The sequence below is a fragment of the Equus przewalskii genome, chromosome 1 (genome assembly GCF_037783145.1).
Source record: "Equus przewalskii isolate Varuska chromosome 1, EquPr2, whole genome shotgun sequence".
In the NCBI taxonomy this organism is placed as follows: Eukaryota; Metazoa; Chordata; class Mammalia; order Perissodactyla; family Equidae; genus Equus; species Equus przewalskii.
Window position 1 is genome coordinate 37928743 of NC_091831.1, and position 72089 is coordinate 38000831.

At 39.4% G+C, this 72089-nt stretch overlaps 1 long non-coding RNA gene across 2 annotated transcripts; it reads left to right on the forward strand.

Moving 5' to 3' along the window:
* The first annotated feature begins 20386 nt into the window (after positions 1-20386).
* Positions 20387-29280, forward strand: LOC139084165 (uncharacterized). Of its 2 annotated transcripts, none has more exons than XR_011541582.1 (4): positions 20387-20456; positions 26032-26196; positions 26736-26882; positions 28739-29280. It is a non-coding gene; the product is annotated as an uncharacterized lncRNA (long non-coding RNA). The 2 variants fall into 2 exon arrangements; XR_011541645.1 differs by lacking the exon at positions 20387-20456 and adding an exon at positions 25813-25923.
* The last annotated feature ends 42809 nt before the right edge of the window (positions 29281-72089 follow it).

The window sequence follows — 72089 nt, forward strand, 5'->3', positions numbered from 1 at the left end:
AATGCTTTGACATACATACTAAAAAGTATGCTCGATGGTTAAAACATCTTAGTTTTGTTCCTCTGATAAAAATAGATCTTCCATGGTTGACCACAGGCATCTGTCTGCTTTGTGACTTATTGACAGCACGCCATTAAACTCTCAAGAGAGATATGGGACAGGAGTCAAGGCCGAGCAGTACTTGACTTCTAATTTCAGGCTCAGTAGGGTGATTTTCTCTGAGTATCTCAAAGAGGAACCAAGGAGGGGAAACTAGGAGGGGAGTGAGATGAGGTTTCCTCTCTACCCCAAGTTGGAGAAGAGGGTGGGCAAAGGGAGCCGCCCTTCTCTTCTCCTTGAGTTGTACGCTAACAATGCAGGAAGCAGTGCAATACGGCAAAAGAACATTCAACTAGAATTGGACACACCTGAGTCTGAATTCTGACTCCAGCACATGCTGACTGTTAGCTCTCTTAAGAAAGTTAATTCCATAAATTTCAGTCTATCCCCACATATACGATGGTGATGATGAGAATCTCGTATATTTCATTTGAATTGATATGAGACAATATATGTAAAATGCCTGGTTTAGTGACTGGCTCGAGTACTCATTTAATAAATATTATCATCCCTTCCTTTAAGGATTTCTCGGAGACAAGTCAAGCACCAGTTTGGCAATCAAGGCTATTTTTGGAAAATCTGATGTTGCCCCATCTACTGGCATGAATACAGTTCCAGGCACTGTATTGGACAGGGAGAAGTAAAATTTACTTTCCTATTCCCAATAAATTTATAATCCAGTCTGCAAGACAAACTTTTATAAAAGATGTGCCAAAAACGTTAGAGCAGTACGGAAGAAGGAAATATTATAGTAATTCGCTTGAGGAATTGTTCTTGAAGGGTTCTGTCTAAGCTGATGTTGGATGAGCAATAGGACTTTGATTAGCAGAAATCATAAGAAAGTCACCATTCCAGATGGAAGAAGCAGCAAGAGTGAAAATGGAGTAGTGGCAGTGGGAGAACAGGGAGCTAAAGGGTATGAAGCCCTCTGTGCCATCAGACATGTATCCAGGCATTTGTACGTGTTGTGTTACTGAATCCTCATAACGACTGTTGTTTACTGAGCACTTACGTGCCAGACGCATGGGAATACACTGAAGCATTGACGCGTCGTCTCATCTAATCCTCAGGCAGCCCTGGGAAGTAGGTACTGTTATTATTCCCATTTCGTAGAGGGAAAAAATCAAGATCTAAGAGGTCAAGCAATTTGCAAAGGATAAAGTGCTAATAGGAGAAGCTGAGGCTTGAATCCAGACAGCCTGACCTCTGACCCTGTGTGTTTCAAGAGGTTAAGGGACAAGGCTAAGTTTTTATAGCTCATAAGAGACAGAAGCAATTTGAATCTAGAGCAACCTGACTCGAAGGTCTGTGTTTATCCTACTGGAAAGGCTAGCCCATGGCCTGGAACGTAAATGCCTCCATGAGCACGTGTGGGCTGCCGGGAAAACTGGACAGACTGCGCTGGACAAGTGAGTGGACAGTGTCATGTTTCACCAATCGTATTTGTTTTCCAAAATGGAATTGTGCTCAAAACAATTAATACTTCTTCATAGGTGAAAATTGTGTACTCATTATTAAATTATTTCACAAGAATAATTCCTTTAATTTAAGCTAAACATAGACTTATTTGCTGGGAATGTGACGCAGAGTATTTCTTATTTAAATGATGCCTATAATAATAATAATTGCAAACACTTATATAGTGCTGCCTATTTGCCAAGCACTGAATAGTTTGCGTGGATTAACTCATTTAATGCTCATAGCATTTTACCCCTATTTTATTACTTTTCATTTTGGTACTTTTTCCAAATCATGTTTAGTGAACGTAATACAATTATATAAATGGAAATCAGCACTAAAAAAATCTCACAGGATTTTTTTAGGTAGGATTTAACCCTAGAGATGGTTTCCTAGTCTGCAGCCCTTTGTTTTGAGACAAAAACACTGAAAGAGACAGCAGGGGACTGCGAGCTGTGAGGAGAGAGGAAGCAGTGAGAAATGAGGTCAAGGTTTGAGACAGACAAGTGGATTTGGAGGTTGATCTGACTTGAGGTTTCCTATGATGTACAGGACATGAAAAACCAAAATTTTAGTAAAAACAACTTCATTGCAAATCTGCTTGATTTTGACAGGCAGCTTCTCTCAAATTCCCAAAGGGTATTTGTGTAACAAAGACTCTAAATGATTTTAGGGGTCAACTCCTAGTTGCTATGCATTGTGGGTGGTACTCTTAAGCTGGTTTGGGAAACAGCCTCCAAATCTTAACCTCTCTACTACATACTTTTTACTTAAGCCAACTGGCACACTGAGGTCATGTATTACTTCCATTATAAAACAAGGAAGCTGAGGAACAGAGAGGTGAAGTCACTTGCTGAAGGTCCCACAGCTGGTAGGTGGTAGAGCCAAGTTCTTAACCGTGATGACACCTGCTTCTCTATGGGAAGTATTGTTGCCTGTTGATAGAAGTTTACTTCTTCATTTTGACAAGGAAAAGACCACTAGCTCTTTGCTTTGGACTCTGTTTCTGCCAGAAAATGGAAACAGTGCCAATGTTCTGAGCACCTTTGCTTTTTCTCAATTTTTTTCCTGTTTTTGATTAAAACAGTCTTGATGAATTGAAGTCAAGGGTTCTGTACTCACTATGAATGTATGAAATCTCTTTCCTCTTCTCTTCCCCTGCCAAACTCAGAGAATATTCACAATTGTGAAATTTGACAGCATGGTCCCAGGAGTAGGAAAGGAAGGAAGAAAGGAGTGGCAGAAACTTACCCCACACCATGGGGGCCATCTTTCAACCCGTGCAACTCACGTGGATCCACTTCCCAGGAAGTTGAAGGCGCTCAGTGAACAATACTCCCTGGACTCTTTAAAGACAGAACTCTGAACCAGGTTATCTCTTAAGATTTCACCAAGCTGTAAATTCTCATTTTATTAAATTCTGGCCTCAGTTTGTAAAAAACAACTATTTTGAGAAATAGTGGAAAGGGGGAGTTCTTTTCTTAGATGGAAAATATATATATATATATATTTTTTTTTTCTTCTTCTTCTCCCCAAAGCCCCCTAGTACATAGTTGTAGATTCTAGTCGTAGGTCCTTCTAGTTGTGGCATGTGGGACACTGCCTCAGCATGGCCTGATGAGTGGTGCCATGTCCGCGCCCAGGATCTGAACCGGCGAAAGCCTGGGCTGCCAAAGGGGAGCGCACGAACTTAACCACTCAACCCTGGTGCCAGCCCCACATGGAAAATACATTTTGAAGGTATTATTAGCAAAATACGCATTTGGAAATGCTATTGCTTTGGGTCATTTCTATCACTTTATCTATTGCACATTTAGCTTTTCACCTGAACAAGGATATGATCTTATATGAGATGATGATGCCTCAGAATAGAATGTCAAAGTTAGCCTTTGGGACTGGTGACTGAAGTGACAGATATTTTCTGTTGGAGACAGTTGACTGCACTCACCTACCCAGAGTGCCCAGAAAGAGTTGACAGAAAAATCAGGAAAGAACGGAAATTGTGCTACCTGTTGCCCATGGTTGATGAACACCTTATTGTCATCGGGAACAAATTAGAGTGTTGCAAAGCAACAGGTCCGTCTGCAAATGCAGATCACAGTTTCATCAGGCTGGAACGCATGGACAGTAGCTGAGGAGGATATTTCTATGATGTTTCTCTGGAGACTTTAAGTAATAATTCTGATGGGCAGGTTGGTCTGATGAACAGGCCACTTTCTAACTTTGGGGAATTGGGGCTTATGGCTAGAAACTTTCTTGTGGATATTCTACACCGTGGCATGGGTCTGGCCAACCATGGTCCTCCATTCTCGTGGCCATGGCCATGTAGTCAGAGAGCCATGCAACTAGTCTAGACAAGTCACTGTGGTTAGCGGAATGGAGTTCTGTATTGGTAGCTCCAATCAAGAATGCGTGAGTCGCATGAGAGAGAAACATTAACAAGGAAAATGGTGGTGCTAGACAGATGCAAATGGCCGGTACCTCCTATAGGGAGAAATGCGATAACAAAGTGTGAGCCAGAACAGGGGAGGAGAAACAAGATTTCCGTTAGAGCAAGACATAGAAGGGGGCCAGTGTGTGAATTATGAATTGATTCACCTACCTGTTAATAGTGCTTATCATGTGGCGGTGAGGGGTAATTTTGAGGAACCTATCACTTTTTAAGCCATATAATTCTGTAGAATTTACGTTCCCAATGATATTTAGACATTTTTTGCAATCAGAAAAACAGACTCACTTAAGAAATATTTATTTAGTGCCTGCCTATGTATCTAACCGTGGGGATACAATGGCGAACAAGACAGGCATACCCCCAGGGAACCGACTGCAGAAGACTTAAAGGGAATTTCTATTGTGGGCCGCCGGAGGGCTGCATGCTCGTCTGTGGAACAGCTCAGGTGCACACGGTTTGGACTTAGGGGTTAAATTGTATAACATAAGTAGTGCAGTGTGCGTGTGTCCAAAAGCAGTGACATAGTCAATGCTGGCTTCCTTTCCTGTTTCTGGTATTTTCTAAAGTCTTTGGACATTAGTCATTCCTGAATTAAGCAAGTACTGAATTACCAGGAAAATTATCTTTTGGAGGATAATGACATTGCCCCTGTCCCTTAAGACCTAATCGAATTCATTAAATACACTTAAGTAATTGATGTGGAAGTGGAAAGTGTTTTCTTCCTCAGAGGCTCAAGGACTCGGAGGACGACAAAGGTAGAACGGAGGCTGAGGTTGCCCTAGGTCCGGGCAAGGGAAAGTGCCTGAGCTGAACGGGGGATTTTGTTCATTATTGACTGGGTAGCTTCTCTAAAGGTCATAGCAGATTTCTCCACTAATAGTGGCTTTTGTACCCAAAATCATATTGAAGGCAATGTCCTAAAAGTTCATGCCTGAACAAAATCATAGGCAAATTCTGCAGGATAGTGTCTCTCTTGTACTTCAGGGTGAGCTGCATGGCAGGTTAGGGCCACTAGCCATGTGGCAGCTCTAGGACTAAACTAAACCAGGAGGGGGTGTTAACCAACATGAGGCAGGTGCAGAGCTGTGGTGGAAAAACAAAAGGCATGAGGCAAATCCAAGGTTAAAGAGAGGATGGAGATGAGAGTTGGGAGCATCCCGAGGTCAGTCCAGTAAAATGGCCACAGCAGCTAATTAAGTTCTCAGGGCTGTGTGGGCATCAGAGAATGCCTGGGGGTGGGAGGGCTGCTTTGAGAAGAGCATTCGCTGGTGGTTCAAAGCTGTTCTGTCCAATTCAATGCCTGGCAGTGAAGAAGGCATTGGGGGCTGGCAGAGAGAATTTTATTTTTGTAGAGAAATTTAGCAAGATAATTTAAAAGGAATTATAAAAATGCCCTGGCTGCAGTGTAGAAACTAGACCAGACCAGAGCAAGACCAGAGGTATCTAAAGAAGAGGGCCTGCCTCCTACGTACTCTTTCTAGGGAAGAAAATGCAACCACTTTTTCTCTGTCTTCCAGACTTGAGGACCGCAACAACTTCCTTAAGGAAATTCCTAGTTATTTCATCATGACGTTTCTATCAGCTAGCAGATTTTAGGATTCTTGTTTGGAGAATACTGGAAGCTATGTGTTTGCCTTGTGAACCATGTATTCCTAAGCTCAGTTCAGGGATGTTCCTAAACATCCCCATATTTTACTTCTAAAATGATGATTCTGTAATATAAACATGCTTTGGCACCCAATTTATCACGCCACTATGACAAATGGACTGGAAAGAAAACATGACTTTTCATAACCTCTTTCTCTCCCAGACATTCTCTTGATATCCCCGACTCTGGCCCTGTGACAACTATATGTGCTTATGAAGATTTAATCATATTACACATAGATAAAGTATTTCATCTAGATCTTGGCACTTAGTAGATCAACAAATGGTAGCTATTATTGCCTATCATCATAAGCATCAGCATCATCATTATCATCACCATTTTGGATGCAAGTCTAGCAAGCAAACATCATGGCAGTGAGAGGAATATTTCTCGAACCTCTCCTCTCGATGTGGTAGGAATTATATGGAAGAGGGGGTGCTCCCAACCTGTGGGACTGCTCCGCGAAGGTACCCCTTGGCGTGTCGAGCTGGAGAATCCTGACAGCACTGCCTTTGACTACAGTCTTGGGACTGTTCTGCAAGGAGGTTATCTTCCACTCCGGGGGCTAAACCAGAGTGGTGCATGCACTTTGGATAGGGGTTGGGTTGTGGTTAGTACTTCCGCAGCTTCATCTCAGATCGCATTTTCACCTCTTTCAGCCACACTGGCCTCCTTTGAGCTCCTTTAGTCCACAAGTCATTTCCTCTCCAGGGACCTCCCCTGTGCTAGGCCCTCAGTCTGGACTGTCCTGCCCCTGGCTCTTCACAGGACAGGCTGGCCCTCTTCATCTATCAGGTGTCAGTTTATCTTTCCCTCCTCAGCCAGGCCTTCCCTGAAAGTCTCACCCAAGTGGTCTCCCCCTTTATGCTCTATCACAGGAGTCTCTCTACCACTTGCATAACACTTTTCCCAAGTTGCAGTTAAATTCTTGTATTGCTTAATAAAAATCTGTATGGCATATTGAATATTTTAAGCTGAAGGAGTTTGAGAAAACGGCAGAAGCAGCAAGGTCACTCCAACCTTCTCCCCCGCGCCCACACCCTTACTCTTCTTCTCTGAAGTAGGTCATAAAACCCTTATGTGAGAATTGCCTTGCCTATACCCAGAGGAAGGGCGCACCCTCGTCTCCAGAGACAAAGGGGCGTTGAGAGGAATTCTAACAAGCAGGCCTCGCTCAGTCTCCCCGAGTTGACCACGCTCACCTCATACTCTCTGACATATTTCTCTGCTACTGTCCACTCTTCACCAAACTTGGCATACAAATACCCAGTTTAACCATTTCTTCAGATCTTCACTCCCTGAGGAAGGCTCCTTTTCAGAAAACTTACTCTAAATAAATTTCTATGGTCTTCTCCTGTTAATCTGTCTTCATCAGTTTAGGTCTCAGACCCAGCCAGGGACCCTAAAAGGGTTGAGGAAAACTCTTTTCTCTCCTACAATACCCTAGACTGAGTGGCTTATAAACAACAAATTTATTTCTCACAGTTCTGGAGACTAGACTCTGAGATCAGGAGGCCAACATAGTGGCGTTCTGGTGAGAGCCCTCTTCGGGTTGCAGACTGCTGACTGCTCCTTGTGTCCTCACAAGATGGAGGGCAGACAGAGGAAGCAAGCTCTCTCAGGACTCTTATAAGGGCACTGATCCCATTCCCGAGGGCTCCACCCCCATGACCTCATCTAATCCTAATTACATTCCAAAGGCCCCCCCACCTAATACCATCACATTGGGTGTTGCCTGGGAAAACCAAGTGACCAGTTCCTGCGGACCTTGAGACCCATGGGAGGTTACAGATCCTCCGCTGGAGAAGGAAGCCCCCGGCTCCCTAAGGAGCTAAATTCAGTTGTAACTCCTTCTGCTGGGAAAGCAAAGTCCCTTGTCTCAGTTGGCTCACTGTCCAGACAACCTAGAGCGAGTGCCCAGGTCACTTTGGGATAAATCTGCTCATTGCATCAATGTAGCATGTTATAGTGACTGGGATATATTAGATACTCAAATGTTTTTCCAATGCATGAAACAAGTAATGAAGGAGCCCAGAAATTCTCAGAAATTAGAACTTTGGGTTACTTAGATCCCAACAGCATATTCTTCTAGGCTATCCACTAAAAAGTAAAGGTCCTACTTTATATCCGTATGGGAGGATTTGCTTATGACGTATAGCCTGAACATCCCTGAAATTTCACAGAGTGTCCTGGGAATTCACAGTGACCATCACTTTTCCTTGGAGAACTAGAAGCATCCTGGAAGCCATGTCATGATACAGAGGACTCCCAGATAGGTAGGGCCTTGGAATATTTGACCAGAAACATCTACACTTCCCAGAACTCATACAATGTATGGAAGGCATCATTTAGTATGTGAATGTTGCCTGTTTTCACTTTACGATCCACATGGCTTCCTGATCCTCTCAGGGCTAGCAGGTGTCGATGAAAATAATCCATAACCAATCTATAAATGAAAATTTGGGAGAGTTTATTCTGAGCTAAAATGTGAGGACCATGGCCCGGGGCCTTTTTTCCCAAAGGAAGAAAGGGCACCAAAGAAGTGGGGTGTACAGCGTGGTTATACACTCCCAAAGAGGTGGTTTCACATATGATTGAAATGTCCCTTTTACAATAGCTGAAAGGCTGCTCTGTTGGCACAGCGATTGATGGACACAGCAGGTAGGTCTGCTGTCTCGGTGAACACAGCAGGGCGGCAGGTCTGTTGTCTCGAACTGGTGGTCACAGGTGAGCTGGGCGGTCAAAGGTGAGCGCAGCAATCACTTCCTAGCCTAAGGAAAGATGTTTATCCTTAAGGAAACGCCAATGTGCGGTGAAGTTGCACCTTTATCTTAAGGGCATTTGTTCTTGCCATAGTAAATGTTTAAAGCAGATACACAATGCATGCTTGATGGCCATGTCATGGAAAAACAAAGTCAGGTCGAATTAGGCTTATGCCAAATGGCTTCCTCATATATTCCAATATATCCTATTGCTTGCCATTTCTATTTGTCACAAATTGGTGAAAAAGAAGTGCTTCGCCTAAGGGAACCTCAAAAATTGTTCTTATACTACGGCTCGTCTCACCAATAACTAAGGTACCTCAGGGCTCACTGAAAACTTGGAGATGAATAGATTTCTTCCACCCTCGGCTCAGCCTCTTAATGATGATAACACACCAGAGCTTTCCAGAGCAAATGATAAGATACTGCCAAGTTAGCACTTTGAGGGAATAGGAGATGGGGAACCAGGGTACTAGAAAGACAAGGGAGAGAAAAGGGTTCATTGTGAGGGAAGGGAGTAGAGAGGAGGGAAAAGGGGGGTGCATTTAGTTGAGGGGAGTGATTTACAAGTAGAGGACAATTGTAGCCAATGGGAGCAAAAGGGAGACTTAGAAAGAGATAGGGGTGCTTCATGGACGGCAATGCACTGAAAATTGAAATTAGTAATTGAATCAGGACTCTCTCCAGTTCTTTCTTTGTATATCCTTTCTTCATTCTCTCTCTGTTCTTCAGTCTTCTCTACTTCCTAGTCTACCTGGAGGAGCAGGACTGTCCCGTGGTAGCTTAGGTTTGACTTAACACTTCAAGTCACAGCAGGGCTTTGGCTTGAGTTTCCAAATTCCTTCGATAGGATATATGGCTGGTCCAGCTTGGGTCAGGGATGCAACTCCAGTCCTACCACAGAGAGCTGGAGAGCTGGCTCCTATAGCAAACATCTCCTGGAAGTCCATCCCTATTGGCAGGTGGTTAGGGGGCAAGGGGATTTGGTCTCATCCAGGCCTGAGCATCTGCCTGCAGAGGAGTCATTTCAGGCAGTGGATAGCAAGCCTTCTGCAGGGGAGGAAGCAGGGCGAGAGGGAACTTGATAGATGAGCCATGTGCTCCCCCTACTCTAGCTGCCTTCCTTTATCATCTGTTTTTATAAGAGTTAGCCTTTGAGCAAGACTTTCCCAAGACTTACAGGATGAAGCAACTGCGAATGACTGGCTAGGGCAAAAAATTTAGGGTAGAGACCAAGCAGCTGTGTCTTTTCTTTTAAAAACAAAGCAAAACAAAAACTTCATTGAGGTATGGTTGACATACAAAAAGCAGTACATATTTAATGAAGACAATTTGATTTGTTTAGAGAGAAGTAAACACTCATGAAACCATCACCACAATCTATTCCATTTACTTATCCATCACCTCTAAAAGTTTCCTTCCACCGTCTTATTTATTATTATTTTATGATAAGAACACCTAACATAAGATCTACCCTCCCAGCAAATTTTTTGGAATGTAATACAGTATTGTTAACCATCTGACAGCAGTTTCTGACGTGGATTCATTTGCTGGTTTAGGCAAGGACATAGTTTCAGACTGCCGGTGTACCCTCATTCATCCTTTCCTATCCTCTATGACCAAAGGAACACATTTGAAGTTGGTTTCCGTAGGATTAGAGGTGTCTTCCCAGAGACAGTAATTGTTCCTTAAAGGACTTGAATGTGCTCTTTCTCTGGCCTCATTGACAATAGGCTCAGGCAAATGTTTTAGGCCAATCCTGGAGTTACCTGGGACATTCTTTAATCTGCTGGCCCTAGAACTTTTCTACATAAAACTTCATTTTATCCTTTATTCTGTGACATCTGCTTTGGCTATTATCTCCAGAAGTTAAGCTATGTCAAAGGTTTTTTGAAAAATAAGTGTATTGCCCTCACTGACTCATTGTCATGCGAATAAAACGATCACTTCAAAGGCTGCAGCAGGTATTAAGAATAGCTTTTTTTGGTTGAATCCAGGCTAGTGAATCTTAATCAAAATGTTCTTCTTTCTCATGACCTCCACCCATGTTTCTGAAGTGCCTTTCAAACAATTTATTTTAGAATCTTTGTGTTTCATTTAGGTCTCTATGGACATCCTACATTCAATTCAGAGAGGCGTTGTTCGTGCCTTCCTGAGGGCAGTCACAATTCCTCTTCTCATACCCAAATTTCCCCAATGCAGTTTTCTCCATTCCTTTGTTTAGTGTTGGTTTCCACTGGGGTTTTTCCCTAGGACCTAAGGAAAGTGAGGAAGGTGTGCATGTTCCGGTTTGTTGGCTGTTTAAGGGGGTGGTGGGTTCCCTGGTAGGTTTCTTCTCTAGGAATAAAGATCCAAATGTGAGGTCCATTTAATTTCTTCCTCTTAAACAGTCTGGACTAGGCTTCCCTACTTCCTTTTATGAATGAAAAGGGGATTTATTATTAGGACTGGAAAAGATATAATAAAAAAGAAATAGGATGTATGTTAACTCTAATCAAGGTGATATTTTCACTCATCTGGTGCTCATCTTGGCCTTCCTTGGAGGCTCTTTCCTGTCTTTGTGGTTTGGTACCTATCCTTGGGTTGTAGTCACTTGTGGTCTAGCACCTGTCCTTGGATACAGTCAAAAGTAGAATCAGAAGTTGAGGGCCTCCTGGGCAAAGTGAATGTATCCATTCCCCAACCATGGAGCTTGCCTGAGGCCTTTGTAGGCACTGTTTTATAATTTCTCCGAGATGTGAAGATTTTTAGGCCCATCACTGGCTAGAAAACTTAGACCATGTTTGTCATAAAAGGAAAATAAATTTAGTTGCAACATATTTTGGTATGCAAGCAGGGAAGATGTAACAGAGGCATGTGGGTGTCAAAAGCAAACATCTCCAGTTGGCCAAGACATTTTGCAAGAGAGGAAGACATATGGGAGGGGACCAGGAGGCAAGATTACAGATCAGGTAGGCAGGCCTAAGGAAGGGTCTCAAGAATCACGGAGTATCCCTCTTCTCAGATTCCTGATTACTTTCTATCATTGATGTTGAGCTGGTTTTCCTGGTTTGATCTGAGACAAAGTGATGAGGATCAAGGCTGCGTCTGCCCTACATACTAATCTATATCAACCTCCGGGAAGCATAGGACGTCCTGACCTGATCCAACCTGATTCCTATCCAAAGTTATAGGACCACCCAATAACCAGACCCCACCTGCAGTGATACCATTTTAATTACTTTTTTTTTTTTTTGCATAATCTTTTCTTTTTCTTGTAAAGAAATAACTCATATACCTATGCCTTATAAGTTTAGCCCTAACCCTCAACCCATTGCAGCTCTTTACTGCCCATGGGTCCTGTCCCCGTGCCTGCAGCTCTTCACTGCCCATGGGTCCTGTCCCCATGCTATTCTCTGAATAAAGGAGCACTACTACCAGACCTTGAGAGTCCAAGAAATCTTTCTTTCGACTCCTTGGCTCGCTGAGCCTGCATCAAAAGGAAGCTGCAATATGATCATGCTAAGGTGAACATACAAAATACAAAAGCTCTCCTTCTAAAAACATTACTTCATGTTTCCTCAGACACTTTCCACATCCCTCCCCTCCTGCACCTCCTTCCTCAAGTTCGTGGAGGTCTGTGATTTCATCCATCCCTAGCAAATTCTATTCCCAAGAAAGGAAATTATAAACTTGATTATATTGAAGCCAAAAGTCTTACTCCCCTCTGCCCTCAACCCCAGGGCATTTGCCATTTGATAGACAGAAAAAATTTAAGTCAAGGAACCATAGAACATCAGAGTCTCCATAGTTCAAGTTTTCTTTGGCTACCTGCCTTTTTCTGTTTTCCACGTGCCAATAACATCTGCTCTCTAGAGTTTTAGTTTCTTTTTTCCCCAGCAATTAACTTACTTCTTTGGTTTACCTTTTTTATCTCATTAGATTGCAACCAAACAGTTTAATTAAAACAGACTGTATGAAGTTAGAGTTTTATAAGTCACAAAGAGGCCTACTTTTACACAGAAGCACTTCCTCTACACAGCTGTCACCCTAAAGGTAATGAGCTCCCCTTTACATGCCTAAACCCCTCTCGGTGCCACCATACCTACCTGCTCAGCCTTGAGCAGACTCAGAGCCTCCCAGGGTTGTGAGGTCAACGCCATCTCTCAACTCCTACCCTATCTCCCAGTGGCCTAGAGCACTCTGTGTTTCTAAGTAGGGGAATGTCAACAAGGCAGTGCTGATTATATCAAATATTGGATGGTTCTCTCTTCTAGGAGCAATGAGATGGTTTTACGTTGTGAAGGCACTGATACCAAAGAGAAGACAGGCACCCAAGATGGGAGGACTGACTGATTGCTAGGGAGAGAGAAGGTGGGTAGCTAGATATTAATGAAATTTTAAAGGACTGATAGAATTCTCTGGAAGCCTAGTAAGTAAAATAGAAACCAGTGATTCTCAGCTCTGGGTGCATTAAGGAATCACCTGGTACTTCTTGAAATACTGACATCTGGGCCCTGTGCTCGTGGGGTCTGATTTAATTAGTCCGAGTAGAGGCCTGAGGCTCAGTGTTGTGAAGTGTGCAGCTGAAGTTGAGAAACACTGACCTAGGACCAAAAGAATCTTCAGATTTTTCAGGACACAGGCAGAAACGGCTCTTCAAACTGAGGGAAATAATAAGATTCTATCTTGCACTTTACAAATCTGGACTCTATCTCAATGGCAGCGGCAGGGGGTAGGGGGGCGGTCCTAGAATCTGATTCTATATAAGTATCTCAGTTGATGCTAATTCAGATGGTTCATGAACTTTAAGAGAGCATCTCCTTTCTATGCGTCCATTGTTTATGATGAACATATTTTGTTTCAGCTCCATAACGATCCTATGAGGAAAGCAATATTATCCCATTTTACAGTTATGGCAAGTCCAGTAAAGGAGATTAAATCACTTGTCCTAGAACACAGAGCTAGTAAATAGTAAAACAAGACATCACACATGAGTGTTTAGTTGAAGTGCTAAAGACAAGGACAACTTTAACCACGAATTCCTTTGCCTAAGCTTTTCCATGCTTCCTGTTGGCACACTAACCAATCCCCAAGGGTCATTAGCTCTTGGCTCAAAGAGAGTAGAAGAGAGGACCTAGCTGAGAAGCAGAGAGAAACGCAGCTGTTGACATAGCCTGGCCTAGGCAGGGAGAGGTTCTGGGAAATGCTGTGGCCAGAAGTCTCTCCTAGTGCTGCAGATTCGGAGGAATTGTGACGTTAGCCAACCTGGCTGGTAAGAAAAAGTCAACAGTTTTAGAGCAAATTTGAAAGCCTCACTGCTTTAATTCTTGTATTTCCTGCTGTCTGTCAAATGTCAATCCTTGTCCCAGTAAGGAAATATGCTCTCTACTGGTAAAGAGGATCTGAAAGCTCTATAAAGACCCATTTGTGACTATAAATGCACCCGGGGAGGCAGGGCGGCATTGTCAGAGCAGTGAGGGTTCGTGAATGCAGCAGGAGAGTGAATTAATGGTAATGATCTTGTTGGCTGTGTGTCTGACTTCTGAGCAAGAGAAGCACATTTCCTGTTAGTCATTTCTTCTCCCTCCCTCATCAGAAGGGAACATTTTCCCTGAGTTCTACACATTTTAGCCTAAAACAAAACTAGCTCAGATGTGGTTCCAGGTTCTCTGTATTCTGAACTCTGTATTCTACTGCTTGCTTGATACTTCCCAGTGAATGCCTCAGAGGCAACTAAACTTGATCATCTTCTAGCACATTCTCAATGTCAGAGAACACCATTGTCTCCCTAGTTGCTCCTAGCAGGAGAAACAGAGAAGCCCACCTTAGCATCATGCTCTCTCAACCCACAGCTAACCTAGCTCCAAGTTCTCAGGCTGTGTCCCCATAAGTACTTCCTGGATCTGCCTACTTCTCTCTATCCTTGCTGTCCGTGCTCATTCAAACTGCCATCATGATGTGCCTGGATCAGACAGTAGTCTTCCCTCACTGCTTTTCCTGCAGCCACGCATGGCCCTTCCATCCATTCTTCCCATTTTGTCAGATGAGGGAGCTTTTCAAAATGTTGACATTTATTTTAAACCTGTGGATGTTTTTTATTGTTTTTAGAATGTAGGTCAAAGCCTCCGACTCAGCCTGTGAGGGCTGGCCCCTGCCCACTTCTCCTGGCTTATCTCCCAGCTCTCTTCCCCTGGCTTGCTCAACCCCATTCACACTAATCTCCTTTGTTCTCTTGGAAGTTTCGCACCCGTTCCTCCTTTGGGGCATTTTCTCCAGTCTTCCCGCTGCTGGGAATCCCTCCCCTTTGCCTCATTAATGCTTCCTCATCCTTCGGATCTCCACTCAAATATCATTTCCGTGAGCGTCCTTCCTGCCACTCCTAAATGAGCTGGGATGCACCCTGGCTCCCCACAGCCACCTTCCAACTGCTTATAGAAGCGTGAACTGCCAGGGCAGGGTCTCCACCCACTTTGTTCAGGCTCTATCCCCATGATAACTCACGTGATTAGCACACTCCAGGTACTCAATTAGTATTTGTAAATGAAAAAATAAAAGAATCATAAATGATGGACATTACAACACCCACCTGCCATTCTTACATAACCACATGAATGCATTTCATCCAGCTGAGCTAAAGATGACTCCAGCATTTCACTCCTTGAAATCTTAGTGGCTCAACTCATATTTTAATATGATACCTGGCTGGAATATGAAAAGACTCTCATCAAAGACTGTTTACAAAATGCTCTCTACTATTTTATCCCATTTGATCCTCTTGAGGACTTTATGAAGCGAGTCAGACTGCTATTATTGTCTACAGAAGAGGAACCTGGAACTCAGTGAAGTTGACTGATTTGTACAAGTTCAGACAGAGAGATGAGGCATGAAAGGGAAAAGAGTCCTTGTTATATGATTTCTATCTAGCACAAATGATAATATTCATAGCAATCATAGCCTACTTACTGAGTGTTTGAAATATTTTAGCTGCTGCGCTCAGGGCTTCTTATAGAATGTCTTACATGTGCTGTAAAACTCTCTGAGGTAGAGTGATTACTATCTTTTCTTTCCGGATGAGGAAGCTGAGCCCTCGAGAGGGTAAGGAGCCTGCTGTAAGTGATAAAGACAGGGTAAGAACCCAGGCTCTCTGGCTCCAGCTCTCTGCTCCTGACCACTGGCTATTTTGCCTCATCTATGTTTGTACAGGAGCTCCCGGCTTCCTGGTCACCATTTCCATCATATGAAAAACACATGCCTTTGATAAAAAAAGGAAAGTACATCTTTCTTTTTAGTTCTTCATTCACCTTCCTTTGTGGTTCCCTTTTTCCTTTGAGCACGCCCCTTCCTGTTTTTGCTGGGACTCCATTCTTCCTGGAATGCAGTAAATTTCGTTGCTGTAGCTGCAGCAGCAACAACAAAAAACAAACAAGAAAACTCAAACTTTGCAGAAGAACACCTCTGAAATCTATGTCCACAGATTTTTCTTGTTGAGAATATGATGGTCTTTTGCAAAAAATTGCTCAGTTTGTCTCTATTCCAAACTTTAGTGAGCAACTGCCAAAGATGATATTACTTGTTCTGGACTGAAGCCATCTTAGCTGTTCAGGTAAGCTCATTGGTGGAGTAAAAGATGCTCTGAATTGAAATTCAGAAGACTTGGCTTTTAGGCCTCACTTTGTCATTTAGCTGTGTGACATACAGCAAGTCATTTAACCTCTCTGAACCCAAGTCTCTTCATCTATGAAATGAGATAATAGCTTTCCCTTGTGAACAGTCATCTTGAATTGTAAAACATCTTCCTATCATAAAGGAATTACTGTGTCATACTTCTTTTAGGAAAAGGAAAGAACATGAAATAGAACATTTCCGTTAATACTTTCAAGGAGAATGCTAGAGAAACACTCCTCTATCTAATTAGCTGGCCAGTGCATTGAATACATTGAGTAAATTTCCAAATGGCCGATGTGTGATGGAGCTCAGGGAAGGTGGGGGTGGGGGGAAGAAGAAGGAAAAAAGTGAATAATTTCTCTTCTTTAGTCTTTGGATTGAATATGCTGGCATAGCAAGAGTGAGGGGCTTATGTGAAGCTTGCTATTCTCCCTTCTCAGCAATCCTTAGGGATAGGAAATTGATTTTTTTCTTATGTTTCAATTCAAATTTACTGACAGTGCCTGCCAGGAACACCTTATTGAGGCCGTGCCAGGCTCCCTGGGAAACAGGCCGGGATGAATCTGAAAGGTTGGGAGGGTAAGGCGGCCTTACTTGACACGCATTTGCCCTCCTTTCCCTAGACCTGAATTCTGATGATGGGAAAGATATCCAGAGTAAGGGAATTTAGAAATCTCGGCTTGGGGACTCTTGCTGTTTTCCTATGTTTTCACATAACAAAGCATGGGGGTTGAAAGCTGACTTTCTCATGATGAGAGGCAAAAGCTATAAGAGTTAATTCACAGAGTTCACCCACCAGCTCATGTTAGGTGTAGCAATTTGTAAAACAGGCCCTGTTCTTCACCATCCTTTCTACACGCGCCTTTCAGGTCTCTGTGACTTTGGAAGTGCCAAGGATCTTTGAAGATACCTTTTGAACTGTCAGAAGATGTTGAACAACCTTAGCGACACTCTTGCCTGGGAACAGGCTGGGCCCTAGAGAAGGTCTTTAGGACAGAGAAGTACCTGTTAGTAAATTCTCCAGTGTGTTAGCACAGATTTATTTTCAATTTACACCAGTCCATGGGTCATATTTCATATTTGTTCCTCCTTCGGGGCATTTTTGCCAGCTTTCCTGCTTCGCTAGTCACTGACATTTTTCTGGATACTTCTGTTTGTAATATAGTCCTGTGATTGTCTCTGTCACTCTCAGTCTAAGACGAAGGCTTGGTGGTTTGGACTTTGCTGCCTCAGAGGCCAGATTCATGTGAATCTAGCACTTGCTCAGCCTTTACGAATGTTCTGGGCACTTTCATGCACATAGCTCCTTAAAATTGTTTCATGTAGTTTTGCAAGGTACCTCTTACCGTTTTCCACTTTTTCCTGAGAAACTGAGTCTTAGAAGGGTTAGCTAGCTTGCCTAAGTCACATGACTAATGCCTGGCTGACCAAGGCTTATGCCCAAGCGTTCTCAGTTTAATCCCTGTGCTTTTTCCTTAAGCCACGTTGCCCAGCAGGTGACTATGATGAGCTTGTTGTCAGGATGTCCTGTGCAATCTAACTTTGTGGAGCAGAAGGTGAGGGACTCTCAGGCTTTCACGTGAGTTTCTTTCTCAGAGCTCGTTCACTCACGTTTTGACTACAAGGTGCCCTTGAGGTTGTCAGCTCCTGGAGCCTGCAAACTCCTGGCCCATTTAACACGCTGTTCTTGTGACAAATTACTTAACGGCAATCTATTGTATTTCCCTTCAAGCATTGTACTGAGCGCTGAGGATTGAGCAGTGAAGAAAAGACAAAGTCCACGCTCTCAGGAAGCTTTTTCAAGTATAGGAGACAGGAAATAAATAACATCATGTCAGATAGTGATAATCCCTCTAGGATAAACAAAGCAGTATATGAGGATTCCCAATGATGAGGATACTCTGTTAGATGGAGAAAAGAGGGAAAACCTCTCAGAACAGGTGGCATTTGAGGCTAAACTTGAATAATGTGAGCAGCGGGTCTCATGAATATCTAGATGGAAAGTGTTAGAGGAAACATGCAGTGCAAGGGCCCTGAGGGAGAAACGTATTTGATGTGCTCAAGGAATGGCCAGAAGGCTGACTGGCTGGGGTGGGCGAGGGAAGGGTAGAAGGAATCAAAATAGGAGTGGTATCTGGGGGAAGTGGGCATAACCATATAAGACATTTTAGACAATGGTGGGGGCTTAAGATTTTAAGTGTGATGGCAATCCATTGGAGGGTTTGAGCTGAGATGTGATGTACTGTTTTTATTTTATTTTTTATAAGATTTTATTTTTCCTTTTTCTCCCAAAGCCCCCAGTACATAGTTGTGAGTTTTTAGTTGTGGGTCCTTCCAGTTGTGGCATGTGGGATGCCGTCTCAGCATGGCTTGATGAGTGGTGCCATGTCTGTGCCCAGGATTTGAACCGGTGAAACCCCAGGCCACTGAAACAGAGCGCGCAAACTTAACCACTCAGCCACGGGGCTGGCCCCTGATGTCCTGTTTTTAAAAGGCTCTGTCAGCTGTACTGATAACAGACTGTGGGGTGGTGGGCTGTGAAGGAAGACAGGCCAATCAGGAGGCTGCCACAGAAGACCAAGTGGACACGTTGGTGGACTTGGGTGATAAGAAGAGCCAGAATTAAAAATGTATTTTGAAGGTAGGCTACATAAGATTTGCACATGAATTAGATCTTGGGGGTTTGCAAGGGTTAGTTCACCCGCTCTGGCTCAAGGCCAACACTCTCATCTGTGTCCTTGCAATTGGTGGCTAAGGCCCCTTGGCTATGACCTGGTGAACTGTCAGGAGGTAAACATCGTGGTGTGTACTCATTCTCAGACCCACAACTTCTTGATCTGGGACTATTAGATCCTCTCCTTGTTGAGGGTGTCCTCTCCAGGCAGGTGTAACTTTGCTGCATCTTCTGTTAGGCATTGCTGTCTGCTATATGTGGGAAGCTGAGATTACTAAGATACACATCACCTGCTTTCTGCCCTTATGCGCTCTTAATCCAACAAGAGAGGCTATGTTACAAGATGGAGTGAACGAAATGCTATAGTCGAGGTGAAGAGTGCTCTGAGGAAACAGAGATGTGAGTGAGTGATTTTAACTTTGCTCAGAAGACTAAACATCAGGCTTTGATAGGGGAAGTGGTAAGGGATCTGAGCTTCAAAAGAGACCCTCCGCTTTCACATCCATGGCTGCTCATGGCCAGTTTCCTAATTCCTTGCCCTGGCCCTGTCTCACTCTGTGGCTATTGGCTTCCTTTATTTATTGTTCCATAAATGAGTAATTCCTCTTCAGTCTAGAGGCGGGGGTGGAAGAAGCGTGCGTTTGTCTCAGTGACTAAGACTGCGTGCCAAATTAGAATGGAGGCCCGAGGCTATTCTCTTGCCCAGTGACTGTAATCATCGAGTGAGCCTTCACTGCCTAGTGACTCATCAAAGCCACGACAGTGAGGGAGCCTGTTAGGACTTTATACAGTAACATGAAACTTGTGAAATCCCTAACCCAGGAAGCTTGGGCCTTGGGGCCTCCAGAAGACCCTATTAACCTTGCTCTGGGGGCTGCCTTATAGATTTCTGACCTGCCAGGGAAGAGCACTTCCCGTCATTGCTCATCTCAGACTGAGGCAAGTTCTGTGTTTGCTTATTTCCTGCAGGGCTCTCTCCCCCTGGTTCACTGTTTTCTCAGGCTTGACCAAGCATTCCTTTGTCATAGAGAGACAAACATTGTCAAGACAAAAGGCCTAAGTTTCCAGATGCTGTCAAGGCCCAGATAGATTCTCATGCAGAATTGTAGATCTGTTTACAGTGTCCATGCTTCATGCAGAGTATGAATTTGTTGTTATATTATTATCAAGGGTCATTAGCTGATGCTGATGTTGATATGAGAGACTCGTATTTTTGGGAAAAAGCAGTTTGCATGGACTTTTCGGGAGTACTTGCCAGCTAATTTTGTTGTGAGTTGTATGTATGTGTCTCTCCCCTATTGGACTCTAAGATCCTAGAGGACAGAGAGTGTGTCTCACTCATTTTTTTCTTCCGGTCTTAGAATAATTGTGAACACATCATGCTTCAAATTGAATCTTGGTTATTTTGTTAAACTCCTCTTTGCCTTAGTCCTTTAGATATGAAATAGAAAACATACATAGGTTACAAAGTTGTTGGAAATCTTAAACAAGATAATACATTTATAAATGCACTTAGCACTGTGCCTGAATTCACAGTGAGCGCTCAATAAACAGGATGATTGTTATCGTATGGTAAGTGCTCAGTAACTTCATATTGAATGGGCGGAGGCTTTTGGAGACTAGAGTTCTGTTGCAGGAAGTGAGTTCTACAACTGCCACACAGGAACAAGGCAAGTGCTAGGTGCCCTCATCCCAGGCCTGCTCCTTTTCTAATAGGTAAGAGCTGGGCTGTGGTTGGTGAAAAGTGTCAGGTTTGTTTTGATTCTGCCCCAATACCAGGTCACTAGCCTACGAGAGGAATTTGCAAACATTGAGAAACTCCTTCTTCCTTGTAGCATTGATATTGGCTCAAAACAAGGTTGACATAAGGGAAGCCATATTGTAGAAAAAAACCAAATTGTAACTTTGAATGACTTCTGATTAACTCTGACTTACCAGCCCCTTTGAATCTTTGCTTTAGTTTGCCTAGATAAGTAAGGGTCTGTCTTTGAGATTTGCAGGCTCTGCAGATTTTATGGCCCCTCCTAGCTGCGATAAGATGATAACTTTGTTCTTTTGAGTTCTTTAGGAATGTGAGGACCCTGGGCAGAGAGTCTATGCTGATAGCCATCATCAATGACAACTGAAAGATCAGGGTATAGGATGTTGCTCCAGTCTCTGATGTATACCCAGTAAAATGTCCAGTAAAACAAAGAATATCAGGAACTAATACTAGATGTCTGTCCCCAACCGGAGACCAGCCCCTTATATAACCGGCCTATAGTCTTTGTTCTGTAAGATGGTTCTTTCAGACGTAAGTTGGCTCTCTTCCCTCTTGCTAGCAAGCTGTAACAAAAAACCCTTTCTCTCCTACCACCTTGCCTCCTGACTATTGGCATGTCTTGAGGCGGGCAGATGACCCACCTTGGGCGGTACCAGCACGAGGAATGTCAAAGGCTGGAACTGGACTAATGTTTGAGTTCCTTGTCTGGGAGGCTCGGTCCCATCAGCCCAAGTCATGGAATGGAGTAGAATAGGTTGACACTCCATCTCAATCCATTCCCATTTCGCTTACTTACACTTTTTTTCACGTGACTTTTGGTTGCTGAGTAGTGTCTGTCTAACGACATGGCATGAACTGCTATGAATAACGATAACAGGCAGAGCACATCTTCTCTGGTGTGAGGGTTTGGGTCTTCTTTAGGGTAGACCTCAAGTGACTGCGGGGTGGGAGAGGGGAATTCTGGATCAAAATAAAGCAACTCCTGTGGTTGCTTGTCTAGGGCACTCAAATACTACACTTAGATCAGGGTATGTGTGAATGTCTGTGTTTCACGACAGGGCCAGAACCCAAGAGTGTCCAGATGGGTCCTCATGTCAGCTTTACTCTTGGCACAATTTAATTGGAGGTAAAGATGACTCCCAGTTGTAAAGTTCCCGCTATATACCTTACCTGGTCTAACCCTCACTGAAAGCCTGGAGTAGGTATTATTATCTCCTCTGTCCACATGAAAGAACAGAGGTTCAAGTAACTTTCCCAAGGTCATAGGATAGAAAGGATTTAAACTCAATCCTATAAGCTCTAGCCATACCACTTACCTCCCAGGAGGCCTGTCATTGATTAGAAAGTGAGCTTGCAGTATTACATGAAAATAATTTTAGTTTATTACAAGACTATTGAGCCTATTCCAGTCCTTTGACCATTCTCTGGTCACTAGTTTAATAACTTTTGTTAATAAAGGAAATGAAGTATTAATAATTTCAGAACAGCAATTTTCTGGGATTCTTCCGGTAAAATGAGACTGTTTATCTCTTTTGTGCTATGCAATACTGAAACATTCTCTAGTTGATACAGGGACATGTAGAACTATTTAAAAAATTCAATGCCTTTCACCCTTTTGGAGCTGTGATATGATTTATATATAGGCCAATGTGTGTTGACCTTCAACGTATTCACTGTGGGAGGTCAAATATTTATTTCAACTTACATCCTAGTTTATCCCTCACTTTGGAAATTATTTTCAAACCTAGCTAGCAGCTATGAAAGAAAATCTGTCCTATTTAAAAAATAATTTCTTCTATTATTATTTCAAATACATGTGTAACATTCACTAAATTAAAGATCTGTTGCCCAGCTCATTTATATTCCAGATCATATGCTTTAGAGATGATGTGGGAAACTGAGATCTGTTGATTAAGATTCCTCCATTTACTACATATGGCATGCCTAATTAAAAATTGGGGATATTTTTATCCATTAAAACTCACCCACCTTCTTCCATTTTAGAAGACATTGTTAAGAGTGTTTCACCTTCAGATATGTCTAAATAAAGTTTAATTGGATCCAGTGTGGAAACCTACAACCTGTGTTACTGCTGATGAGCAGTGCTGCAAATCCTACTTTTGAATTTTTATTAGATCAATTTCATATTTGCTAAATGGCACACATGAGGTTTTTGTCACAATTTCAGTTCTTGAATTATGGAAAGAAATAAGACCTTTTTCTTATAAAGATGAGATAAAGACAACTGTCCAGGATATTATCCAGAAAGAGGCTCTGTAGTACTGAAAATTGTGGGCTGTGGAGTCAGACCACCTGATTTAAGTCCTGACTCTGCCACTACTGGTTGGTTACGAGTCCTTATGGAGCAACGTGACCTCTCTGTGCCTCCATTTCCTCATCTTTTTCCTGGTCTCTATTTTTGCTATTAAGAACTCTGTTATCAGTTTATTTATTTGCTGGGGAATCTGTCTTTTTCTCTTCTGGTGACTTTAAAATTCTTATGTTCAGTATCTTTGATAGTCTGCTATTTCTCTGTGATGAATATAGATGTAGATATTTTGTTTATTTTACTCAGAACTTTTGGTGTTTGTTCAATCTGAGATTTCATGTATTTTATTAATTTGGGAAATTTCACAGTCATTACCTCTTTGAATATTTCTCTGCTTCATTCTCATTCCTAATATTCCTCGTGCACATATGTTGGATGTTCTTCTATTCTCCATATCTTTCAACACTTCTTACGATTCCATCACTTTATCACTCAGTGATATATCTTGGGTTATTTACTCAGCTCTATCTTTGTTAATTGATTTTCCCATCGACTATATTGAATTAGTTTCTTTTTCAATCAATTGGATTTTTAAAAATCAATGAATATATTTTTCAATTCCAGAAGTTCTATTTTTTTAGATTTCCTGCATTTTTTATGGTTTCTTATTCTTTATGATTTCCATTCTTTCTTTTATCTCTTTAGGCATTTAAAATAGTCTAAGCTTGTTCAGATTATTATTTATCATTCATAGGGGCTCTATTAATCTTACTTCTTCTGCTGCTGCTTGTTTTCTATCATGTTTTATAAATTTTGACTGTGAATCTCTTGCATGTCATTTTTCTCCCTGTAGGAATTTCACATGGCATTGGTGCAGAGCAGTTTTAAATTTTCTTTTGCCATATGTCTCAGTGGTATCAGCTTGGATTTTCATCACTCATGGGCACTATAAATTGGAATCCATACCCTAGATTATGTAGGCTTGAGATTTTGCTGGAAACTTTTTTTACTCACCCAGAATCAAAGATAGCAAAAAGATTATTGCTGTCTCCCTAAGAGAGCAGACAGAGTTTATCTAGCTCCCCACTTTCAGAGGGTGTAACACTTTGAGAGTCCTAGCTTTATACCTTCCAATTCCTGATCTCACACTGGTCTGATCTCCCTACATGGACATTAGGACCTGGGACCCCAGCAATTAGAGATCTCCTGAGTCCTGTACCTCCTGTATACCACTCATGCTGACCCCTGGCCATTGCAGGGTCAACTTATGTGTTTCCCACTCTTTTAGTTCCTGAAACCTAGACCTTTGACTTTTTTCTAGCTACCTCAATAACGTATTTAAAAATGCTTTTGTTTTTATTTTATCCAGAATTTCTAAGCATTTGCAATGGGAGTAGTTATTATTGGTTCAGCCCATCATATTAATAAAACCATATGGCATTTTCTTGAAGGTTAAATTAGCTTTTGCATGTGTGAAATTTAGCATAGTACCTGACACTTACTCAGCTTGATGATATTTTCAATATTAGCCATTGCTACAGAATGATTTGCATAAAGTCAAAATGAAACTCAGGCTACTGCTGAAAGGAGGAAGAAGCAGCTTGAGAATATTTGTTTTTGGTTAATTCCACACAAAGTCCTTTGATAAGTCAGGATCGGGTATTGATAAGCATATATAAAGTTCATAGCACTGTTCCTGGAAGATCTCAATTTCCTCATCACATCCTCCCAATTAACATTGGATATCTCCGGTGGCTTCTTGTTTTCATCAGAACCTTCTCTTAACCACTTTACCATTTTTCATAAGAGTTTTTATTTTTTTTTAAGGATTGGCACCTGGGCTAACAACTGTTGCCAATCTTTTTTTATTTTTTTTTTTCTGCTCCATCTCCTCAAACACCGCTGCCCACTCCCCGTACACAGTTGTATATCCCAGTTGCAGGTCCTTCTAGTTGTGGGATGTGGGATGCCGCCTCAACGTGGCCTGACGAGTGGTGCCATGTCTGTGCCCAGGATCTGCACCCTGGGCTGCCGCAGCAGAGCGCGTGAACTTAACCACTCGGCCATGGAGCTGGCCCCTCATAAGAGTTTTATGAAGAACATGGTTGAATTCTTTGCTTACCATGGTACATGGTGTCAAGTATATCTTTCACTAAACTACCCGTAAAATTAACATGATTTGCAAAGGTGACAGAAGATTTTTTTTCCAATAAAATGAAATCCAAGATAATCTCAGGGCAATGAACAAGGAAAAGCATCAATGTTAGCGCCTGCTTGACTATGTCTGTCATTTATCACAATTAGTGTCACAGGGCATTGGTGTTAAGCAGATAATGATAGTTTTCTTTGGCAATTAGTAAAGACATATTACAGTGTTCTGAAAATAAACAATATTTAACTCCATAAAAAGCTAGGGAACATTAAGAAATGTATTCTAGATTCTTTAATGGAAAGTGTTCTTTTAGCTTTTATGAATTTTTCAAATTTTTGTCATATGTATATTGAGGAAAAAGTATTTTTAATAAGATAATATAGAGTTATTTATAATTACTCCCAAAATGGAACTAACCTACAAGCAAAAAATGAGAATAGTTAAGTATGTATAGTTTATTCAAACCGTAGAATATTTCATTCTCGTTAAAATAATGTTAATACAAACAAAAATGATACGGTAGTATCACCAGGCTATATTCAGAATAAAGTGATTCACTGAAAATGGTTTATTATTAACAACAAAGAATAAAAATAAACCAGGCATTCTATTCAAGAATACAGAAAAATTAAAAATTAAGCTAAGGAAAACAGATGGAATCAACAAAGACAAAAGCAGCAAAATAAAAATAGCCATGAATAGGCTTTTTGGAAAGACCAATAATTAACCAAAATCCTGGCAACAGACATAAAGGAGAAGGACCATACTTACATAGTGTTTGAAATGAGAAAGAGGATGTAGCCAGAAACATAAAAGCAACTAAAAAAAAAAAAAAAGAAAAAGAATGAAATTGAAACTATCAGTGAAATAGATTTGAAAATACCAACTAAAAAATTCTTAAGAAGAAGTAGGAATTGTAAGTAATGTAATAACCATGCTGGATTTTGTAATTTATCAAGGATTCACCATTGATTAGGCTCCAGCCTGGAACACCTCGCAGGTGAGTTCTTTCAGACTATTCTTAAACTGTTGAAATGACTCCAGATTTCTGATAGGAATCTTCAAGTTAAGGCATATTTATTTTCTTCTTTTTCTTAAAACCTACCAGAAAGAGAAAGGAAAAAGAGTCATCGACCATCTACAGTGATACAAGGAAACGGTGTCGACTACCCCCTCAGACTGCAAAGCACTGTCCAAATGTGATATGTCTACTGAGAAGAGAGCTTGCTGAGAGGTGTTCTCAACCTTCTGCAGGATACAGATTTCTCCTAAAGTTAGTGCTGTAGTCCTAAAAGGGGAATTCGTGAACCTCCGTCTACAGCTAGAGGAATGGAACAGTCCTGGGAGATGTGGAGACTTAGTTCAAAACCACAAAAACGCAAGGAAGGACAATTGAACAAAACACCTTGTTGTGTCATTTTTATTGTCTCTAACCAGCCCTCCGAATTGAGCTGGGTGCCTGGAGTAAGGTAGAGTGACCCAAGGAAAGGAGGGTAGCGGTTGCAGATTGCATCAGAAAGGTCAAAGGGCAATACTAGTTAGCAACAGTGTTAACCTTTATCCAACAATTAGTATGTAGCAGGAGCTGCTGTAGGTTAAATCTTATCTTGTCTAATTTTCGTAACCTATAAAGGGTTATTATTACCATCCCCATTTTACAGATGGGAAAACAAAGACACAGGGAATTAAAAATACCAGTTCCTTGATCTTGAGCTAGTAAGTGGCAGCATTGGGATTTGATTTCAGTGGGTGACTTCAGAGCCTATGTTTTTAACTATAATCCTCTGTGCCTTCCCCCCTCCTCCCTGCCAGCCCTACTGTTTTTCCCTAGGACACTACAGATTTAGTGAGAATGTAAAGGAGATAACAAAGGAGAAGCTAAAGATTGTCAGCTCACACCTCCTTCCTGTATAGAATGTCCTTCGTCTGGAATCTGGCAGAAGAATCATTCAAAGAAGGGTAAAAATCTTAAGAAAAAATGAACAATAAACATTGTAAAATGATTTGCTCCAAGAAACACAGGAAATGTTCAGTTCAATAGTTCTCTATATTCTCACAAAAATTACAGATAATGTAATATTTCCAAAAATGAGATAAGCTCAGGGAGAAGATTATACAATAATAGGATAATCTGAAAAGCAAGTTGGAAAAGCTCAGAAAGGAAAAGGAAGTGAAACCTAAGACATTACAGAATGAAAGCAACAAAAATAGAAAAAAGGAATGAAAACTCTAGCAAAGATAGGGTGGATGGCTTGGAAATCATATAAAACTAAAAAAGAATAAATGCATTAGAATAATATATAGCAAAGGTAACTAAAGGAGATCTAATATATGCACAACTGGTATTTTAAAAAATGAGAACAGAACAGATGGAACAGACTCAAATATTCAATACTAAGGAGGGTTCAATATTAGAAAAAATAATTAGATGTCATTTATATTATCAATAAACAAAAATAAAAAATATCTTTATAGATGCTAAAAAGGCATTTGATAAAATTTGAAACACATGCTGATTTAAAAAATAAGTTTAGTCAAATAGGATTAGACGAAAATTAATTTGTATTGTATCAATCTCATGCTATTGGATATGCTTAAGGGTTGGAAGACTAGATTTATTCTCATTAAAACCAGAACAAGAACAAAGGTTCTGTTATTATTTAACTTTACTCTGTAATGTTAGCCAACTCAATTATATAAGAAAAATACCTAGAAATGTATTAAAAACATACATGGTAAAGGAGTAATATTATAACTATTTAAAAATAATGCAAATTAAAAAAAATAAGCATATCAGTGAAAGGATAACTAATGTCTAAAAATAGAGGAAAATATAGTGAGTAAGTCTATGAAAAATTCTTTAGCCTTTATAGTAATCAATGGCATACAAATTAAGATAATGAGAAATGATTTATTTTTCCTACTGGAATAGAAACTAAATTTAGTAATGATATCTAAAATTGCTAAGGGTTTGTGAGACATTCTTCAGTACTTGTGGTAAAAGTACATATTTGTACAGCCTTCCAAAAGTCTTGAAAATGAAGTCTTAAAGAAGTTATTACAGTTTGACTCAGCAATTTCACCTCTAGACATTTCTCCTGAGGAAATAATTGGACAACATGTGTTCAATATAAGCCAGGATCTACCTTTAAACTTTTTATTTCAGTTCTTTAATAGCGAAAAGTTAGAGGTACCTAGGATGTTTACAATCTATTGTTAAATAAGAAAAACTATTCAGAAAGTTTTGTATAATTTTACCCTTTAAAAAAGTTTGGAAATATGTATAACAAGAATTTTTATATCTAGGTGGCAGGATGATTGATTTTATTGCTTTTATTTATATTTTCTAATTTCTTCTTCAATGATCATGTATTTGTATAATAAGTGTAAAAGTTATGTTCATAAGAAACTTTTCAATATATCATGTTATATAGAGAAAACAATATAAACATTTCTTACTCAGTTTGATTCCAAGTGTCAACCAAAATGCTTAGGAAAAAACCCCTGGAATTAAACTAAAATGTTAATGGTAGTTGTTTCTGGGAGATGAAATTATGAAGGATCTTTATTCCTTCTTGTATATATTTGTCTCCACTGTCCTAAAATAAATGTTTTCATTTTTGCAATTAAAAAACCCACAGAATTCCAAAAGCCAAGCAAGAAAGATGAAGGAAAGTAACCCTTATCCTATTCATTAAATTAAAATCTGTTCCTCCTTTGCCCTAGTTCATTAATCTCTAGCTTTAAGTGTGACCCCAGTAGGGTACTCCTTTGAATCACATTGTTTTCCCATCCATATTTTATATTCCCTCCAGGAGGCTTATTCTGAGGAAATGCACCAATTAAGACTATAAATTCAGAAATGGAAGTATAAAAAGAGCCCTACCTCGTGGTATCACGCTTCTGACCACTGCAATTTTCAGATGTTCTCGAGGATCAAAGACAGGACTACATCTGTCCATGGTTTTCACTTCATCACCTTGAGCTTGAAGTAATTAAATAGGAATAAAGAGATAATCTGCTTGTGTTGAAATAAGGTTTGAAGGAACTTCAGATTCCTCCTCCATTATTTTCTTCTTTACTTGTAATGCTATCTATTTAGCTTACTGTTTTTAAAAAATGCTAGGTGTTTATTTTAAAAATGCAAACAATAGAAAAAAACATGATACAGGTAAAAAATCACATTAAATTCCAACATAGAAGTATTTGTCATTAACAATTGGTGAACCTCACTCAAGGTATCTCTTTGTGGATGTGTTCAGAAAGAGAAAGAGACTGGATCAATAGCAAGAAGTAATTTAAGGAAAAATGGCATCAGTCTGTACACGCTATTTTTTTTTAAATAAAAATTATTGAACTTACTTTAACTTAAACCAAAGGAAAAAAGTGAAATGGAAATAATTTCTGAAGTTCAAATTAACATTTCATCAGCAGAAGACATCATACGTCCTGAAAGACAACACTAATGTTAAGGAAAAACAGATTAAGAAAAACTTTACAGGATAAAAGTCACACATATATAAATGTATACATATATATGCATGATTATATATATATATGCATACATATTGTTTAAATATTTTATATTTTAAAATGCATATTTAAAAACATATATTTTTAACTTTTCTCCCAAATTACACTTTTTTCTTATGGGAGACTTTTCTAACCTTTTGTGTGTCTGTCTATCCTACTAAACGTTTTAGAGTTTGGAGTTAAATTGAAGAAAGAAGTGGCTATCTTAACCACTGGAGGCCAAGGGTTTGATTTATTTCCACAGTGAACAGGATGCAAGACAGGAAAGACGTGCCCATCAGCACGCACCACCACTGCTGGATTCCAGTATTCCTGCGTCTGCTATACACAGGCAAACCAGTCAGCCCCTCAGTGCTCACACCACGGGTGACACTTGTCAGGGCTGACCTTACAGTGCGTCCGATGTGGCTTACATTTATTTGCACATAAAATCCTAAGGGAAAAAAAAAAAAAGTAAGAAATCTCATATTCCTCTAATCCTCTTTCATGGTCCCAAGATTCACTAGCTATACAAGCAGATGTAGGTTTTTTTCCTCGGTGTGGTCATCCACCACTTTCCAGGCAGACCTAGATTCTCCAGTAGTTCATAGTCAGAGACTACAGTTTGTAAATGAAAGCTGGTAGCCTGGTGGAGCAATAGTGGGAGAACTTGCCTGCATTTATTGAGTCTTTGCAAAAGGGAGAATTGAAGAACTGCCTAGATGGTAGTTTATAATGTTAATCCTTAAACTGCTCATGCTTCACCTGGAAGCTTGTAAAATATATTGAGATTCTTTGCCGGCTCTCTCACCAGGGCTGACACACTTAGCCCCCAGTGCTGGAAATACTGGCTTCCGGTAGAGCAGGCCACACCCTTCACTGAAATTGCCCTCAGCTTCAGGGAACTGCCCACCCAAGGTGACACACCCTCAAGGAGATGGCCTGCGGTCTATGACTGACCGAGGCAGGACACAAAGGCCCAGCCCCAAAGCTCAATTTGGGATAACTCTGAAGGGTCACTCCAGCTCCAGAGCTCCCTGTGGGATTGAACGAGGTTCAGTTGCAACAGCGTTGTACGTCAACCTCACCTTTTGCCAGGTTTTGCCTTCCTCACCTGACTACAGCTTTATCTCTTGAGGGCATTCCCCAAAATACCTCTGCACAAAATGTAAGACAACATCCTCACTACTGAGAGGTAAAAGATGGGAAATAAGTGTGATGTACATAATAAGTTTTTCATAAAGCTGAATTTTATTTAATTTCAAGGATTTCCTTTTACTTCTTCTTTTTGGTGTGTGTTAAGATGTCCTTTTTTAAAAAACAAATTCATGGTGATGATGGATCGTAATTATAATGTATGACCATGGCTCTGGAATTTCTTTCCAAGCAATAAGACCAACAGGCAGATAGGGAATGCAACATGAATTCCTAGGTACACATGTATCCGTGCTGTTTTGACCATGTCAAAGGGCATAATGACAGGCAACCGTGGCCAAGATGACTTTGGCACACAGTCTCGGGCTCTCCCTTTGAGTGACCAGCTAATCTCTTCCCTTATGATTTTATTCTTCCTTCTATTCTCATGCTCCTCCCCTCAAAGCTCATTGTAACATCATCAGCATGAGTAGCGGTGCCACCTAAGTGGCGGCGAGGAGGACAAGCTGGAGAGGTGCTATGAATCTCTGTTTACATGGCCAAATGCCAACTGAGTTGGTTGCTCAGGTGACTCAAGGTGGAATCCAGAACAGACACTCCTGCCTTCTCTCTCTTGTGTCTTCATATATCATCGTGACTCTGGCATGCTCTATTAAGACACTTTGTACATTTAAGTTCAATTGACAGCATACAACATATTTTCAAGAACATAAAATAACAGAGTTTCGCATTCAAACTTTTTGATGCCTACATTTTACGCATGTATTACTTAAACTAATACGTTTCTTCCCAAGCCAACAGGCTGCCAAATCTGCTTCTTTCCACAAGGCCAATGTCTTTGTGGTCCAACCGATCTCTTCCAAGCTCACCTCATCTCTCCCAGCCCCAGTCACCCTCACTGAGTCTGGGTAGTCGGTCTTCCACTGTCTTTCCAGTCTGTCGTTATGCCCTGTCTCTTTTAGAGCTTTCCCTTTGATTCTCAAGAGCCTTTTCGTCTTTCAGCAAAGCCCATCTCTTGCAATTCAAAAGTTTTGCCTTCCGGAACTATTGCTTCTGCTAATAGCTTTAAAAATCTATTTTAGAAGTAAAACATCTCAACAATTATGGTTTTTCTTGCTTTTCCTGCTATAAGGAATTTTATTATCCTAGAAACAACGTGGATGCTTCTGACCCACTAGGAGAGAGATCATTGTATGCAAGGGAGTATAGAAAACAATTCTGATACATTGGGCAGCATAAATCAATCAAACATTCAGGAAGCTGTGTTGCAACCCCTGTGCTGCTATGTCTTGTGCTTGGATAGACAGCTTCAAGGTGTGTAGTCACTACCTGTGATGCATGTGGAACTAGTCACCCCTCTTGTAGCTCATCTGTTAAAAGTTTCCCAATATTCTTCCCTGTTGAGCCAAGACATAGCTTCTCAAAATCCCATTCTTTTCAGTCTCTATCATTTGATCAGTGTTGAGTTTAATCAAGATTAACTCTATTACCCATCACCTTGGTCTTCTGGGTGCAGGTTTAAACAGGGTTTGGGAAGGGAAGCGTGAATACAAATTCAGGGGATCTCCGATGAGATTTCTCTCCAATATTTCCTAGTGGTGATTCATGGAACCCATGGGTTTTGCAGAATGTATTCAGAATCTCCATCTTTCTTAATTCAGCCCATAGAGGGTTTTAAAAATCTATAACAAAGATGCAGATGAAACTTTGTAACTAGCTATAGGAAGCCATGTTCTAACTAAGCTGCTTTCCATTTTCTAATTAAACCCTAATTAGAACTCATAATTTAACTGAGCTGTATTAACACTCCCTGAGCTATGAAAGGCTTACTATGGTTGTTTAAAACCCATGGGTGTTGAGATAATAGCAAAGCTGTCTCACCTGAGTGTGGAGAGATTTAAATATAGAATAATCTCCTGTATTTGGTGGTGACTTTGAGACATGTTTCATAAAATGGGTTTTCCATAGGCTGTCAATTCTTTCAGCCATCTTTCACTCTGTTCACAGGTACCATTTTAAAATATAGCCCTGATAATCTCAAACCTTTGCCTCCATCCATGGCTTAAAACCTCTGTTGGCTACAAAATATAGTCGAAAGTTATTATTACCTTATACATGTGACCCTGCCTAAACTTCCCAAACCAATCTCCTCACAAATGCCCTCACTCTTGACCTCTCCCTCCACCAAGCTTACTCTTGGGTCATACTTCAACACTTGCCATGCCACCAACCCAGAGATATTGTCTCTCCTCCATGTTTTCACACATGCTTTTAGAGTTGGACTGTTTTTCCTCTCTTTTCTGTGTCACAGCTACTAAGCATCTTTAAGATGGTGCGGTAATGAAGTGTGGACTCTGGATTTAGGCAGCATTGGATTTGAATGCCCGTTTGTACGGTACTTACTAGCTATGTGACGTTATACAAGCTGTGCCATTCTCCTCCACCCTGCCACAAAAAAAGGGTTCTTGTGTTCTGCTCAGATGAAAAATAAAAGCAAATAGAGGCAATTACATGTTTATAGTCATGATCAAAAAGGAGAAAATTGGGTGAAATTGGAGATTATTACTTACAGTTATGATGTGGCATGGGAATAAGTGTTTCAGGTTCCTATCAACTTTTCCATACCACAAAGTGGCAGGCATAGCTATCCGAACAGCTTGAGAAATGTGATTTCATTTCAACAGGTCAGTTGTAAGTGGCTTCCTTGGGGATAGGTGATAGCCAGTGTCGAGGCCCTCCAGCCAGATACTACAAGGAACACACCTGCAGCTGAAGTTAGCTTTATCACTCAGGAAGAGTGTGTGAGAACCTCTTAGAAGTTTTGGGCTTTGGTTGGGTGGTTTTAGGAGGGTCTAAGGAAGTGGAGGTTTGCTGTATATTGGGTGCTGTCAGAAAGCAGAGCAATTCTATGGTTGAGTATGTCAATCAATCTTATCTATAGGAAGGGCAGAATAAATTAAGGAAAGCAAGGGATTGTGCTGCTTTGAATGGTTTTAAATTTCACATGAAGAGCTTCATATATATTGTTCAATTTATGTCTTTTGTTTGATGTGTTTGTGAGATTTCATCCATGTTGAAGCACATAATCCTAGTTCACCCATTTTCTTAGTTATGTATCCATTCTCTTACAAATATGCTCTAACTTATTACTGATTTTCCTGTGTTGGACATTATAATGCTTAGGGGTTTTTTTTGTTGAAAACAATATCACTATGAATACTTTCGTACACATTTCCTGCTGTAGAGGTGGGTGAAATTCTCTCAGATTTATATGTAGGAGTGGAATTTCTGAGTCATAGAGTATGTGTCTGAAACTTTAGTTCTTGAAACTGATCACATAATTTACCCACCCACCAGCAGTGTAGGAAAGTTCCCCAGTCTCCATATTCTGCCAATGTTTGTTATTGTCCGACTTTAAAGTTTTTGTGATATGATGGAGTGAAATGATATTTTGATTTGCATTTATATTTTCCTATTTACTGTCTAAATTAGGCAACTTTTCCCATAGTATTTGCCATCCAAGTGGTATTGTTCATCTGAATTGGTGGCTCATATCATTTGTCTATTCTTCTATTTTTGATTGTGTGCCTTTTTATTGATTGGAGAAGGTCTTTGATTGCACTGCATGTGATATTTTGTTGGTTGTATGGTTGCAAGTCCCATCTTGTAAAGTGTGGGTTATTTTTTCCATTTTATATGGCATTTTTGATGAATGGAAGTTTTTAAATTTTAATATAGCCAGATTATTCCAGTTTTTAGTTCTGTGTAAAGAGCGCCCTGTAACTTAGTGGCTTAAGACAATGACAGTTATGTTACTATATCCCATGGTTTCTTTTGGTTGGAATTTGGGAAGAGCTCACCCAAGTGCTTCTGATTTAGGGTCTTTTGTATGGCTGCAGTGGGATTGTGGCTGGAACTGGAAGTGTAGAAAGCTGACTGGGCATTTCTCTCTTTTGTATTCTCAGAACTTCCCTATATGTAGGGTCTTGTTGGGTTTCTTCACAGCGACAGCGTAGGATAGTCAGGATGCTTTGACAGTTCAAGGCTCCCGTGTGTGTGTTTCAGCAAACAAGGTAGAAGCTGCATTGTGTTTAATGACCTAGTCTTGGAATTTGATTGTGTCAATTCTTCTGTATTCTTTGATCAAAATAGTCACCAAAGCCCACCCATTTTCAAAGAGAAGGGACATAGACCTCATTTCTTTTTTTTTTTTTTTATTTTTTTTTTATTTTTTCCTTTTTCTCCCCAAAGCCCCCCGGTACATAGTTGTATATTCTTCGTTGTGTGTTCTTCTAGTTGTGGCATGTGGGACGCTGCCTCAGCGTGGTCTGATGAGCAGTGCCATGTCCGCGCCCAGGATTCGAACTAACGAAACACTGGGTCGCCTGCAGCGGAGCGCGCGAACTTAACCACTCGGCCACGGGGCCAGCCCCGACCTCATTTCTTAATAGAAGTGTCAAGGTCATGTTATAAGAAGAGCGTGTGGAATGCAGAATATTGTTGTGGCCATATTTGGAAAATATGATCTGTCAAACAGATTTATCAATATTTCCCCTCAGAGTTTTTTTAAAAAAAATATTGATTAAGAAATCCTTCACTAACTCAAGGACATAAGGGTTTTCTCCTATATTTGTCTTTATAAGTTTTAGAGTTTGCTTTAGAGAATTATGCCTTCAACACATCTGGAATTGATTTCTGTGCATTGTGTGAGGAAATAATGTAACAATTCTAATTATTGTAGCACGTATTAATTATTTTTCCTTTTTACTGGTTGTCTGAAATCCTGGATTCATTATAAATCGTGTATGCATGATTCTATTTTGGAGCTTTCTGTTCTGTCACACTAAAATTTGTATTAACTGACATAGCTTTTGAAAAAGTCTCCCCACATTGTTCTTAAAAACTACTCTTTTTATTCTTTGTCTTTTGTCCTTTCATATAAATTAAGAACCCAAAAATCACATTGAAAATTCCTTTTTAATTGAACTGAATGTATAGAATAGTTTGGGCAGAATTTTTATCTTTATAATATTGTTTTCTATTATATATAAGTGTGGTAATTGTCCTCAGATATTTATTATATAATTCAAAAAACTTTATATTTCTTCTTGAAGGTCAGGCATATCAAATTATTTCTAAATTGTTTATTTTTAAAAATTTTCTGTTTATTCTAGTAAACAGAAATGCAATTGATTCTTATAAGTTGATGTTATATTCAAGATCTTTGCTAAACCCAATTTCTAATAAGTCTAAAATGTCTCTATCTTCTCCTGGGAGTTCTAGTGAAAAATGAAAGTTTTCTTTCTTCCTTTTCAATCCTTATACACTACTTTTCTTGTCCTATCTCACTGGCGAAGATCTCTAATATAACACTGGAACGAAGAAGTAGTGATGAGTATTCTCGACTCATTCCTGATTTTAAAGCAAGTGGCTCTAAGCAGTCCCGTATTAGATAAGGTAGTTGCTGTAGGTTTTTAGTGCATACTGTTTATTTGGTAAAAGAAGTTTCCTTCTATGCGAAGTTTATTAAGAGCTGTTAATCATGAATGGTATTGACTTGTATGGAATTTTTTTCCAGCATATGGTATGATTTTTCGTTAGTGGCAATTTACTAGACTTTCTATATTTAAACCAACCCTGAATATCTGTTATAAATACAAATTTTTATAACATGGATATTTATTGCTAAATTTGGTAAAGTAGTATTTCATGTAAGTTATTTATATTCGTGTTCATGAGATTGATTGGCCTACAATTCCTCCTTCTTGTGTTGTCCTCACTTGGTTTGTTTTTAAGATTATACAATGATCATAAAACATGTGAAGAGAGTGACATCAGTGAAAATAGCAGAGTAAGGGATCCCAAAAATACATCCCTCCATGGAAGCAATGAATACAAACTGGCAAAAATGTCCAGAATAGGCTTTTTGGAACTCTGGAAACTAACCAAAAGCTTTCAGCAACTGAGGGAACACTTAATAAAGAAAACCTGATGAATGTTGGTAAGAAGAGAACCTTGTGGTGTTTTAACTTACCCTGCTCTCATCCTTCACTTCTTAGATCAGGAGTGGCATTCAAGATAGCCCACATCCCCTCTATAGACATCTGCACCAGAGGGAACAAAATGGACCTTCATCACAAATAATTGTGGTTTTTGTTTGTATTTTTCAAGAAATGTATCCACTTGATGTAAGTTGTTTAATTTATTGGCTTAAGATTATAATATTCCCTTTTTGCCTTTTATTATCTATAGTAATTTCACCTCACTCAATGCTGATATTTTAATTATATGTATCCTCTCTTTTTTTCTTCAGTACTCTAGCTAGAGGTTTATCAATTTTATTGATCTTCTCAATGAACTAGAATTTAGTTTTATTGACTTTTCTCTACCATTCCTTTGTTTTCTACTTCACTGATTTCTGCTTTGATTTTTTTGTTTCCTTTCTTTTCATTATTTTTTGCTTAATTTTCCCTCTTTTTTGTGTTTATAAAGGTGAATATGAGAATATTGCTTTGAGATCTTTTTTCTTTTCTAATGATAGGTGTTTGGTGTTATAAAATTTCCTCAATACACTGCTTTAACTGCATCCCACAGATATTGATATGCTATGTTTTCATTTTCATTCAGTTCAAAATAATTCCTGAATTCCTTTTCACTCCTAGCTTTATTGAGATATAATTGACATATAACATTGTGTAAGTTTAAGGTGTACAATATGGTGATTTGAATCATGTATATATTGTGAAATTATTACCACAATAAGGTCAGTTAACACCTCCATCACCTCACATAATTACCTTTTCTTTTGGTAGTGAGAACATCGAAGATCTACTCTCTCAGATTCCAAGTATATATTACAGTATTATTAACTATATTCACCATGCTGTACATTAGATCCCTAGAATTTACTTAACTTATAACCCAAAGTCTGTAACCTTTGACCAACACCTTCCTATTTCCTCTATGCCCCCAGGCCCTGGCAACCACCATTTTAGTTTCTATTTCTATGAATTTAGCTTTTTTAGATTCCACATATAAGTGAGATCATATAATGTTTGTCTTTCTCTATCTGACTTACTTCACTTAGCATAATGCCGTGAATTTCCATCCATGTTGCTGCAAAAGGTAGAATTTCCTTCTTTTTTATGGCTGAATGAGATTCCATTGTGTATATATACCACATTTTCTTCATCTGTTCAACTGTCAATGGGCGTTTAGGTTGTTTCCATGTCTTGTCTGTTATGAATAACGCTGCAATGAACATGAGAGTGTAGGTATCTCTTTGAGACATTGATATCATTTCCTTCAGATATACAGCCAGAGGTATAATTACTGGATCATATGATAGTTCTATACTTAATTTTTTGAGGAATCTCCATACTGTTTTCCATAGTAGCTTTAAAATTTACATTCCCACCAACTGTGCACAAGGTTCCTTTTTCTCCATATCTTTGAAAACACTTGTGTTGAAGGAGGTCTTCAAGAGGACATGACTGCCAGTTGACCCATGAGCTGAACTTGGGTAATCAGAGGCTCCTTATCTCCACCCCATCCTTGCAATGTATGTTCCATCCACCATTCCCACAGTGGGGTCCATTTTCAAAGATGCAGCCTTAAGAGAACAATGTGTTGTTGAGACCATCTGGACTGACTATGTGTCTAAACCCAATTAAGGCCTCTATATAGACTTTTAAAATTTCGGCAGGCAATATGGAGATCTACTTATCTTGCAGCTGCCCAAGACAAGCCTCATATATAAGTTCCCTTGCTTATTTAAACTGCCAACTACAAATCTGGAGTGGTCTGCCCCTATCTTCAATCTTTCCTTGCCCTCCATGTAGAAGGGCCAGTTTGAGAAACAACAATTAGCAAACCAATCATCATTTGTTCTAAAGCATCTCTGCTCAAGATGAATTATTTCAGTTTTTGTTTCTCTGAAAATATGTATTTGAAGGACAATTTTGCTCAATATAGAGTTCTTGATTGGTAGCTGTTTTCTTTTAGAAATTTAGGGGCCGGCCTGGTGGCACAGCAGGTAAGTTCGCACATTCTGCTTCTTGGTGGCTTGGGGTTCGCCAGTTCGGATCCCGGGTGCGGACATGGCACTGCTTGGCAAAAGCCATGCTGTGGTAGGCGTCCCAGGTATAAAGTAGAGGAAGATGGGCACGGATGTTAGCTCAGGGCCAGTCTTTCTCATCAAAAAGAGGAGGATTGGCAGCAGTTAACTCAGGGCTAATCTTCCTCAAAAAAAAAAAAAAAGAAATTTAAAGATGTCGCTTCATTGTTTTCTGGCTCCCATTGTTTCTGTTGAGAATTCAGGTGTAAGTCTTATTGTTACTCCTGTAAGGATGATGTGCCTTTTTCAATCTAGATTCTTTTAAGATCTTACTCTGTCTTTGGTTTTCAGAGCTTTTACTAGGGTGTGCTTAGGTGTGGTGGTTCTTCATATTTATTTTGCTTGGGGTTTGCCAAGCTTTTTCTATCTGTGGGTTGATGTCTTTTATTAGTTTAAAAAAAAATCTCTTCAAATATTTTTGCTACATTCTCCTCTCCTTCTGGGATTCTAATTTTATATATATATGTATGTTGTTGTAATTATATATATATGTTATTTATATGTTATTGTAATTATATATATGTTATATATATATTATGTATATATATTATATATATATGTATGTTTCTCTTTTCTTTATTTTGCGCTTTTTTCTCATTGCTTTCATTTCAACTATCTTCTATTGACCTGTCTTATATTTCACTAATCCTATCTTTCGCTATGTATAATCTGCTATAAACCCATCATCATGCTATTAATTTCAGATGTAGTAATTTTCATTCCATTATATCTTATAAATTTCAATCATCTGTTATAATTCTCCATATTTTCTTCTATTTCTCTATTTTTCCTCTATTCAAAACATGCTGTTAATCCACTTATTTAAAAATCTTCTCTGCTAACTCCAATATATCAGTTTGCTTCTACTGTCTTCTTCCACTTATATGCTTCTGCTCTTTGGCATGCCTAGAAATTTATATCGAATGTAGGACATTGTATATAAAACTTACAGGGACTCCAGATGAACTTTCAGTTAAATTCCACAGCAGAGGGTTCATTTTCTCTTCTGGTAGATAGGTAGACTGGATACAGGGTACTTTACTGCAATCAAGGTCTGAACTGAGTTGACCCTGGATTGGAGTTTTGGTAAGGCTCAGTCTGTTTCTGTCTAATCTCCCAATCTTTGAGTATAGCCATACAGTGTTTTCAACTGATAAAATGGTGTGTATTCCTAGAGCCTCCTTCTGGTGAATACTCCCCTTCCCTATCTGGAGAATTTGGCAAATGTCTTGAGAGCAAAACCAACTGTGTGTGAGGCTTAAATTTTACCTCCACAGACCCTCAAACTGCTGAAAGCTCTTCTTGTTTCCCTTTCACCAAGCTCCCCAAGATTTATACCCTGTGCACCATATCATTAATAACCCAAGTAAAAAGTGTCTTTATGTTGTCACTCATCTCTTTGAAGCTCTCCCCTTTCTGGAATGCTGACCTCTCTTTTTCTCAATCATTTAGCATCTCTAATACCTTCAGTCATATGATTTTAAAAGTTTATCTGGCATTTTTAGTTGTTTTTCAGAGAGCATTGGTCTGCTGCAAGTTATTCCCATCCTTTGAGATTTTAACTTAAATTATTATTTTATTTTTATGTGTCCTTTATCAAATTTATCTGGTCATTATTTATAGACTCTTGATTCTTGATCTTCTCAATTATCTCTTTTATTTTCTATGAGCATTTTAACCATAATATTTTTTTTTCCTGTTCTGTACTCGATAATTTAATTGTCTGAGGTTCTTGGAGGTATAATTGTTATTTGTTACTCCAGCTGACTCTTACTGATGGTGCTTGTTTTCTCTTGCAATGGGTAAATTTTGATTGTGAGCCCATGTTTACCTGATGACATTAAACCTTAATCTCCCTATGCAGCAAGGGCCTTATGTTGAAGGTGCATTCTTCAGACAGGATTTATGTTTGCTTCTGTCATTTTAAGTTCCCTCGACCAGTCTAAATTCAGTCACCAATTTATGGCCGTTGTGGTGGTTGAACAATGGCCCCCAAAGATGTTCACATCCTGATCTCTAGAACCTGTCAATATGCTCCCTTATATGGCGGAAGGGATCTGGTGGATGTTATTTTGAGTTAAGTATCTTGAGATGAGGAGAGAATTCTGGATTATCCAGGTGGACCTGATATAACCACAAAGGGAGGCAAGAGGCCAGAGAGAAGAGAAGATGCTTCACAGTTGGCTTTTTGTTTTTGTTTTATGAGGAAGATTGGCCCTGAGCTAACATCTGTTGCCAATCTTCCTCTTTTTGCTTGAGGAAGAGTGTCATTGAGCTAACATCTGTGCCAATCTTTCTCTATTTTATGTGGGATACTGCCAGAGCATGGCTTGATGAGTGGTACCAGGTCCACACCCAGGATCTGAATCGGAGAACCCCAGGCCACTGAAGCGGAGTACACAAACTTAACCACTATACCACCAGAGCAGCCCCCACAGTTGACTTTTAAGATGTGGGGAGGTGTCATGAGCAGCATCTGGAAGTTGAATGAGGCAAGGAGTGTATTCTCCCCTGGGGCCTCCAGAAGGAATGCATTCCTGATCTTAGTGTCGTTTTAGTTTCAAAAGACCCATTTTGGACTTCTGACCTCCAGAACTCTGTGAGAATAAATTTGTGTTGTTTTAAGCCACTAAGTTAATGGAAATTTGTTATGACAGCAGTAAACTAATACAGCTAGCTTGTGATTACAAATTATCTGGGAGACTCCTAGTTTTTTTTCCAATCCAACTGGAGTCCTGGGCTGGACTAATCTTCTTGCCACTACTCCTTCTATGGTCCTGGATGCCTGCAGAAGTTCCAGTCTAATGTCCTAACTTGTGAGTGTCCAAGATTTTTTTTTTTTCATTCTGCTACCACTGTTAAAACCAAATATTTAGCTTTTTCATGTCAGCACATGCTCTCAGGCAGCCTGGCAGTCCTTTGCTCACTTCTTTCTCGTGTTTTGAGTTGTGTCTTATCCAGAATTTCTAGGTGTTGGTATCAGGAGAGAGGCAGATCCTAAAATAAATTGCTTAGAACTCTTCTTTATCTGTAAATTGAACATTGCAATAGTATCTATATAATAGAGTTGTAAACATTCAACAAATATTTCAGTGATGATAAAGATGATGATTCTGATGATGATTCTGACAACTTACGGTTTCTCTCAGCAAGCCAAATTAATCATTCTCTGTTCGGCTTCCACACCAAATTCATAAATATAGAACTCTATTTTGTGGTGATATATGACCCACTTTGACAAAAATTGCATTAAAGACCATATTTTGTATGGAGGGTTCTCAAATTAGTCTGGCCTCTTTGGGAAACAAAACGTAATTGAAACTATTACTCGAGGTATGTCCATTTCAGATTTCCACCTATAAAAATATCTGAAGCAATTTCTTCCTTAATTTGAGACTTTAAAACACAAGAACAAAAGATTGATTTGGAGTAATGGAAACCACATTTTCGAATTAAAATTTTGTGGGAATTGATTTGTGATCTTCACCTTCAGACCACACTCTCCATTAAAAGGATATTAAATCAGAAGCAAGACATGAACGGGGGTAAATGGGCTTTCCAGAACGCTGGGAATCTGGAGGCAGAGACATTAATCAGGGACATTTGGAGAATGACTCTAATTTCTATGTTCAGAGGGGGGCATAGCTGGATGATACTGAATTTTAAGAGCAAGAGGAGCTTGCTATAATTCTCTGAAACAAAAACGCGTAGACATTTGGCATCAGTCCTATCCAAAAAGAGAAACCCAGAGTATAAGGCGGTAGTGGGCTAGCAAGAATTGCATTTCTTACATTTGGGGAGATCCTGGCTTGTAAGAACAATGTGACTCGGAACAATGTAACTGGATGTCTTACAAGAGCTGAGGCCCCCCATGATTAGAAATGCTGCATCTGTTCCTGTCCTGAATTGCCATCCTACGTTTGGTATGTTTTTTGTATTATTGGTTAAACAAATTGCAAACTTAATGTAATCCTACAGTAATCTTCACTCTATGAGAAGAGCTGCAGAGCTTTATCTAGTATTCTGTACAGTCATTTTAGCTGTAATTACATAAATAATATCTAACTGCTATGAATAAAATATAGTTCTGTCCTTTTATACTACGGGATTGACTTCAAATCTCTCTTGTAAATAACTGCTAAAACTGAGCAGTGTGGGCAAATGAGTTCTGTCTTTTCTGATGTGATTAGGCTTTTTTTTCTGTTGCTATTCAGACACTGCTGTGTAATTCAGGGCTAATATTTGTATCTCATGCTGTATCATTTCCATTTCAAATAATATAAATGAACCTCAAACTAACTTAATTTTACAAAGGAACTTTTTTACCTTATGTAGCCAGAAAGTCCATGAACAAGCAAGACTCAGGGATGGCTGGAGATGGGTGCTCAGATGAGATTGTCCAACAAATCTTCTTTTCCTCTCTCCCTCCATTTGTCTCCTTCCTTCCTCTTTTCTCTCTCCTCTCCTTCTCTTTCTCTTCCTTTTTCACATCTTTACTCTTTTCCTGAAAATGGACTTCATTTTCATGAGCTCTTTTTTCTCCTGTGGCAGGAACGATAGTGACCAGAAACTCAGGATTTAGATGGTACTTATAGCTCTTGACTCCAGAGCAAAACTGATGCTCTCTCTTCAGTTATCCACGTGTCAAGCCTGAGATATGATCTGACTGGGCCCCAGTCATCTAATCCCTGTGGTCAGATGTGTGAAGTGCTCTTTTTTGGCCAGGTCAGGGACTAATGACTATCATTGCGGGCAGGTGGGAGCCAATGTGAACCCCATGCAAACTACAGGAAGATGTGCCCCACAGCTAAGTGGAGGTCTTTCATAAGAAGGTAGAAAGTTATGCTCAATCAAAAACAAATAGCACAAATAACCTACACAGTTCTCTATGTCCAGTACTCTTGTTTGCTGAATAGTCTTTATATCGGGCCCTTATCACATATGCAGAGTTTTCAGCATCTTGGTCTATAACTGTTTAAAGTTCAGATTTTAAATACTGTCTTCATCAATTCTCTCCTCATTATTTTCAATAATGTTAGTTCTATAAATATGTGTCTGACTGCATAGAAGTTAAGAAGGTCATTTCTCCTCTAATGTACTTTGCAGAAATATCTGCTGATGATTACTGTGAATGACATCTCTCTCTCCACTTGTGGGTTGTGCAGGTTCCTGGGTACCTCTACAGTTAAATCTTCTCTGGGGAGGGCTGGCCCTGTGGCTGAGTGGTTAAGTTCACACACTGCGCTGCAGGCGGCCCAGTGTTTCGTTAGTTCGAATCCTGGGCGCGGACATGGCACTGCTCATCAGACCACGCTGAGGCAGCGTCCCACATGCCACAACTAGAAGAACCCACAACGAAGAATACACAACTATGTACCGGGGGGCTTTGGGGAGAAAAAGGAAAAAATAAAATCTTTAAAAAAAAAAATCTTCTCTGGGGATGGATTTCAGGCAGATGCAGCTGGAGGACCAGAGGGCTCTTTGCCAACAACTGACCTGAGGCAAGTTGCAATCTTCCCAAGTTGCCTGAGTCTGGCTTTTTGCATAATCTGATTCAGATTTTGTGCGCTTTTCATGTTTCCATGTAGAGATATTTTTAATTAGTATTAGTCACAGTAATTACTAGCTATTCACTTTTTCTATTGATTTCTGTTGCTTATAAAGTGCCTCATTAAGTGCCACTACAGTTTAGTTTCCCAATTCTGAGAGCTGGCAGAAACAAGCGTCTCTGTGGATGAGCAGTGCATAATGAGGGCATTGCTAATTTGGATTGGTGGTATTCATTTCTGGTCCAGAATTCAACCAGTGCGAAACATTCACAAGTTGTAAATTTTAAGGGTAACCTTTCTTAAAAATGAAATAGAGTTTAGTTCCTCTAATGATTAATGCAATGATTCTTATTTTCAAGACCCAACAAAGTTAGAAAATGAAACACAGTGGTTTCTCTTTTAAGATGACTGAAAAGTGTGCACACGATACGTTTGTGAATTAGTGGAAGCACGTTCGTTGCAGTGTGCTGAGTGTAGGGTTGAGACAAGCTGTCCAGGACGAGGTGGGAATCCAAGCAATGCTGCTGCCTTAGCTTAGTCCCTAAGCCTCTAGGGTCAGCTGTTCATCAGTGCGTGGTGCAAGATCCAATCCTTTTGATAAAAAGATTAATTTGACAGTTAAGCCAAACGATTTTACTGCTTATCCCTTCATGTCTTCTCTCTTGAGGGCTACAATAGCACTCGTAATTCTAATAATATTGGACTTTTTGCTCATTAAAATAGAATTTTTGATTAAATAGATTTTATTATATTTTATTTGATATAATTCATATGGTACACAAAAATTTAGAAGAAGCTTAAATATCCTTTTCAGATTATCTTAACTACTACTAAGATTTTGATGAGAATCTTTTCCTTCATGTCTTGTCTTTTTTGTTCTTTGCACACACACACACGGAGGCTCTCACACATAATTTTATATAAATGGGATGATAATGCTGATTTTGTCATTATTATCTGAAAATACCGTGAACGTGTTTGTTCACTTCATCTACTAGACTTTTTACGATTAACATCATGTTTTGTAGGTTCAAAAAGTATTATTTGTGCTGTGATTGAATTTCATTTATTAATGATTTTATTTTTTAACCACTGCCATCTGTCTGGTCCAGCAGTTTTGTTTTCCCAGGACTTTCTTGCTTTAGATTGTCTCTATATTCTTCCTCTCTCCAGCTAAGTCCTGAGTTAGGTCATTTTCCTTTATGTCACTCGCTGAGGCTCAGGTGAGCACAGTTCTATCAGTCATGGTAATGATGCTTACTAAGCCCAGGAGAATCTGCTTCGGGGCTGCCTGCCCAGTGGACTCGACTAGCCATGCCAGCAAGCATCCTATTCTGTCAGTCTCTTCTCAAGGCATCCACAACATGCTCTTTCGCTTCCCTTCTCTTCCGCTGTAAAGGCCAGCATTTTTCCAGTTTTATGAGTATAAAGGACTCATCCTGTTTGTTTCCTTCCCCAGTTGCTCTGAAGGGCCACAAATACTAGAATTCCTCCCAGAATGTTCATGTGGGGCTAGCTCTGCCCTTCCTTTCTGGAGTCCTTAGCACTCACAAGACAAGTTCTCTCCTGGAAACTATTGCTGATCACTCTTCCAGGCTCTCAGGCTGCAAGAGATGGAAAAGTTCCACCCAGCTCTGTACATCTGGATCCTAGACCTTCTCTCACCCTCATGCAGTAGTCAGTTTCCAACTCCAGCAGCTGCCTGCTTCAGGAGAAGCAATCCGTTGGAGTTGTCCTGGGAAGGTGGCTGGCTCTCTTCAAGTCTCCACAATTCCCAGAATCTTCTCTCTCCAACCCTCCCCTCCCCCACTCACGTATAATATAAGGAGAGTATTTTCTTGTTTAATTCTTTCCACAACTCTGAGAAAAATATTTTTATTGTCACTAATTAGTTGCTTATGAATCTTCTCCTCCAGGAGAACTTAGAACTCAAAAAATAAATGCTGAAAGAAGCAGGAAAGACTAGCAGGGGTAGAAGAAGACATTCCTTGATTCAGAAGGTGAATTGAAGTGCTGGCATGATATGCCATTCCATTGGAAGGTAAAATCTTCTGTCCAGTGTCAACTTCCCAAAAGATGATAAGAGGTGAAGTTTCGAAATAGTTTATGGAGCTCTGAAGGCTCTGTGGAGGCATTCTAGCTAGAAGGCCTTTTTCTCTCTTTCTTGCATTTCCCCCCCACAGGTTCTCCCCTAAAAGTAGGAATGTGCTGTCATTGTGTTGGAGAGGAAGACATTTCCTCTACCCACTCTAGGTCCTTCTGGCTGGGCTATGAATTAAATTCACATGAGACAGAATAACAGGAGAAAATTAAACAAAACTTTGTAACATGTATACATGGAAGAGGCTCAGGAAACTCACCAAAATGGCAGAGGATCTCATCTTAAATACCAACTTCAGCTGCAAAGGAGGATGTTGGGGGTGGGTGGAGTCGGTTATGGGAGATTACCAGAAAAGCACAGTAAACAAGAGTAAGGTTGTTATGCAGATTTAAGTCCTTGAGTTCCACATTGATGAGAGTTTCTAGAGGTAAGGTCATCCCCCTTTCTTCCTGGTACAGAGAGGGAGACACCTCTACAGATGGAGATTTCCCTTACAAATGTAAATGTCTCTTACAAAAGGTAACTTCTACTTTTCAGAGCTTCTCTCATGTCTGCAGTTTTTAAAGGTAACCAGCCCAAAATAATCCTCGTGCCAAAGAGGCATATCTGGGGGTGGCCAATTCCAATCCCCAACAATTCTGTTCTAGACATCCTAATAAATTACGAATTCTTTCCTACTAAGTTTCCACAATGCTACACAATCATTCTCAATACGTAACTGGAAGCAGCTGCTACTGTCCATCAGAGTCTGGGCTTGAGATTAGACTCTGCCATCCTTGAGGTATGGTCTCATTCATTCACTTGACTTCCCTGAGTCATTCAGCTTCTGAGTTTCAGAAATGGTGAGGGCATACCTGTATATCCTAGCTTTACTATGAAGATCAAATGAGAGTCCACATGTGAAATCATTTTGAAAACTTCTTTGTTTGGTGGAAGAACACCCTTAACCATTCCTTTCTCCACAGACTTTCTCCTGCCTCTCCAGACTTTATTGTCACTTTGTTATTCCACTCTTGTTACTTTGTATTACATTTTACAGGTTTGTCTCCTCCAATAGATTTTGATTTTTGTGGGCAGGGAATGTATCTTATTGTTTGCTCAGAGCCTAGGACTATGCTTGATTACAAAATGAATGAGTGGATGAATGATTGAAATTAGCCATGTCAAACTCCTGTCAAAACCCCTTCAATGACCTGAATTGCCCTTAGAAAAGGAATCCAGCCTCCCAGGTGTGGTCTATAAAGCACCTGGGGAACAGGTCATTGCTTATTTTTCCAGCCACATCTTGCCACTTCTTGCTCCACATCCCTCTACACCAATTCCTAATTATTTTTTTCCTTTTTTTTTTTGAGGAAGATTAGCCCTGAGCTAACATCTGCTGCCAATCCTCCTCTTTTTGCTGAGGAAGACTGGCCCTGAGCTAACATCCGTGCCCATCTTCCTCCACTTTATATGGGAGACTCCTGCCACAGCATGGCTTGCCAAACAATGCCGTGTCTGTATCTGGGATCCGAACCAGCAAACCCGGGGCCGCCAAAGTGGAATGTGCGAACTTAACCGCTGCGCCACCTGGCAGGCCCCACCAGTTCCTAATTCTTGACTGCACCAAGCGGATACCACTCTGTTTACTTGTAGGAAGATCACTTTTGTATGCGTTATACTCATAAATATTTCCTTCTGAACATCTCAGAATACTGATCCATGGTTTAAAGAAAATCAACTCCAGACAGCATACAACCATGCCGTGAGTTTTGAAATGTGCTTGGCAACAGAGGTTCAGTTCATGCTTTAAGAATAAGAAAGCACAATGTCACCCAAATCTTTTGTGGAAAATTTTCTCATCTATAAAATGAATAGATAATCTTCAAAAGACCTTTCCAACTCTGAGTTCATGATTCAAAGTAATTTTTGAGGGATAATAATGTTTTCTCTCTCCTTACTTGTTAATTCTAGGCAGTATGGAACTAAGGGATAACATTACACAGTGAGTTAATTCTACAGGTCATTTCTTTTTAATGAGTTGATGAGGCAGCCACAATGCCTAGCATTTAACCTCACAATTTTAATGGGGCTCATATTCTCCATCTTTAGGAGAAATTCAAGGCTCAGAGAAATCAATAATAAAGAGCTTATCAGCAACTAATCTGCTCCTTGGGAATGAAAATAGATATGCCAGCCCGGGGTCGGGGGAGCTAGCTTTCTAAAGCTCAACAGTTTCCTCACAGATGTGACTTCTCTTTGTCATAATCTGCTATCCATTAGGAGGCTTTGACCTTTAACTGACTTTGCTTTCTTCCTTGCATCAGCATCTGGGAATTTTCTTTCCTTTTTACCTGTAGACACTTGATCAGACTTGGGTCAATCCTGTGGGTGATGGCCTTCTGACGGGCCTGCCCAATCATTTGTGGAAGCTCTAAGTAAGCACCCTTCTCATTCTTAAACTTTTTCTTGACTGGAATCACTAACTTTTGTTTTTGTTTCTGTTTTCTTAAAGATATTCTAGTGTAAAGCAGTTTGGCTAACAGTAACAAAAATCTGGGTTTCATTGACTATTTCTGTGTCCTTGAGCAAGTAGCTGAATTTTCTTGAATCTGTTTCTAACTTTAAAAAGTCTCGTAAGTATTATGAAGTCAAGTATTCTGACTCATTTCTAGCGCCTGGTAAGAACACAATAATTTCAGATTTGTTGTTCCTTCTGACCCCTCCCCACCCTCCTTTTAATCATGGATAGATTCTCAGTCTTCGTTTTAGCTCTACAAACTTTTACCTCTCTTTGCATTTGTCTTTAGTTCAACCAAAAAGATTGCTATACTTAGTTAAAATCTTTAATTTAGGCTATTTCTAAGTTTGAAATTTGGGCATATAATAAAAAAGATATTTTATTTAAAAGAAAACAAATTACTATTTGTATTCCCAACCCTAACCAAGCACTTGCCAATATTTTTGGGTTAAGCCATTGCTTCTAACTGGTCTCCTGTTAGAATGAATTTGAGGAGAGTTGACTGTAAGATTTGCTCTCAGACAAAATGAAATAGTTTTGATCTATCAAGAGGAAATCTAATAGATGGTTGGGAGCAGAGATGCTGGTGCTGGATGACTGGGGTCCAAATTCTGGTTCTATCACTTTTTTGGTATGAACTTGGAAACGTTACTCAACCATTGGGCCTCAGTTTCCTTATCTGTCAGGTGAGAATAAAAAATTATCATAAGCATTAAATGTGTGTGTATATATAATACACATACACACACACATACACACCCACCCTAGAAGAGTTCTTGAATGAAGTAAGCTCCATGTAAGTATTGCCTGTTATCATCATTATCATTGTTCCTATTACTATTTCTAGTTTATGACACCCAGTGTAACTGATAAAATAATAGTGGATTAAACAATATAGAAGGTTTATTTCTAGTTTACATAAACATCCAAGCAGGTAAGTGGTCAGAAGGGAAGACTATCTCTGTTCTAAGAGGTTGTCCAAAGACACAGATTTCATCTAAAATACATGTTCACAGTCCCTTTGCCATGTAAGATAATATATTCTTTCCAGGGACCAGGGTCTGGGTGTAATTTGGGGACTGTTATTCTTCTCACCACATTGGACAAACTTCTTTTATTCATATCTTAATAATTGTGGTCTGAAAATTGATTTGAGGAAGTATAGTATTTGTTTCATATGTGTTGAAAAAGTTTAAAGGAAGAGGTAGGGTAATAAGACAGTCGTCACTAAGGTATGATAGCATGCAGAAACTAGAAAGGAAAAGAAAAAAGTCAGCAGCCTGATGCAGACTCAGATTTGGTAATAAATGTCAGTGTATGTAACTTTATCCTATCCAGGACCAAACGTTGGTGAACCAAGGCTTTTTTTGGCTCAAGTGTATTTTACCTTCAGAATATAAAACTTAGTTTTGGGTGGATATATGATTAAGGAAATTAAAGTAAATAAAGTTGCAAAAATACAACTACAGGCCTGTCTTTCTCATTTCTCCATTCAAACTAAGTATGAACACTCAAAGCCAATTTTTCTATTTCTGGGTAACTTCAAGATCCTCGTCAATGTCCCTGGTTCGCAATGTGGGGCCAACTGCATGTTTTCTTCCTAAAACTGAAATTTCACAGAAATCTCCCTGGCATGTAGAGTGTAACCAGGGCCTTCAAGTTGCATATATCTTCTACACCAGAACCTGCAATCCCAGCAAAAATCTTGACACTTATAGTATAACAAATCTGAATTTTAGTTGTAAATTGGATAAAATAATCATTTTGAGTCACTGGTTATAACACCAGTAATAAAACCTGTTTGTATTTGCTGTTCTGCTCGGCCAAACATTTACCAACTTTTCAAGGGCAAGCATACAAGAGCATTGGGTTTGATGTTTGTGTAGAAGATAGAGCCCCGGATGACATCAAGATGAGTTAAATTCACCAAAAAAATAAATAAATAAAAAATCTTACAATGCCTTTCACACAGCAACAGCTCAGTATTCTTTTATCCCTTATATTGGTCTGTAAATCCTCTACAGGAAAAAACAAATTACCTTAGGATACAATGGTCATGAATTCTTCATGTGAAGGAATGTCTTCAGTTAGAATATCCTTGGAACTAATTTCTATGTATTTTATATTACTACAAAATAGTTGATAACCAGATTTCTTTAAGATAAAGTAACGAATAGAATAACGTCCCAGTTTACAGCCTGCAATGTCTCGGGGATCCGGCGTTCATCTCAAGAAAGTGTTTGACTTCTTGTCCTAGAATGTGTGGCACATTCAATTGTGTAGTCCTAAAGCTCTAGATTCAAGGACTCATAAGAAAACAGGGGTGGAAATGATCTCGGATGTTGTAATCAAGTGGTTCCGAAGTCCAGCTATACCTCACAATCAGTTGGAAATAATTTTAAAAATACAGATTCCTGGGACCAACTGCAGACCACTGAACAGGAATCTCTGGAAATGGGACCAGGGGATTAAAATATGCAGCAAAGTCTCCAAATTACTGGTCAAAATCAGTCTTATTGACAACATTCCTGACAATAGGTTATCAAGCTTCTGCTTGTACATCTCTAGTATGGGAATTCTTTAGCTCCTGAAGCAGCTTCTCGCATTTTCAGAACATACTAGTGCTAAATATCATTTCTTGGCATTCAGTCCTAATCTTTTCTATATGCTCCTCCTCTATGTATCTCCTGTGTATTACAGCAGCTAGAAAGCTAAAAACTGTATTCCCAAGATTTCCTTGCAACTCACGATCTGGACGTGACACAAATTTCACTGATGAGCTGCATTTACGTGAGACTTGAAGGGAGAGTTGAAGAAGAGGCCTCTTACCTGTGGCTCCTGGCTGTCCACACTAACTAGCAAAGATGTGATTTTTTCCGCAGCAGATTCCGGTGTTCATTTTCCCGTCTTTTGGCTGTCAATAACTAGTGGCTTCTTTACTTGACTCTAATCTCTGGATTGCCAGTCTGGGTGTCTGTTCTCCAGCAGTATTCATAGGCTGCTGCACAGTGAGTGGTGAGCTCCAGACACAGGCCAGCACAACTTCAGTGATGGCCTCAGAGGTGGCAGCTTCCTTAGGGGGACAGTTCTGAGTTGTTCTGGAGACATTCCAAGAGATTAGTCCAGAAAAGCCTGTTCTTTCAGCTTTTCCAACAGCTTTGTGAAGACTTAATTCCCTTTCATTTTATAAGAACACTAGAGTCCAGGGTGAGAACAGACTTGCTCAGAATTATACAAACTCGCTAGTAGTGGAGCCAAGACAAGAACCCAAGCCTCCTAACTCCCAGGCAAGGGCTTTTCCCCTTGAACACACGCATCCAAGGGAGAAAGAATCCAGGCAGGGCTTCCTGTGTCACTTCATGAGTGTGAGTGGTGTGGGCATGTGGGTGTGTGTGCATGTGTTTGTGTAGACCTGTTCCCAGAGCATCCGTATGTATCAGGGAATGGGAGGAAGTGAGTTTGAGTTTGCACGAGTGCTCATTGTTGTCTATCCTTTATGTGTCATTTACTACCTGTAAATAAAGAATTAACCTCTGTCATCTTCCTTTAATATAAAAGCCCCAGGGTGACAGAGCATCCAACACTCAACATTTTAGTATAATAAATGTATCAGATTGGTATCCCTTCCATGCAGATGTCAGAGTAATAGAAAGAGGGTGGGAATGCAAGCGGGATTTGATTCTGAAGGGACGCAAGAGAAAAATCAAGGAAAGACAAAGCTACGCGTCTTGACCTCTACCATCTTCTTCACTGCTTCCCTTGACCTGTCTCAGCATCTTCTCCAAGGCAAAACTGACAAATGCAATCAAGCTTTCAGGTTGCCTAATATTTCATGTAGAGAAATTCTCACATTCTATAATTAAATACAGTAATATGATATACCTGGGGTAATTTCTTCAAGAAAGGGTTAGCAAACCTGCCAGGTAAGCAGAAACGAATGCCCTAAGGTAAGGGAGCATGGATTAGTAAAAAAAAGAAAAAAAAATCACAAACAAATCTTAGAAGAAAATGATTCAGTTAATACTCTTTGCAAGGATTTGCCGGATCTGCGTTTATCAAGTATCTATTATGTGCAAGACACTGTCAACAAAAATATTACACGAGCCCCTGTTCAATGCCCTTCAGGAATCAAAAGTTTCTGGCAGTTCTCTAGAATGTTCACTAACCCTAGTCAAGAAGAAAGTCTGGCTGGCTGGGCGAGAATATTTCTGGGTGAACTCACGACGGCCCTTACTGACCACAGCTTATCTCCTGAAGTACTCACGGAGTCTCTGTTCAATTATTTGGTATAGAATTTGGCCTGAGATCAACAGCAAAACACGTCAGTGAACGACTTGCCAAATATTTGCTCTACTTTTCTAAAATCAGATAATCGTCTTTTCTGTCTTTTGTTACTTTTCTAATCCTTGGTGATTTTTAAAGATCCCCTAGAGTGAATCAATAAATTAATTTGCAAGGTTTCTTAGTAGCCTGATTTGTAGTTAAGTAATTAATAAAACATGTGCTTATGAGGACTTTGTGCTGGAACGGGCGCTGAGGCTTCAATAGTGAACAGAAGACAATGCTTATGCTCAAAGATTTGACCTTCTAAATGAGCAGTAATTAATTACAGTAAATGGTGATGTGACAACAAGCTAGCGCAGGGTGTTGTGGATGCCTAAGGCAGACGGAAGTCCTCCCAGAAACAGTGATAGAGCCATCTAGGCCAGACCTCATGCAGAGCACCCGGAGGTCTTTGTAGTCCCCTCACTTACTTTAGTCCTCAGTGTCCTTATTTCAGTGCCAGTTCTCCCTTTTCTGGCCATCATTCTTGAAAGAAGAGGGAAGCAAAGTAACAAGTCAGAACTTTCATTTTATTTTTTCTCTTCATTTAACCCTGTACTGTCTTAATCAGTGGCTTATCAAATTTTTATCTTCTTTCTCTGAATATAGTTAAACTCTCCCCATTCCCCCTTTTTTTGTTGCTCGAAGCATTTTTACAAGCTTTGCTCATCAGAGAATCTCACTTTCTTGACTCTTGGTCCTGGTGGGAGCCATTCCTTTATGGTCAAGCAGTCTACAGATACTTTTTGAGCATCAATCACATAGGGATAGTCTCTGTCCTAGGAGCCAATAGGGATGCAGGAGGGAACAAAACCAATCCTTGCCCTCAAGGAACCAATATTCTGTGAGCAGAGAAGACAAAAACAGAGTAAAAAAAACATATGATGCGTTTAGCAAAAACATGTTAGCAGGTAAGCAAAAAGTGTTCTGGAGTTGAAATAAAGCAGGGAGCAGGGGATAGTGAGTGTCAAGGGTGGGGCTGCAATTTTAAACGCAGGACCAGGGAAGCCAGCATTGATTAGGTGACATTTGAGAATGGCCTGAAGGAAGTGAAGTGTTATATTCGCTCTACCATTGTCATCCTTATTTCTCTGCTCTTTCTTTCCTCTTTTATGCATAAACTAAAAGAAAATCAATTAAAGATAAATCATTGTTTATTATAAAACCTTATCGTACAAAACAATAGAAAATATATATGAAGAAAAAGAAAATTGAAAATGCCCACATTGCCACCATGTATCTAGGTACGTGTTTGTGTATGCATGTGTGTCTGTCCGTGTGTACATAAGTAAAATGGGATCAAAATGTGCTTTTTGTAAACTGTGTTTCTCACTGACGTTATGCCATGCACATCTACAGCATCATTTAGAATGATTAAATTAAACAGTCCCCTATTGTTGGGCATTAAAAGTAACTCTCAGAGTTACTCTCAGAGGGGACAATTTATAACTGTCTTTGAATGTATTCATCACTAAATATTTCTTAGCAGAAATTTCTAGAATAAAATTGTTGAGCCAAACACACATTTTGACAGCCAATATAGTTTGAAAATTGCTCTTCCAGAGATGAAAGAGCCCAAATTGGAGGATGGTGCTCATGTGTTTCCCAGCCTCAGAGAAAGATGTGGGCCAGAGCTGCATGTGGCAGTATGGAGTCCACTTCAAAGTGAAGGTGACATTTCAGTTCTTACCCCCATTCGAGGGGGCAGCTGGAGGCTGAGGACACGCGTATACAGAGCTAAGGGGACTCCGGGAAATAACTGGAATTAGAGAGGGACTAGTGGTTCTTCTAGACGTGTCCTTTATTTTCCCATTGTTGGCAAGGCATGTCTGCCTTCATGAAGGTACTTTTCAGGGTTTTAGGATGTGAAAATAATGATCTTTGTAGCTGATTTATATACTTATATTTATAGATGCACATTCCAGAAGGACAAAATCTCCATGTTAAAACACCTCACTTGAATTGAGTTGTTTTTCTTAAACAAATATAACCTCAAATATACTTAGCTTTATGGTATCTTTTAAAAGAACTTGATGTATTATTTTGGAATTCCTTTGCCATAAAGATGTGAGTGGATTGAAAGTCTTTAAGCCTAAGAAAGACTGACTTAGGAAGTCTGTAATGAGAGATTCATAGAGTTCTTAAAATTGAAAACCAAAACTATCTTGAAAGGGTGCCTTTCAGAAAAATAGTGGGTCTCTGTCTCCTTTCTACCATTCTGGGTACCCACCGTACAGAGAGAGGAGAGGAGACTTTGGTGCAGAAAAAGTTCATTGTCGTGGTCACAACTGATGAATCCTGTGTGGACCTGACAAACAGGAAACGGACAAACCAATATGAAAGTCTTAAAAACGACCTTTTGAAAGGCCTTCAAGAATAAAGATGGTCTTAGCTTTGTCTGAGCTTCATATGTGAAGTTGCCTGAGACTAAAGGTTTTTGGCGTTCAGTCATGACCTTCACCTCCTCCCACCTCTACCACCTATTAAGCTCTTTACAGCTAACCTGTTGCTTTGGAAACTGTTGTGGGAGTGTGAGGATTTATACAGACGCAATAAGAGGTCCTCTCATCAGTGTGTGCTCTGCTTTGAGTAGAAAAGAACTACAGCATCCATATAGAGCAATGTTCCCTCTTGGCTGTGTGGGATGAGCCTTTGGGTCAGCGAAAACCTAGGTGCAAATGTAGAGTAGCCATGTACTAGCCTGGCAAATTACTTAACCTCTCTCAGCCCTCATTTCCCCCAAATTACCTGGGAAATGTGCTTAATAATAGTTACTTGGCAATATTATTGGAGGAATGAAAATACATGACCGTACAAAGTCCTGTCTCTTCGTAGTTTCCTTCTGATTCTGACAAATAGGATTCGGAAGACGTAAACACAGAAGGACATTAAGGTATATATTTTCTCCAGGATTGGAAAACTTTTTTCTGGAAAATATTCTTGTCATTCAGGATCTACCCCAAAGTGTTTAATTTTCCTCCTTATAGTAACGTATCAATTGTAAAACTTTCGAAGTTTTATTTTATTGACACGGATCTGATAACTCATAATTGCTGAGCTAAACAATATTAACTTAGAAATTCTGAGATTTTTAAAGGAACTTAACTGCCATGAGAAAGTGCTGATGCAGGGCCAGCCAGTGGCATAGTGGTTAAGTTTATGTGTTCCACTTTGGCGGCCTGGGGTTCGTGGGTTTGGATCCCAGGTGCGGACCTACACACCGTGCATCAAGCCATGTGGCGGTGTCCCACATACAAAATAGAGGAAGACTGGTTCAGATGTTACCTTAGGGCCACTTTTCCTCAAGCAAAAAGAGGAAGATTGACAACAGGTATTAGGTTGGTGTTAGCTCAGAGCCAATCTTCCTCACCAAAAAAACAATTCAATAAAGAAAGAAAGAAATAAAAGCTGCTAAAAGTATACAAAAAGTACTGATGCAAAGATCATGTAGCTGTTGCTAACTAGCATTATAATCTGGTTTGCTGCTTGTGTTAACTAAAAAGATTGTCAGTGCTTATGCAGTGAAAGTTTCTTGTTTTCCAGGCCTAGATAAAATTACAGAGAGAAGAATTAAAAAGAGGGAAACTGAATGTCCTGAGGGAGCTACATTTGAAAATAAAACTTAGAAAAAATTAACCCAGAGTGCCCCGTTATTACCAGGGGGTGTGTGTGTGTGTGTGTGTATGTGTGTGTATGTGTAGGCATGAGCATCTCCTTGTTTGTACAGGCTGTTTACACACAGTACAACAGTTAAGAGCTCAGCTGGCAGCATCAGTTTGGCTTCTAAACTCAGCTTGCCACCTACTGTACATGCGACCTTAGTGATAGTACTTTAACTCTCTGAGTTGCAGTTCCTTCACCTGTAAAGCCGGGTTTCTAATAAAACCTGACCACTAAGCGGTTGGGGAATATAAATGAACTAATGCATGTGAAGTGCCTAGCACATTGAAAATACCCAAAACTATTAATTGGTATATTACCATTAGGTTATTAAGTTGTCATTGTTATTTAGATATGTGTAGGCCAGTGTCGGCGATCTGACTTCTAACTTTAGCATGGAGTATCCCAGTGACTCTCCTGCAAACTTTTCCCTCTTGAACTTCCATTTCCTTGATAAGAAAATGTGAGCGTTGGTCAAGACGGCCTCTGAAACCTCTCCGAGTTCCAAACATAGTCTTCCTTTAGCTCTATAATGTAAGAAATGTTTTATGGTTTTTAACATGGATTTTGGTGGATGACTTTCCTGTTATTGTAACTTGGGCGTGTTGGAAGTGAGCATTCCCTTCTGTATGATTTATTTCGTCTTGATTGTATGTGTGCCTGTGTTCATCCCTTTCTTCAGAGAGAAAGAGATGGAGCTGTCTATAACTAGCCACAAAATATCAATTGTAATCGTAAAAAGTTGTGTGAAGAAGCCACCATATTGGAAGCAATTCAGTATTATTTCAGGGAATTAAAAAGACAAAGATTTTGGACGCAAGGTTCACGTAGTGGAATCTGTGAGGAAGGTGAGGGGTGGACACTTACAGCAAGTGGGTTGAGCCCAAGGAGCTTTGTTTTGAGCTGATGTGTGCTCATCTAGCATTTCCCACTCCTTTAGCCTTGAGGAGCGTTTACCGTCAGCTTCAGGAAGATTCAGGGTGTCTCGGTCATGGGACCTTTGAGGTGAGTGGGAGAACTTGAGGCAAACGTGTTAGTGGAAAGCAATCTGTAGATGATTTTTCCTCTCAGCAGAATTTCTATTTTAAATTTTGCATTTTTTTAATGTGTGTGAAAAGTACTTTCCCTCTCAGTCCTCTTTCCTCTCCATTTCATCAACAAATGCGTTTTTTTTTAAATCTGTGCGTGGTCAACTCTATCAATTCCAAATTAAAACAGCTCCAAATCCAAATAATAATGTTTGTTTTGGTTTTTCTGGGTTGATATGAAGAAAATTAGTACAAACTGTCTACTTTGATCTGCATGGAGGACTCTCCACTGCATAGTCTACTGGTCTCTAGCCCTCCCTGAAATTTATTTCCTTAAAACAGATAAAAGAAGCTTCTAGATCTTTCTAACCTCTGGATCTGAATGCAGAACACCTGGGTTCAAATTTCAGACATCACTTACTAGGTTTGAAATTTGGAATAGATCACTTCTCTGCACTTGGTTTCCTCCTCTGTAAATTAAAGGTAATTGTGGGAGTCTCTTCACAGGGAACATAATCGGCATTTACTGTTAGTTGTTACTGTTGTTTTATACACACACACACATACACACACGCACAGCAATCTTGACTGCATCTGAAGGTCGTGTTCTCTCAACAGGGATTGCTGAGTCAGATTCTCATTGAAACACACAGCATGTTAAATACAATCACTATCTTTTCTTGGACAACAGCTCCATGTTTTTATAGTATTTAAAATACTTAACTATCTAAGGACATTATGCTCCTCAAAGAGCTTAGTACAATGTTTACTGAGTATCCATTCTTTTCATTTGATCTCATTTACATCTGCAAGGTTCAAATACAAATGATTCTTTTTTTTTTTTTAAAGATTGGCACCTGGGCTAACAACTGCTGCCAATCTTTTTTTTTTTTTCTGCTTTATCTCCCCAAACCACCCCCTGTACACAGTTGTATATCTTAGTTGCAGGTCCTTCTAGTAGTGGGATGTGGGACGCCGCCTCAACTTGGCCTGACGAGTGGTGCCATGTCTGCGCCCAGGATCCGAACCCTGGGCCGCCACAGTGGAGCGCGCGAACTTAACCACTCGACGATGGAGCCGGCCCCTACAAATGATTCTAAAACCAATTATTTCAAATATATATTAGTACATTAGAGGTATGAAATATAGCAAAATAGAATGTTCCTTCTTGTGTGATTGAGTTTTGTCTGAAACCACATTGAGAATTCCCTAAATGTACTTTGTTTACTCCCATTACTATCTTTACTGTCATGGTTTGTATCTGACAACTCCAATCAATGTGTCTTCTAGGCACAATAATGAACCCCCCTCCCAAAAGATGTTTATGTCCTAATCCCCAGAACCTATGAATATGTTATCATATGTGGGGAAAGGAACTTTGCAGATGAGATTAAATTAAGAACCTTGAGATAGGGAGATTATCTTGGATGTATGGGTGGGCCAATGTAATCACAAGGTTCCATAAGAGGGAAGCAGGAGTGTCAGAGTCCCAGAGAAATTTGATGATGCTACCTTGCTGGCTTCAAAGATGGAGAAAGGAGTCCATGAGCTAAGGCATGTAAGTGGTCTCCAGCAGTTGGAAAAAGGAAGGGAATAGATTTTCCCTTAGAGCACCCAGAAGGAAACCAACCCAGCAAAGACTTTGAATTTAGGACTTCTGACTTCCAGGGATGCAAGAGGATAAATCTGTGTTGTTTTAAAACATGAAGTTTTTTACAGCAATGGGAAACTAATACAATGTGGTAGCACCTTTGTTCACCTGTGTAGAAGGAGTATTCTAGAGGACCTCTATGTATCATGAGGAACATAATATTATGGTCAATGATTGCGTTTTGTGGGCCATTTAGTGTCTCAGGAGATTTTCTTCTTACAATTACAAGTTTTTGTCTTCTCTAAGACAGTTTTATGAAGCTTTTATTTTTTGGATGACATGGCATGCTCAAAAGTCTTTCTCCTCAAAGCATAAAAGTCACATTTTATGGTCTAAAGTGTCCCTATTTTCCCATAAAAATTTGCATCTCCTAGAAATAATATATTTTCATTGGTCTCCAGAGATGAGATCATACCCTAAAGAATACTCTAGCTTTTGAGAGGAACGAAAGTCTGTGGTGAAGTACAGGAATTGCTTTCTCATGGACTATTCTTTTTGGATTTCTTCGCTGGGCTTACAGCGTCCTCTTTGCCTGAGAGTAAAAGAGTCACCCATTTTGATTGCCAGGGCAGTGTAGGGCATCAAATTGCAACACCTGAACCACATCCTTGAATGATGGCTTTTGCACTAGAAACTTAGCTATATGGCACTGTGGTCCAGTTACCACCTCTATCCAGGTACTAGGCTATCTAGAGATGCAGAGAGTTTTAATCAAACACATGCTATTGACCATTCTGCATTAGTTTCCTGACTGATGGTGAAAAAGCCATGTGCAAGCTCGTTAGAACTAAAGTTACTGAGGCAGAAAAGCTGCCATGTATCCCTCTCCATACTCCTCCTTTGCTTCTAACTTTGAAATCCTCTAACACAAGTCCTCTTTCTTCTTTGTCTCACCTTTGGTCTTACATTATCAACATCAACATGGAGATTGTCTTTGCAATCTCAACCTTCATGTGTTCAGGGTTGCAAGTTCATACACTTACAGGGGTCCAGTAGGCAACACAAAAATGGTAAGTGAGCCAGGCTGAGCCTAGCGAGTGGAGGCGATTGTGGTGAACTAGAGCCCATAAACTCTCTCAAAAGGGCTGGCTGCTTTCTGTCCCTGCTAACTTTTGGCATGTTGAAACACAGGAGGAGTCTTGCCAGATATTCTGTTTTTTAAAAGAGAAGCCAGGAATCTTTATTTAATATCACTCAATGTTTAAACTCTGTAGGCCAGAACTAACTTCTCCAGAATGGATTCAGCCTGTGGGGGATAAGACCTTGGTTTATAATATTTTTATTTTATTTTTACTCTAGATATTAGTATTTTCTGTATTCTCATGTTCTTTTCCCAGGATGTCATTTATTTATTTATTTATTTATTTTTTGCAGAAGATTAGCCATGCACTAACTGCTGCCGATTCTCCTCTTTTTGCTGAGGAAGATTGGCCCTGAGCTAACATCCGTGCCCATCTTCCTCTACTTTATACATGGGACGCCTACCACAGCATGGCTTGCCATGCATTGCCATGTCCACACCCAGGATCCGAACCAGCAAACCCTGGGCCACCAAAGCAGAATGTGCGAACTTAACTGCTGTGACACTGGGCCGGTCCCTATTTATTAATTCTTGAAGGATTGAAGGGTTCTATGGCAGCCCCTAGGAAGGTCATTTAAGGAGACTTTGGAAGTATCAAGGTAGGATTCTTTGAAAAAAATGCAACTAAGCTGAGGTCTGAGGGATAGTTAGGAATTGGTTCAGTAAAACAGGGGAAGGTATTTGTGTGGGGTGTGGGAGACAAAGTTCTAAGAGAAAGTAGTATAACAAAATCACAGGGACAAGAGAGGACATTACACTTCAGAAGAAGCCAAAGACGTTCAACTTGGCTGGAATTTAGTGTGAGAAAATGGAAATCATAGAGATGACCCCACAGAGGTAGACAGGGACTAAAATGGGAGAACCTCCTGTGCTGTAATGGAACTTACTTTTAACCCAAGGCAGAAAGGAACTCATCCAGTTCTTTTCTCTCTCAGGCTAGCATTCTTCTCCATCCCAGGAATGCTTCTCTAATTTACTTGCTTTACTCAAAGCTGTTAGTGATTTTCTACAATAACACAATTGTATAATTGTGAGCAAAGAGACTACTAGGGCTTGGGGTGTAAGGCAATCTGAGAATACCCATCACTGGAGCCAGGTATCTCCCTGGAGCTGGGGACTCAGTAATTAGACTGAATTAAATGCAAAGCAGTCTGGAGGCCCCACGTGAAATGCAGAAGAACGCTTCCTTAGAGCAAAAACCCTTTGGCACATTAGTTTTCATCCTAATCCTGGTGGCCGTTAGACTATCAGCAGAAGGACTATGAAATCTGTGATAGTATCTGTGGTTTTGGATTTATGGTTGTGTGGCTCAAGAGATCCACGTATATATTAGCTGTAGCATTGAGAGAGGCTGGCACACTGAAATGTTTCTGACCTATTTCCTAAGGCAAAGGAGAATGGCTTCAAGTCTCTGCAGTGACCAGACATCTAGAAAAATAAATAAAGGAAATAGCAAATTAGAAGACCATCTGAGACAGTAAAACCAGGTCCAGCAGCAGCTTGGACATGTAGAAGTAGGTCATCCTATTTCTAAAATAGAGAATTTTATGTCATTTTACCATTTCAAGATGCCTTATGTATAACAATATCCTAATGGCTATTTTCTGAGTAGTATTCTAATAATTTTCCTAGACTGAAATTGTTAGAAAAATGATGACACCATGTGAGAAAGATATTGCCTGTATCATTGAACAAGCCAGCTAGCTGCTCTTTTTCATAAATGAAGACATTGGGTGTAAATTTGTTTGATATTAGCATAATTTGCTATGTTTATATTTTCAATATGCAGAAAATAGCATACCAGACTCCATTATGAGTTACAGAATGATTTCATTAGCATAATTGAAGCAGATGCTATTTCTTGAGATAATAGGTAAACACATGAAAATATATTAAGCTACCATCTCTGGATTTTTCTCGGGTTACAATATGTTTGCGAGCAAACACCTTTAACTATGAAGTCCAGGAGCATAAGTCAACAGAATAATAAAATAAATTTTAAAAATTGTAGCCAAGTTAGACCTCTTTTGGGAAGCACCAGGTTGGAAAATTAGTCATTTTTCTTGGCAAATTAGCAAGAGATAATTGGAATAAATTGTTTCCTTGAGTATCTTAGTATAGTGCCTACATATCTGTAAATATCTAGAAGTTATCCTAACACTATATACATATTATATACATATTTTCATATACATATGCAAAGGTACATATTTCTCTAATTAAAATATCACAGAGTCCCTTGTCATAAATGATATTTGAATTTATCTTTAGGCACTTATGTGTCTAAATCTGATCCCTTACCTTAATTTCAATGCTTTTTATAAATTATTCCTCTCATCATATATATAAAGCTAAATAGCCTTATCTCTCATTCATTTCCAGAGAAATCTCTTTGAAAAAAAGCAAATTGGTCAGCTCAAAGAATCTCTCAATGATTTGCTTGTTTATAATATCTGTATCTTTGGTCCACACTTTTTAATAATAACTACTAATTTTGATTACTTTTGTGCCAGGCATTGTATACATATTATCTCAGCACAATCACCTTGAAAAATAGATATTATTTCCCATTTACGAACGCAGAAAGTAAGACATAGAGAGGTTTAAAAGCATGCTCAAGGTCATGTAGCTAATAAGTACCAATGCCAGGATTTGAGCTAATGTCAACCTCACACCCAAGCCTGGGCTCTTAACCTCAATGATCCATAGTCTCAGCTAGAATTTCCCCAGTCTCTTCCCACCTTTTGGAATCCCACCTTTAATGCTCAACTCAAGCCCCAATTTCTTCAAGATGCTTTCCTCTATAAAGTCAATAAACATTATGCTTTTGCCTTCCTCAGTGTCGTTGACAGTGGATCTCAAACTTGTCTGCATGGTGCAACAGGTTGGAGGTTCTGATACCCTATGTTAACACCATGGAATAGTACTATGTTTAATTCCATCAGAACAATTAGAAGCACTTTTGTGAGTGTAAAATATATTTTTTAATTGTAATATGAATATAGGTCTCCTTATCACACAAAAATCCCCAGCAAACAGATGATGTAGATTTAAGAAATCATACTTCTACATATTCCCATTAATATTTGGTTGAGTCTCATTTTATCGTGATATTTGTTAGCACATTCAAGCAAGCTGTTAAAAGCAAGTACATATGTTTTAAAAAATGTATTGGGGAAAAAACTAAATTTGAGAAAATGCTATTAGTCATTTCCATTGCTTTGACTTGGAACAAAGCCACCATATTGTATTTTTTTGATAGACTAGCTTAGTGTTGCTCAGAGTACCTTAGAGAACCAAATTGGAAATTCACTGGCATGTTGTGTGAATTATCTGAGACAGAGATTATAATGCAATTATAAGTAGAATTTTTTGAATTCTTTCTTGCATAGATAGTTTTTATTTTTATATCTGATGCATGTGTATATGATCAAGGTGCTGCAACAAAGCCTTTTATCTTAGAGCAAGAAATGCCTGATGTTCAAGCTGGATTTCAAAAAGGAAGAGGAATGTGAGATCTAATTGCAATTATTCACTGGCTTCTGGAGGGCTCCAAAGAATTTCAGAAGAAGGGTAGTCTATGTTTTACAAACTACAGTAAAGCCCTTGTGTGGATATCAAAAGGCTCTGGGTTGCCATGAAAGAAATGGGTGCGCCTCAGCACTTGATTGTCCTGATGCATAACCTGTATAGTGGTCAGGAAGCCACTGTCAGAATAGAATATGGAGAGACAGAATGGTTTTCTATAGGAAAAGCTGACGGCCAAGTGTGTATTTTGTTTCCTTATCTGTTTAATATGTGTGCAGAGCATAGCATATGAAAAACTAGGCTAGATTCAGATGAAGGCGGAGTGAAAATTGGTGGAAGAAATATCAACAATTTAAGATATGCAGACGAAAACCTCTTACTAGTGGAAAGCAGCAATGACTTGAAATGACTTCTGATGAAAGTGAAAAAAGAAAGTACCAAAGCAAGACTGCATTTGAACACCAAGAAGATAAAAATTGTCACTACAGAAGAAGTATGTAACTTTAATGTAGACAATGAAGACACTGAAATTGTTAAAGATTTTGTTTCCCCTGCTTCAGTCATCAATTTAAATGGAGACTGCAGCCAAGAAATCAAGAGAAGACCGAGACTTGGAAGGGGAGCAATGAAAGAATTAGGAAAGACCATCACGTGTAAGGAAGTGTCATTAGAGACTAAGGCCAAGATTATCCGCACCCTCACATTCCCACTTACAGTGCACAGGTGTGAAAGCTGGACAGTGAAGCAGGGTGACAGCAAAAAACTGATTCATTTGAAATGTGGTGTTGGAAGAGAACTCTACGATATCCTTGACTGCCGGGAAGATGACCAAGTGGGTCCTGGAGCAAATTAAGCCTAAACTATTGCTGGAGGCAAAAATGATAAAACTGAGGCTGTCCCACTTTGGGCACATCAGAAGGCAGGATCCTTTGGAAAAGACAATCATGCTGGGAAAAGTAGAAGGCAGCAGGAAAAGAAGACGACCAAATATGAGATGGATGGACTTCAAAAAGGAAGCCATAGGCATGAGTCTACAGAAACTGAGTAGGGCTGTTGAGGCACTACGTGGTGGACACCATTCATTCACAGGGTCACCAGGAGTCGGAGTTGACTTGATGCCATGTAACAACAAATGTGTATATATCTTTTTTCTTTCAAAGATTTTATTTTTTTCCTTTTTCACCAAAAGCCCCCGGTACATAGTTGTGTATTTTTAGTTGTGGGTCCTTCTAGTTATGACATGTGGGACACTGCCTGAGCATAGCTTGATGAGAGGTGCCATATCTGCGCCCAGGATTTGAACTGGCGAAATCCTGGGCCACCACAGCAGAGCGTGCAAACTCAACCACGCAGCCACGGGGCCGGCCCTCTAAAGCTGTCTTTTAGTTTCAGTATTGCTTTTGTTTGCAGTTTTCTTTTCTTTTAAATCTACATACAGTGAAATGCACAAATTTTATGTGTACAATTCAATTAACTTTTCCAAATATGTGCACCAGTGTAACCACCAATACTATTAAGAGATAGAACATGTTTGTCATTCCTTCTCATTCCTTATCTGAGAAAATTCCTTCTCAGTTAATGACCCCTGCATCCAGAGGCAACCCTTTTCTAATTTTTTTCACCATAGATTAGTCTTGCTTATTCTAGAATTTCATATAAATAGAATCATACAATATGTGTGCTTTTTAGTGTCTGGCTTTTTTTTGCTCAGCATAACACCTGTGTGATTTATCCGTGTTGTTACATGTATCAGTCACATTTCCTTTTATTGCTGAATAGGATCCCTTTTATGAAAATACCACAGTTTATCTATTCTCCTATTGATGGGTGTCTGTGTTGTTGCTGGAGGAGGTCACTGAGAGGGCATGACCACTGGTTGACCCATGAACTGAACCCTGTCAGTTGGAGGTTCTTCATCCCCTCCTCTGTCTTTGAATGTACGTTCTGCCCACCATTCCCACAGTGGGAACCATTTTCAAGGATTCAGCCTTGAGAGAGCAAAGCGTTGTTGAGCATCTGGGCTGAGTACATTACTGAACCCAGGTAAGGTCTCTATATAAACTTTGAACATTCTGGCAGGCGGGTTGCAGTGATCTACTTGTCTACCAGCCACCCAAGATGAGCCTTGAACATAAGTCCCCTTGTTTATTAAACCTGCCACCTACCAATTGGTAGCGGTCTGTCTCTTTCTTCAATCTCTTTGCCTTACACGTAGGGGCCCAGTTTGTAAACCAACAGTTGTTTATAAGTTTTTTTGCTATTGTGAATAGATACGCTACGAACATTCCTGAGCAAGTCTTTTCATGGACACGTGTTCTCATTCTTCTTGGGAAATAGGGATGGTATATGTTTAACTTTATAAGAAAGAGGTAAACTGTTTTACAAAGTGGTTGTACTGTTTTGCATGTCCACCAGCAGAGTATGAGAGTTCTGGTTGCTCGCAGTCTTCCCAAATTTGGTTTTGTCAGTCTTTTAGCCATCCTGGTGAGTAGGTGTTGATATCTCTTTACGGTTTTAATTTGCATATTTCTGAGGACTAATGACAGTGAGCACTTTATTTATGAGCTTATTGACCACGTGTATATCTTTCTTTGTGAAGTATCTGTTCAAGTTTTGCTCATTTTTATAGGGTTGTTTGTCCTGTGGTTATCGAATTGTAGGAGTTATTTATATCTTCTGAAAGTAACTTCTTTCTCAGAAATAGTGTTTTACAATTATTTTTCCCACTCTGAGCCTTACCTATTCATTTTCTTAATAGTGTCTTTTGATGAACAGATTTTTAAATTTTGATGAGTCTAATGTAACAATTTTTTTCTTTTATGATTATTGCTTTTTGTGTCTTGTTTAAGAAATGTTTGGATTGCTTCAGACCACAAATATAGTATTCTGTGTTTTGTTCTAGAAGCTTTATTGTTTTAATTTTTATATTTAGGTTTATGGTCCATCCCCAAATAATATTTTTTTTATGGTGTAGAGTTCACAGTTTATTTATTTATTTTTTTAATATGGATAGTCAATTGTTAAAGCACCATTTTTCTTTTTTTAAGATTGGCACCTGAGCTAACAACTCTTGATGATTTTTTTTTTCTTCTGCTTTTTCTCCTCAAATCCCCCCAGTACATAGTTGTATACTTTTTAGTTGTGGGTCCTTCTAGTTTTGGCATGTGGGACGCCGCGTCAGCATGGCTTGATGAGCGGTGCCATGTCTGCGCCCAGGATCCCAACCTGCGAAACCCTGGGCCCCTGAAACTGAACACGTGAACTTAATCACTCGGCCACAGGGCCGGCCCCATAAAACACCATTTTTTTAAGAAAGACTTTTTTCCCCAAGGTTATTAAATAACCTTAGTGTCTTAGTTGGAAATTAATTGACCATATAAGAATTGGTCTATCTCTGGACTTTATTAGGTTTCGTTGATCTATTTGCTTATTATCAGGCCAATATCACAATATTCTTATTATTGTAGTTTTATGCTAACGTTTGAAGTCACGTGATGGCAGTCCTTCAGTTTTATTCTTTCTTCCAAGACTATTTGAGCTATTCTGTGTCTTTTGAATTTTCATATGAATTATAGAATAAGCTCATCAATTTCTATAAAACGCCTGACTTTGATTTATTTCGTAAATGCTTATAAATGGCCATCTCCATGTTGGCATTGCTTCTTCCTGTGTGCATGCCTATCTCCAAATTTCCACTTTCATAAGGATGCCAATTCTATTGGACTTAGGCCCATCCTAATGATCTCATTTTAATTGGATCACCTCTCTGAAGACCCTACTTCCAAATAAGGTCACATTATGAAGCCCTGGGGATTAGAACTTTAATATATGAATTTTAAAGGGACAAAATTCAACCCACAATACCGCTATTGGCTTTTAAGTTACTATTTCTTTGGACTTACTCCTCTTGGTTGCTCTGGGAGTTATAATATACATTCTCCATTCATCACAGTCTATGTAGAGTTAATATGTACAAACCTTTGGTAGCATAGTGCCCTTTAACCTTCTACCTTATCCTTTGTGCTATTGATACCGTATATTGCATATACATATATTACAAACCTTACAATACCTTGTTACAATGTTTTCTTTAACATTCAAAGGCTTTAAAAAGTTCGATGAATACAAGTACAATATTTTATATTTGCCCCTTACACTCCTGATGCTCTTCAGTCCTTCATGTAGGTCTGAGGTCCGTACATTGTGATTTCTTTCAGCCTGAATAACTTTCTTTAGCGTTTAATTTAGTATAATCTACGTCAATGAGTTCTCTCACTTTTGTCTTTATTTTTCCTTCATTTTATTTTATTGAAGATTGGCACCTGAGCTAAGATCTGTTGCCAATCTTTTTTTTTCTTCTTCTCTCCAAAGCACCACCCCCCCATGCCCCCCTGCCAGTACATGGTTGTATATTCTAGTTGTGGGTCCACCTGGTTGTGCGATGTGGGACACCATTTCAGCATGGCTTGATGAGCAATGCTAGGTCCTTGGCCAGGATCCAAACCAAGGACCCCCTGGGCCACCGAAGCAGAATACCCCAACTTAACCACTTGGCCATGGGGACAGCCCCCTCCTTCATTTTAAAATAACATTTTCTCTGTCTGTAAATTTCTGTACTGACAGTATTTGTTTTTTTCCATTGTCCTTTGGCTTCCATTATTTCCGTTATTTGTAGGACATAAGCCATCATTCATATATTTACTTTCTTCTGTGTATTGTGTTCTCTGGCTTCTTTAAAGATTTTCACTTTATCTTTGGTTTTCACTAATTTGACTGTGTGATTTTCTTTGAATTTATTTCCATTTTGGCCCATCAAACTTCAAGTATCTAAAAGTTTATATTTTAATCAAACTTGGGAAATTCTTGGCCGTTATTTAGGCAATTTTTTTTTCTCCAATATACTATTAAGCTCACCTGGTGAATTTTTCATTTCAGATCTTATGCTTTTAGTTCCAGGATTTTGATTTGGTTATTTGTTAGTTTTCATTTTTCTGTTTATCTTCTGTATATCTCCATTCCTTATGACTATAATTTCCTTTAAATTATTGGATATATTTAAATGGGTGCCTTCATATCTTTATCTGCTAACTGTAACATCTGAGTCATCTCAGAGTTGGTTTCTCTTGGCTGTTTTTTCTCTTGACTCTTGGTCAAATTTCCCTGTTTGTTCACATGTCTAGTAATCTTTCTATAATGCATATTGTGAGTGATGTATTGTAGAGACTCTAAATTTTGTTATTGTCCTTTGAAGAGTGTTGATTTTTGTTCCATTATGTTCTTAACTTGGTTAGACTCAAACTTCAAAATCCATATTCTCTGTGATGGTTAAGATCTGAAGTCTCTACTTAGTTCTTTCAGCCTTTTAGCTGTTGCTTTCTACCAGGCTCCTTGGGATCTCCCATGTGCCAGCCAAGAATTTTGGTGGTATGTATGTATGTATGTGTATGTATCTATGTATATATTTCTTTGTTTATCTATGTTCCCATCTGTCTATCTATTTATTTATGTTTTGGAATTCCTGATGTGGCTTCCTCCCTTGTAAATTCATCCCTCACCTTTCAGAGAATTTTTCAGCCTTGAAATTCATCCCCTGACTCTTAAAGCTAGCAAGACTCTAGCTTTTTGCTTGAGTACTAGATATCTTACTGATTTGGGAATGTCCATCAGCAGAAAGTCACATAAAGACAGGTCTCACTCACTGTAGTTTCCTTATTTCGAATGTTGACTTCTTTCCAGGTTTTTGACTGAATTTGACCACAGTCATATTTTTAAATAGTTGTGTTTGTTTTAATTTTTTTCCTAAGTTTTTAATTATAGTCTGTCATAAAGTTAGTCCAATACAAGCTATTCCACCACCACAGGAAGCAGAATTCTACATGTCTTTTTGACACTAAAACAGTGTAAACTTTTTCAGCACAAGTATTGAAGCATATATATTTCTTTCAAAGTCCTAAAAGAACCCATTCATTTGCTATGTATACCCTAGGACATTAGTAAATATCTGCTGAAGTAAATGAATCTGGCTGAACTGAATTATTTGGTACAGCTACATAACAATTTAATTAAATTGTTATGAAAATATCCCATGATGGTGTGAGTTGGGGGATTTTAGAAATTCAAGACGCTTAGTATAAGCTACTGTTTTTAATATAATAGCTTAAGTTATGTTTGCCACTATTTGTAGACCTGAATTGCTGAATTAGGCTTAAAATGTTGGATTCTTTCTCCTGGGGTCGTGGCTGAAATTCAAGATGTTGTCACCACACGAAAGCTTGTTCCCTAATTGTGGTCATATAAGTGCACACCCTAACTCTGTGATGTTAGGCCAACACTAAAAATATGTCAATATTGTTAACAATTCCCAATGAATGCTAGTGACCACCTGGAGTTCAGGATTAAGGAAGATTCTAAAGATTTGATCTTAGAATGACATGAGCAAGTTGTCCTGTCTTCCATAGGCTCGGGAATGGAAAGTGATGCCACATATGCCATAGGTTTCTTACTTTGAACTAGACTTTCTACTGCATTAATTATTGAGAGACATAGACTACGTTGCACAGTCCAGTTGGTTTATTTTCTCTTGGCTCCAGAAGCCAGAAGAGAGTCCCAGTCAATATTCTACCTAACCAGTGTATAAATATTGTTTGCTTATGTGAATGGTAACTGCAGTTTTAAACTTAACAGAAATTGTAGGAAATCAAAAAAGATCTATTTTTAATATTTTTGCTTCCCAACATAGTTTCCAGGAACACAGTATGGTGAAAAATGGGAACTTGCTGTTTGCATTATAGAGTTTACTTATCTGCTGATGCCCTAATTTTACTCAGGAAGGGAATTATTGAAAATTCTCTGCCACAGGCAAAATAAATTCTCAGAAATATATAATAGCAAACACAGTAAACCCTGGGGCATCGACAACATTTCTGTAGCATAATGTTGCTTTTAAATGTGCTTTTTAATTTTGCAATTATGCATACCCATAGGGAATGCTCATAGCAGACATTGCTTTTAAAGGAAAGGGAATAAGATCTTATTCTAAGGTAAATCAAGGAATCTTGACAATTTTGAAATGATTTGCTTGATTTTAGGAATTTTAGTCTGCATGTTCACTTCCCTATACTTCTAGAAATAAGCTGATGATATCCAGTGTGCGAGTCACTCTTCAACAAATTTATCTACTGCACATAGTTTCCTTATAAAACATTCAGAAAAATGAAAGTAAAAAATGTTGACATCTAACTGCCTTTTAGAATATAATTAGAGAGGAAAGAAAGGAATATGATTATTTAAATTTATCTGGAATAAATAAAAACATTTGCAAATATAGTTGAACTCTATTGTAACTCTTCTTCATTCACTCATTTGTTAATTCTACAAAGATTTTTACAGAGCACTAAGTATGTGCCAGGCACTATCCTATATGAAAAGATGTGGTTGATGCCCAATGAGATCACAGTAGAGGAGAATGCACATGTAAACACATCATTTAAATGCAGTAAGTTGCCTGCTATAATAAAAGTTTATGCAGAGTGTCATGTGGTTATTTTTGGGAGGTAACACACTTTGTTTCTCATGTGTCAGAAGGTGTTAGAAAGGGATACAGGGCCTGATTCTAGCTTCTGGTGAGTCTTTATCCAGGATTCAAACAATGTTACCAAAAAACTTGTTCCTCCCTATATTTGGCTCTGCTTCCTTGTTGTTGGTTCCATTATAGGGCAAACTTTTTAAACCCTAGATGAGTTCTGGCTGCTCCTGGGGCTGCAAATTTTCTTGTTCACATCCAAATAGAAAGACAATATTCACTTTTTCCAAAAGTTGAAAAATGTCTAGGTCTTGAATCTCCAGCTGCTTTGTTGGTCTGACTTGGATTAGGTGCTCATTCTTGAGTCAGTCACCATGCTGAGGGCAAGCCGTGGTAGGCAAGGGGTAGGTGGAATTGGAGCAGAGTGTAGGTATAAATTC